The following is a 60,521-nucleotide window of genomic DNA, read 5'->3' on the forward strand; positions in this document are numbered from 1 at the left end:
CCAGGGGGACCCGGTGGTGGCCCAGCAGGACCTGGTGGTGACCTAGCAGGACATGGTGGTGGCCCAGCAGGACCTGGTGGTGACCTAGCAGGACATGGTGGTGGCCCAGGGGGACCCGGTGATGGCCCAGGGGGGACCTGGTAGTGGCCCAGTGGGACCTGGTGGTGGCCCAGCAGGACGTGGTGGTGGCCCAGCAGAACGTGGTGGTGGCTCGGGGCGGACCTGGTGGTGGCCCCTACCAGGAGACGCCTCCGTCTCCCGTGCCAGGCCGGGATGTCGTGGCCATACCTGGCGTGCACCTCCCGTGTCCCCTGCCCTGCGGTGCCCGCGGTTACCCAGAGCAGCCGCAGCCCGGAGGGGGAGGACGGGCCCGAAGCCCGCCAGGCGCCAGCGCAGCACGGAAAAAGGGTGGGACAGGGAACGGTCGGGCTAAAAGTAACTGGAGACGGCCAGAAAAGAAAAAAAAACCCAACATCTAACGAGCCGGAGACTTCCCAGCGGAATGAAAACATCTGCCGGGCGCCGGGCGAGGGCTGGTGCGGACCTCTCGGGGTGTCCAGGGCCCGGCCAGGGGGTCCCGCAGAGCCTCCGGCAGGAGCAGGGGGGCTCGGGGAGGTGGCCCCGGCATGTCCAGGGACGGCTGAGGGGAACGAGCAGGGTGGGACCCCCGAGATGGGGCTGGAGGGGGCAGCCCCTGGGGGAGGGCGAACAAGGCAGCCCCAGCGGCGTGGGACGAGCCCGGGAACGGGGCTCCGAGGGGGGGGACGAGCCGCGGGGCCCCGGAGGGGACAACCGGCGGCTGCTGGGGGGGCGGGGGCCAGGACGCGGACACGCACCGGACGGCCCCGGGGCGGGTCGAGCCCGGCGGCGCAGCCCGGTGCGGGGTGCGGGGGCTGCCGGCGGTGCGGGAGCTGCCGGGGGTGCGGGAGCCCCTCCCGGCGGGGCGGGGCGTGCGCGGCCGCACGTCCGGAGCGGGGCGGGACGAGACCGGGCCGGCCCCGCACGGCACCGGCAGAGCGCGGCGGGCTCGGGGCGGTGCGGAGCTGCTCGGCTCCGTTTCGCCCCCTTCGGCTTGGTTCCGTTCGGTTCGGCGCGCGTCGGCTCGGCTCGGCTCGGAGCGGATTGGATCGGATCTAAGCGGATCGGGTCGGAGTAAAGCTCGGCACAGCCCGCGGAGCCCGGATCGCGGCGGGGATGGCGGTGCCGGAGCCGGACGCGCGGCTGGCGCAGGAGAAGGAGGAGGAGAGCGAGGAGGAGAGCGAGGTGCTGGAGGAGAGTCCCTGCGGCCGCTGGCAGAAGCGCCGCGAGCAGGTGGGAGCCGTGGAACGCCGGGGGGGGGACGGCGCCGCCGGGCCCTGCGGGGCCCCGGGCTGTGGGGGCACGGCGAGGGCCGCGGCCGGAGGGCGGTGCGGGGAGCGGCTCCGCGGGGAGCGAGTCCCCGGGGGCAGTGGAGGCGCGGGGAGCCGGGCTCGGTCATGTCCGGCTCGGCGCGGGGAGCGGAGCCCGCCGTGTCTCGGTGCGGGCTGTGCCACTGCGGGGAGCCGATCTCGCCGTGCCCAGGTGTGCGGGGAGCCGATCTCGCCGTGCCCAGGTGTGCGGGGAGCCGATCTCGCCGTGCCCAGGTGTGCGGGGAGCCGATCTCGCCGTGCCCAGGTGTGCGGGGAGCCGATCTCGCCGTGCCCAGGTGTGCGGGGAGCCGATCTCGCCGTGCCCGGTGCTGCTGCTGGCGCGGGCTGCAGGCTGCAAGGGCTCAGGTTTCACCGTGCCCTGCTCCGGGGTGTCTGGGGCAGGAGCCGGGCTCACCGTGTCCCGGTGCCGGGTACCGGAGGCCGGGCTCGCTGTGTGAGGCCCCGGGAGCTGGGCTCGCCGTGCCCCGGTGTGGGAAGGAGAGCCGGGCTGTGCCCCGGGGCAGCCCGGGCCCGTCCCGCGGTTCCGGTGGGACCGGCCGTGCCGGGCAGCCGGTGACCGCCCCGCGGGGCCGCTGGAGGCTCCCGGAGGGTTCTGCTGGTCTGGGTCCCGGAGCTGTGCCCGGTGCCAGCCCCACAGGTGGCAGCATGGTGACCCCGGAGCTCCCCGGGGACGTGCCGGGTCACCGCTGGGCTGTCGGGGCTGCCCTCAGAGCCCACCCCCGGAGCGGGAGAGCGCCGTTCCTCCTCTCCAGAGAAGGGGATCCGCTCATCTTCCTCCGCCAGGCTGCGGCACCAGGAGCGTCTCCCCGAAAATGGGGCTGGAGCCACCCTGTCCCTGTCAGGGCCCCCAGGAGCAGGGAGCAGAGCCGGCCGGTGAATCCTGGCCCCAGGCCGGGGCTGGGGGACAGACAGACCACAGGCACTGCCGGTGCCCGGAGGGGAAAGGCCCATGCAAGGCCAAACCCTTTATCTGCCCCTTATCTCTGCTGTCCCCGAGGCCAGACCCTTTATCTGCCCCTTATCTCCCCTGTCCGGTGAAGGACCCGGCCCCAGCGCTCAGCTCAGCCCAGGGCTGCATCTCCCGGCCTGAATTCCCAGGCTGGGCTTTGCTGAGATCCTGATCTCCTGCTCCCGGCTGATAACTCCTCCCGGCTGATAAGCTGCTCTGCCCCTCGGCGCTGCCAGGTGCTTCCACACCCCTACAGCCCCTTCCCCTCCGTTCCTGCTCCCTCCCCCTCTCTGGAAAACACCTTCCCCCCACCGGGGGCCTGACCCTCGTGAAATGAGAATATCGAGGAGCTGGAGTGTGTTCAGGGACAGGAAGGGAGCTGGGAAGGTCTGGGGGAGCTGGGCAGGGGCTCAGCCGGGAGCAAAGGAGGCTCAGGGGGGCCCCTGTGGCTCTGCACAGCCCCTGCCAGGGGGGCACAGCCGGGGGGATTTGGGATCTGATCCCAGGGAACAGGGACAGGAGGAGGGGGAACGGCCCCAGGCTGGGCCAGGGGAGCTCAGGGTGGGATCTTGGGAAATCCCTTGAGTGTGTTCTGGCCAAACAGCGAGATTTGATGGTGAAAGTTTCAATGCCAAACAAACAGCGATGTTTGATGGAGAGGGTTTCAATGCCAGTGGTGTTTAATGGTGAGGACTTCAGTGCCAAACAAACAGTGACATTTAATGGTGAGGGTTTCAATGCCACACAAACAGCAATGCTTAATGGTGAGGATTTCACTGCCAGCGATGCCTAATGGTGAGGATTTCAATGCCAAACAGTGACATTTATTGGTGAGGATTTCAGTGCCAGTGATGTTTCATGGTGAGGGTTTCAATGCCAGTGATGTTTAATGGTGAGGGTTTCAGTGCCAGTGATGTTTAATGGTGAGGATTTCACTGCCAGCAATGCTTAATGGTGAGGATTTCAGTGCCAGTGGTGTTTCATGGTGAGGATTTCAATGCCAAACAGTGACATTTACTGGTGAGGATTTCAGTACCCAGTGATGTTTAATGGTGAGAGTTTCAGTGCCCAGTGGTGTTTAATGGTGAGAGTTTCAGTGCCCAGTGGTGTTTAATGGTGAGAGTTTCAGTGCCAGCGATGTTTATTGGTGAGGGTTTCAATGCCAGTGGTGTTTAATGGTGAGGGTTTCGGTGCCAGGGATATTTCATGGTGAGGGTTTTAATGCCAGGGATGTTTCATGGTGAGAGTTTCAGTGCCCAGTGGTGTTTCATGGTGAGGGTTTCAGTGCCAGGGATGTTTCATGGTGAGGGTTTCAGTGCCAGTGATGTTTAATGGTGAGAGTTTCAGTGCCCAGTGGTGTTTCATGGTGAGGGTTTCAGTGCCAGGGATGTTTCATGGTGAGAGTTTCAGTGCCAGGGATGTTTCACGGTGAGAGTTTCAGTGCCCAGTGATGTTTCACGGTGAGGGTTTCAATGCCAGGGATGTTTCATGGTGAGGGTTTCACTGCCCAGTGGTGTTTCATGGTGAGGGTTTCAGTGCCAGGGATGTTTCATGGTGAGGGTTTCAGTGCCAGGGATGTTTCATGGTGAGGGTTTCAGTGCCAGGGATGTTTCATGGTGAGGATTTCAATGCCCAGTGGTGTTTCATGGTGAGGATTTCAGTGCCAGGGATGTTTCACGGTGAGAGTTTCACTGCCCAGTGGTGTTTCACGGTGAGGGTTTCAATGCCAGGGATGTTTCACAGTGAGGGTTTCACTGCCCAGTGGTGTTTAATGGTGAGGATTTCAGTGCCCAGTGGTGTTTCATGGTGAGGGTTTCAGTGCCAGGGATGTTTCATGGTGAGGATTTCAGTGCCAGGGATGTTTATTGGTGAGGATTTCAGTGCCAGGGATGTTTCACGGTGAGAGTTTCACTGCCCAGGGATGTTTCATGGTGAGAGTTTCACTGCCCAGTGGTGTTTCATGGTAAGGGTTTCAGTGCCAGGGATGTTTCATGGTGAGGGTTTCAGTGCCAGGGATGTTTATTGGTGAGGATTTCACTGCCCAGTGGTGTTTCATGGTGAGGGTTTCAGTGCCAGGGATGTTTCATGGTGAGGGTTTCAATGCCAGGGATGTTTCATGGTGAGGGTTTCAGTGCCAGGGATGTTTCATGGTGAGAGTTTCACTGCCCAGTGGTGTTTCATGGTGAGGGTTTCAATGCCAGGGATGTTTCATGGTGAGGGTTTCAGTGCCAGGGATGTTTATTGGTGAGGGTTTCAATGCCAGGGATGTTTCATGGTGAGGGTTTCAGTGCCAGGGATGTTTAATGGTGAGGGTTTCAGTGCCAGGGATGTTTCATGGTGAGGGTTTCAGTGCCAGGGATGTTTCATGGTGAGGGTTTCAGTGCCAGGGATGTTTCATGGTGAGGGTTTCAGTGCCAGGGATGTTTCATGGTGAGGGTTTCAGTGCCAGGGATGTTTCATGGTGAGGGTTTCAGTGCCAGGGATGTTTCATGGTGAGGGTTTCAGTGCCAGGGATGTTTCATGGTGAGGGTTTCAGTGCCAGGGATGTTTCATGGTGAGGGTTTCAGTGCCAGGGATGTTTCATGGTGAGGGTTTCAGTGCCAGGGATGTTTCATGGTGAGGATTTCAATGCCAGGGATGTTTAATGGTGAGGGTTTCACTGCCCAGTGGTGTTTCATGGTGAGGGTTTCAGTGCCCCACAAACAGTGATGTTTAATGAGGATTTCCATGCTGATTTATGCAGGACCTTTCTGGAGCGGTGCTGCCATGCCCAGACCTGGCCCAGGGGAGTTCATCCCTCCTGTGCAGGTGTGGGACAGGTGGGAACCCCCAGAGCCATCTCCGCACGAGTGCTGCGGGTCCGGTGCTCTCCATCCCCGGGGGTTTTCCAGCTGGGGCAGGGAAGGGTGGGCTGGCCCTCCCGAGGGGTGGGAGGGAAGGGGAGGGTGGGCTGTCCTTCCCTGGGCAGCACAGCAGCTCCAGGAGAGCCAGAGTGGCAGGAAGGCTCCGTGATTGCCGGCTGGAGGAAGTTTGTGCCGGAGCTGTGCCGATTTACAGATGTTTGTGCCGATTCACAGATCTTTGTGCCGATTCTCAGATGTTTGTGCAGGTTCTCAGATGTTTGTGCAGGTTCTCAGATCTTTGTGCAAGTTCTCAGATGTTTGTGCCGATTCACAGATGTTTGTTTGTGCCGGTTCTCAGATGTTTGTTTGTGCAGGTTCACAGATGTTTGTGCCGATTCACAGATGTTCGTGCAGGTTCTCAGATCTTTGTGCAGGTTCACAGATGTTCGTGCCGGTTCACAGATGTTTGTTTGTGCAGGTTCTCAGATGTTTGTGCAGGTTCTCAGATGTTTGTGCAGGTTCTCAGATGTTTGTGCAGGTTCTCAGATGTTTGTGCAGGTTCACAGATGTTTGTGCAGGTTCACAGATGTTTGTTTGTGCAGGTTCTCAGATGTTTGTGCAGGTTCACAGATGTTTGTTTGTGCAGGTTCACAGATGTTTGTTTGTGCAGGTTCTCAGATCTTTGTGCCGGTTCTCAGATCTTTGTGCAGGTTCTCAGATCTTTGTGCAGGTTCTCAGATCTTTGTGCAGGTTCTCAGATGTTCATGCAGGTTCTCAGATCTTTGTTTGTGCCGATTCACAGGTGTTTGTTTGTGCCGGTTCTCAGATGTTCGTGCAGGTTCTCAGATCTTTGTGCAGGTTCTCAGATCTTTGTGCAGGTTCTCAGATGTTCGTGCAGGTTCTCAGATCTTTGTGCAGGTTCTCAGATCTTTGTGCAGGAAGGAGCCGGGCGCTGCAGATCCACTCTGCTCTCCCTGCCCTCGGCTCTGCTGGGCTTTGTCCCCACAGGGAGCTCCTGCTGGAGCCCCACTGGCTTTATTTATTTCCCCAATCCGAGGGTCCAGCCCTGTGGGGGACCCCCAGAGCTGAGATTTGGAGGGCAGGGCCAGCGGGGTCCTGGTGGGCAGGGCTGGGCTGGGAGCCTGGGGTGCTGGGGGGGCAGGGTCCTGCCTGGCCCGGGGGCTCAGCCTGGAGCAAATGGGGCTCGGGGGGCCCTTGTAGCTCTGCACAGCTCCTGCCAGGAGGGGACAGCCGGGGGGTCAGGCTCTGCTCCAGGGAACAGGGACAGGAGGAGAGGGAACGGCCTCAGGCTGGGCCAGGGGAGCTCAGGGTGGGATCTTGTGGGAATTCCTCCCAGAAAGGGCTGCCCAGGGCAGTGGGGTCCCCACTGGGGGCAGATGTCCCCTCCCTGTGGCTGTGGTGCCTGGCACATGGGTTGGTGGTGGGACAGGGTGGGCTCAGAGGGCTCAGAGGCTTTTCCAACCCGGACCATTCCGTGGTTCTGCAGACTGGCAGTGATGTTACTGAATTGTTGTGTGAGTGGAGCAGCACAAGGAGTGCCCCTCGTTTCCACGTGCAGGGCTGTGCTGGGCCTGCCCTGCCCCAGGGGGAGCCTCCCTTCCCTGCTCCCTTGTCTCGTTGTGACCCTCTGCTCCTCGGGATGTGGAGGCACAGGGTGCCAGGAGCAGCTCGGGGAGCAGGACCCTCGGGCGGGGGGTGAGAGGAGCAGCCCCCTGGCCCTGGCAGGGTCCCAGCCCTGCCCTGCCCCTCTCAGGGCTCTGCTGCCGTTTGGGAACTGCTGCTGGCACACGATTTCCCACCTGGGAGCACCGGGGCTCTCTCAGCCTTGCCTCCATTGTCGCATGTCCCAGCTAGATGGTGGCAGTGGTGATTTATTAGAATTATGGATATTGATTTATTACCGATATCCAACTGTGACAGACAAAAACTCTCTGACAGTTTAGAGTTACAAAGTGTGTGTTTATTGTGGGATGGCTCCCAGATACACACCCAATTTACAGGTGATCACAGAGCCCTTGTATCTGTACAGGTATTGAATACCCAAAATACAAATGTATATTGATAACTCTGGCACATCCCATTCCCTGCTTTGTATGGTAATTAGTTCAAAAGCCATTAAGCATGGTAATTAGTTCAAAAGCTATTAAGCATGTGCAGTTTGTTCCTGGAAATGGGTCGGTGGTCCCTGTCATGGGGAGGGGTCCCAAGATGAGGAAGTAAATGAAGTCTTCCTCGTTCTGACCTTTCTGCCTTCTCAATGCAAATCTGACAAATGAGCCCTTGGTAGAACTCCTGTTCCTGCCTTCAGCTGGGTTCAGAGCAGAGGAGCCCCACAATTGTCTGATGTTCCCAAAATCCATTTATCAGTTTCCATATTCTTCATTACAAACCCAGCTCACCAAACACTGCACTGACAAGCAATCAATTATTAGTTAACTACTCTTAACTTCATCAAGGCCTACTCGTTTATTTTGATTAACTCTAATGAAGCTTATCTCTAACTAAGATCTCAGTTCCTCTAAAATCTTAACTAAAACCTCAGCTCCTCTAAAATCTCTAAATTCTTTAAAGTTTATGCTTCAGTGGGGGGATGGCAGTCCCCATTTTCCGGGGCTCCACAGAATCCCAGCGCCCAGGGGAGGCACAGCATGGAACAAAAAGGACACAGCAGCACGGGCCTGGGTGGCCCTGGGTCACTTTATTTGGGGTTACACTCCTGGGGTGGCCCTGGGTCACTTTATTTGGGGTTACACTCCTGGGGTGGCCCTGGGTCACTTTATTTGGGGTTACACTCCTGGGGTGGCACTGGGTCACTTTATTTGGGGTTACACTCCAGGGGTGGCACTGGGTCACTTTATTTGGTGTTACACTCCAGGGGTGGCACTGAGTCACTTTATTTGGGGTTACACTCCTGGGGTGGCCCTGGGTTATTTTATTTGGGGTTACACTCCTGGGGTGGCACTGGGTCACTTTATTTGGGGTTACACTCCTGGGGTGGCACTGGGTCACTTCATTTGGGGTTACACTCCTGGGGTGGCCCTGGGTTATTTTATTTGGGGTTACACTCCCATAGGGAGGATACAATGTAAGAACTGCGGGTGGAACACAAGGCAGGGAATACAAGGGAGGAAAACTGCTTGGGACAGGAGGGGTTAACAGCTGGATGTGGGAGGAAGGGGTTTGAAACTGGGCAGAAAAGTAGCTAAATAGCAAAAATATAAACCCACACCTGGCTCAACTGAATAACAAAGGCAGGTCTGTGTCCCTCTGAAAGCAGGGGGAGAAAAAACCCCAAAAGGACAAATCAAACAACAACCTTCAAAATACAAACACACCAAAACAGTCCGTGACCTCATTTGCCTTTCCCACCCACCCACCCCGGGCCGTGCCAGCGCAGGGAGAAGAAATTTGGTTTTCTGCTTTTCTGGGAGGTTTTGAGCCTCTGCTGGTGTGAGCAGGGCTGGGCTGAGCCTGGCTTATCAGCCTGGTTTATCCCAGCTGGGCTGAGCCTGGCTCATCAGCCTGGTTTATCCCTGCCGGGCTGAGCCTGGCTCATCAGCCTGGTTTATCCCAGCTGGGCTGAGCCTGGCTCATCAGCCTGGTTTATCCCTGCTGGGCTGAGCCTGGCTCATCAGCCTGGTTTATCCCTGTTGGGCTGAGCCTGGCTCATCAGCCTGGTTTATCCCTGCTAGGCTGAGCCTGGCTCATCAGCCTGGTTTATCTCTGCTGGGCTGAGCCTGGCTCATCAGCCTGGTTTATCCCTGTTGGGCTGAGCCTGGTTCATCAGCCTGGTTTATCCCAGCTGGGCTGAGCCTGGCTCATCAGCCTGGTTTATCCCTGCTGGGCTGAGCCTGGCTCATCAGCCTGGTTTATCCCTGCTGGGCTGAGCCTGGCTCATCAGCCTGGTTTATCCCTGCCGGGCTGAGCCTGGTTCATCAGCCTGGTTTATCCCAGCTGGGCTGAGCCTGGCTCATCAGCCTGGTTTATCCCTGCTGGGCTGAGCCTGGCTCATCAGCCTGGTTTATCCCTGCTGGGCTGAGCCTGGCTCATCAGCCTGGTTTATCCCTGCTGGGCTGAGCCTGGCTCATCAGCCTGGTTTATCCCTGCTGGGCTGAGCCTGGCTCATCAGCCTGGTTTATCCCAGCTGGGCTGAGCCTGGCTCATCAGCCTGGTTTATCCCCGCCGGGCTGAGCCTGGCTCTTCAGCCTGGTTTATCCCCGCTGGGCTGAGCCTGGCTCATCAGCCTGGTTTATCCCTGCCGGGCTGAGCCTGGCTCATCAGCCTGGTTTATCCCAGCTGGGCTGAGCCTGGCTCATCAGCCTGGTTTATCCCTGTTGGGCTGAGCCTGGCTCATCAGCCTGGTTTATCCCAGCTGGGCTGAGCCTGGCTCATCAGCCTGGTTTATCCCTGCTGGGCTGAGCCTGGCTCATCAGCCTGGTTTATCCCTGCTAGGCTGAGCCTGGCTCATCAGCCGGGTTTATCCCTGCTGGGCTGAGCCTGGCTCATCAGCCTGGTTTATCCCTGCCGGGCTGAGCCTGGCTCATCAGCCTGGTTTATCTCTGCCGGGCTGAGCCTGGCTCATCAGCCTGGTTTATCCCAGCTGGGCTGAGCCTGGCTCATCAGTCTGGTTTATCCCTGCTGCCCAGGAAAGGGAGCTGGGCTGAGCCTGGCTCATCAGCCTGGTTTATCCCAGCTGGGCTGAGCCTGGCTCATCAGCCTGGTTTATCCCAGGAAGGGGGGCTGTGACCAGCAGGAGTTTGCTGCCCGGCGCTGCTGCTCCCACCACGTCTGTCTGTCCCGTCCGTCTGTCCCGTTCCCTGGGCCCAGGCTGTGATTTCCGCCCCCTCCCCATCCCCCGCTGTCAGTTCTGCCCCTGTGGGGGTGCCCTGGGGCAGCTCTGGGCTCCTGCAGCCCTTCCCTGGGGATGGAGAGCTCAGCTGGGGCTCCTGGAGGGAACTGGGAGTCGTTTATTCCTCTGAGCCGCCCTGGAGCTGGCCCCTGCTCCTGACTCCGCTGCTGCTGCCAGGGTGGGATTTGCTTTGGCATTTTAGGGTTAATATCCAAGGATTCAGGATGATATCCATGAATATAGGGTTAATATCCAAGGATTCAGGATGATATCCAAAAATTTGGGGTTAATATCCAAGGATTCAGGATGATATCCAAAAATTTAGGGTTAATATCCAAGGATTCGGGATGATATCCAAAAATTTAGGGTTAATATCCAAGGATTCAGGGTGATATCCAAAAATTTAGGGTTAATATCCAAGAATTCAGGATGATATCCATGAATAGAGGGTTAATATCCAAGGATTCAGGATGATATCCATGAATATAGGGTGAATATCCAAGGATTCAGGGTGATATCCATGAATATAGGGTGAATATCCAAGGATTCAGGATGATATCCATGAATATAGGGTGAATATCCAAGGATTCAGGATGATATCCAAGGATTCAGGGTGATATCCGTGAATAGAGGGTTAATATCCAAGGATTCAGGATGATATCCATGAATAGAGGGTTAATATCCAAGGATTCAGGGTGATATCCATGAATATAGGGTGAATATCCAAGAATTCAGGGTGATATCCATGGATATAGGGTGAATATCCAAGATTTCAGGATGATATCCATGAATATAGGGTTAATATCCAAGGATTCAGGATGATATCCATGAATATAGGGTGAATATCCAAGGATTCAGGATGATATCCAAAAATTTGGGGTTAATATCCAAGGATTCAGGATGATATCTAAGAATTTGGGGTTAATATCCAAGGATTCACGGTGATGTCCATGAATATTGAGTTAATATCCCTAAATTTTGGCTAACATACAGGACTTTGGGGTTAATAGCCCCCAGCAGGAAAGGAGGGGGGGACTCTGCCCCTCTGGCCAGGTGAGAGCCCACCTGCAGAGCTGCCCCAGCCCTGGGGACACAGCAGCAGCACCTGGAGCTGCTGGGGAGAGTCCAGAGCAGCCACGGAGCTGCTGCAGGGCTGGAGCCAGGCTGGGACACCTGGGGGGGCTCACCTGGAGAGGAGAGAGAGCCAGGCTGGGACACCTGGGGGGGCTCACCTGGAGAGGAGAGAGAGCTGGGGGGGCTCACCTGGAGAGGAGGGAGAGCTGGGGGGGCTCACCTGGAGACGAGGGAGAGCTGGGGGGGCTCACCTGGAGAGGAGGGAGAGCCAGGGTGGGACACCTGGGGGGGCCCACCTGGAGAGGAGGGAGAGCTGGGGGGGCTCACCTGGAGAGGAGGGAGAGCCAGGCTGGGACACCTGGGAGGGCTCACCTGGAGAGGAGGGAGAGCTGGGGGGGCTCACCTGGAGAGGAGGGAGAGCCAGGGTGGGACACCTGGGGGGGCTCACCTGGAGAAGAGGGAGAGCTGGGGGGGCTCACCTGGAGAGGAGGGAGAGCCAGGCTGGGACAGCTGTGGGGGCTCACCTGGAGGGGAGAAGGCTCCAGGGAGAGCTGGGGGGCTCACCTGGAGGGGAGAAGGCTCCAGGGAGAGCTGGGGGGCTCACCTGGAGGGGAGAAGGCTCCAGGGAGAGCTGGGGGGGCTCACCTGGAGACAAGGGAGAGCCAGGCTGGGACACCTGGGGGGGCTCACCTGGAGAGGAGAAGCTCCAGGGACACCTCAGAGCCCTTGCAGGGCCTGAAGGGGCTCCAGGAGAGCTGGAGAGGGACTGGGGACAAGGATGGAGGGACAGGAGCCAGGGAATGGCTCCCAGTGCCAGAGGGCAGGGCTGGGTGGGATTTTGGGAACTGGGAATTGCTCCTGGCAGGGTGGGCAGGGGCTGGGCTGGAATTGCCAGCTGCCCCTGGGTCCCTGCAGGTTTTCCAGGCCAGGCTGGACACTGGGACACCCTGGCACAGTGGAAGGTGTCCCTGCCCATGTCACAGGGTGGGGCTGGGGGCGTTGAAGACCCCTCCCCACCCAAACCCTCCTGGGGCTCTCCAGCTCTGGGCTTTGACTCCTCCAGCAGGGTGAAAGGAGGGAAAGGGGGAAACAGCAGCAAAAAAGAAAAACGCAGGGGAGAAACGCTGAGGCAGCACTTGAGGAGAATGAGGCGGTGTTAAAAACCCAGCCAGGGTGGGAAAAGGAGAACAAAACATGGCAAAGGAGCGCTGGAATCCCGGGAGGTGCAGGGGCTCCCATTTTTAGGCATGGATGAGGTCTGGCTTGGCAGCAGCTCCCGGCTCCACGCTGGGCTTTGGGAACGCTCCAGCCCTGCCATTTCTGCCACGGGGTTATTTTTAAAGGCTGCTCTGTCGCCAGCCGTGCCCTGGGAGCTGGGCTGGGAGCTGCCAGGAGCCTTCCAGTGCGGGGGGATCAGCTGCAGGGCCTGGCTGCCTCCTCTGCTCCTCCTCCTCTGCCCCCCTGGCTTCTGTCTGCCCCCGGGAACCTTGCAGGGGGACTCTGGGGGGACCCTGCCCGTCCCAGCTGATCTCGCAGCTGCCAAGGATTTTGGGTGAATGGCCAAGAATTCAGGACCAGATCCATGGATTTAGCGTTAATATCCCAAAATTTTGGCTACTATACAGGACTTTGGGGTTAATAGCCAAGAATTCAGGGTGATATCCATGAATTTAGGGTTAATGTCCAAGAATTCAGGATGATATCCAAAAATTTAGGGCTAATATCCAAGACTTATGGGTTTATACCCAAGAATTTAGGGTGAGATCCAAAAATTAAGGGTTAATATCCAAGAATTATGGGTGGTGTCCATAAATTTAGGGTTAATATCCAAGAATTTAGGCTAATATCCAGGACTTTAGGGTTAATATCCAAGAATTTCAGCTAATATCCAGGACTTTAGGGTTAATATGCAAGAATTTAGGGTTAATATCCAAGAATTCAGGGTGACAGCCATGAATTTAGGGTTAATATCCAAGAATTTAGGCTAATATTCAGGACTTCAGGGTTAATACCCAGGACTTAGGGGTTAATATCCAGGACTTTGGGGTTAATATCCAGCACTTGAGGACAGTGGAGGCTGCGCCCTGGCTGTGCTCTGAACAGGGGTTCTGGGGCACCCCAGCCAAGGGGGAGCCAAGAGGAAATGGAATTCCAGAGCTCTCCAGTGAATAAATGTTACTGGAAGCAGACAGTGCAGCGCTGTCCCCAGCACGGGTCTGGCACGGATCGAGCCTGGGCTGTTCTGGATTTGGAGCCTGGATGGAGCCTGGGCTGTGCTGGATTTGGAGCCTGGATGGAGCCTGGGCTGTGCTGGATTTGGAGCCTGGATGGATCCTGGGCTGTGCTGGATTTGGAGCCTGGATGGAGCCTGGGCTGTTCTGGATTTGGAGCCTGGATGGAGCCTGGGCTGTGCTGGATTTGGAGCCTGCATCAAGCCTGGGCTGTGCTGGATTTGGAGCCTGGATGGAGCCTGGGCTGTGCTGGATTTGGAGCCTGGATGGAGCCTGGGCTGTGCCGGATTTGGAGCCTGGATGGAGCCTGGGCTGTGCCGGATTTGGAGCCTGGATGGAGCCTGGGCTGTGCTGGATTTGGAGCCTGGATGGAGCCTGGGCTGTGCCGGATTTGGAGCCTGGATGGAGCCTGGGCTGTTCTGGATTTGGAGCCTGGATGGAGCCTGGGCTGTGCTGGATTTGGAGCCTGGATGGAGCCTGGGCTGTGCTGGATTTGGAGCCTGGATGGAGCCTGGGCTGTGCCGGATTTGGAGCCTGGATGGAGCCTGGGCTGTGCCGGATTTGGAGCCTGGAGCCCTCCCCATCACTCTCTGTGGGTGGAGCAGGGTTTGGACGGACAGACAGACGGATGGACGGACGGACAGATGGCTGGACAGACAGATGGACGGACGGATGGACGGATGGATGGACGGACAGATGGATGGACAGACGGATGGATGGATGGATGGACGGACGGACAGATGGATGGACAGATGGACGGATGGACGGATGGATGGACGGACGGATGGACGGACGGATGGACGGACGGATGGACGGACGGATGGACGGACGGATGGACGGACGGATGGACGGACGGATGGATGGATGGACGGATGGACAGACGGACGGATGGACAGATGGATGGACAGATGGATGGATGGACGGATGGATGGATGGAGGGATGGACGGACGGATGGATGAGAGATGGACGGATGGATGGACAGACGGATGGATGGAGGGATGGACGGACGGATGGACAGACGGATGGATGGACGGACGGATGGATGGACGGACAGACGGATGGATGGACAGACGGATGGATGGACGGACGGATGGATGGATGGACAGACGGATGGATGGACGGACGGATGGATGGACAGACGGATGGACAGACGGATGGATGGATGGACAGACGGATGGACGGATGCAGCCTCGGGGCCGCCCTCGCCGTGCCGCGCTCCGCGTTTCACCGAGCCTTTAATCCTCCGGGAGCTGGCCCGGCCACAACAATCCCCAGCCTTGTTCTGTCTGCTGGGGCGGGGCTGACGTCAGCCTGCCGGGAGGCTGCAGCGCAGCAGCTTGTGGTTTTTCATGCAGGAACACGCTCCTCAATCCCCGTCCGTGCTCTGAAAGGAATTCCAGGCTGCAGCTCCTCAATCCCCATCCGTGTTCTGAAGGGAGTGCCAGGCTGCAGCTCCTTTAGCCCGTTCCTGTTCTCCATGGGAATTCCAGGCTGCAGCTCCTTTATCCCATCCCTGTCCTGCTGAGGAATTGCAGGCTGCAGCTCCTTTATCCCATCCCTGCTCAGGAATTCCAGGCTGCAGCTCCTTTATCCCATCCCTGCTGAGGAATTCCAGGCTGCAGCTCCTTTATCCCATCCCATCCCATCCCTGCTGAGGAATTCCAGGCTGCAGCTCCTTTATCCCATCCCTGTCCTGTTCAGGAATTCCAGGCTGCAGCTCCTTTATCCCATCCCTGTCCTGTTCAGGAATTCCAGGCTGCAGCTCCTTTATCCCATCCCATCCCTGCTGAGGAATTCCAGGCTGCAGCTCCTTTTTCCCATCCCTGTCCTGTTCAGGAATTCCAGGCTGCAGCTCCTTTATCCCATCCCTGTCCTGCTGAGGAATTCCAGGCTGCAGCTCCTTTTTCCTTTATCCTCAGCTCCCGGCCCGTTCCCCCTGTGCTCCCCCCTCCCGCAGCGTTACAATTCCTGGCATTTTCCCTGTTTTCTTCCCTTTCCTGCCTTTATCCGCGCTGGTCTTTGGCCCTTTCCCTCTCTTTCCCAAGGGGGAGGTTTTGTTTGAGCTGCGGCCGGCTCCAGCCCCCTCCGTGCCCCTCGGCTCCTTCCTGCTTTTCCTGTGCTGTAACCGGAGCCCTCGGCAGTCCCGGGGGTTGGGTTTGTGTTCGCTGCCGGCCTGGGGCTCTCCCGGGCCGGGTGAAGCTTCTGGAACGCTAAGGCTGGGCTCTGAGCTCTGCCCTGAGCCCTGGTGTTGGTTTGAAAAGCCAGGTGTCTGCTAAGGAGGGCAGGAGCCTCCCCTGAAATGGAAAATGTAACCCTCCCTCCCTCTGAATTGCTATGAATTTTTAATTAAGGTGCTCTCAGGCAAAAAATATGGGAGCAGGGAATAACAGTGAAGTTCTTTAATGGGGAAGAAAATAAAAATATAAACAGTGCAGTTAGCCAAAACAGCACTGACAGAGTCAGAACACAGCCTGACACCCTGTGGGTCCCGGTGTTGGCAGCAGTCCAGCTGGAATTGTGGCTGCAGCCCTCCTGCAGTGTCAGGTGTGGTTCTGCTGGAGCAGGGATCCTGTAAAAATCCAGCTGGAATTGTGGCTCAGCCCTCCTGGAGTGGTGTGGTTCTGTAGGATCAGGGATCCTGTAGAAATCCAGCTGGAATTGTGGCTGCAGCCCTCCTGCAGTGTCAGGTGTGGTTCTGCTGGATCAGGGATCCTGTAGCAGTCCCATTGGAATTGTGGCTGCAGCCCTCCTGGAGAGGCAGGGGTGGTTCTGCTGGATCAAGGATCCTGTAGCAGTCCCATTGGAATTGTGGCTGCAGCCCTCCTGCAGTGTCAGGTGTGGTTCTGCTGGATCAGGGATCCTGTAGCAGTCCCATTGGAATTGTGGCTCAGCCCTCCTGCAGTGGCAGGTGTGGTTCTGCTGGATCATCTGAAGATCCAGGGGAAGAGGCAGCTGCTGTTCCTCTGGGAAGTCCCTTGGAGAAGCCGTGCTGGTGTTCCAGATCTCCAGACTATATCCGGGTAGGAATGCTGGGCTCTCCCCTCTGGGCTCACCTCTCCCGGTGGGATGCTGTGGTTCTTATCATCCCACGCAGGGACATTGAAGAGCCCGTTGTCGTTATCAGCAGGTGTGTCCCCGTTGTGGAAGAGATAAGGAATGCTGCCCACTTAGCAGGAGACACCTGGCACACAGATGGAAAATGGAATGCAATTCACTTGGCAATCCAGGACAGCCTGCATGGCAAACCCGGGGCTGAGCTCCCTGCAGGGGCTCATGGGGTGCTCTTCCAGCAGGGATCTGTGTCCTGGAGCTCTGCAGGAGCTCCCTGGGATGCTCTTCCAGCAGGGATGTGTGTCCTGGAGCTCTGCAGGAGCTCCCTGGGATGGTCTTCCAGCAGGGATCTGTGTCCTGGAGCTCTGCAGGAGCTCCCTGGGATGCTCTTCCAGCAGGGATGTGTGTCCTGGAGCTCTGCCCATCCCTGGGTGCTCTTCCAGCAGGGATCTGTGTCCTGGAGCTCTGCAGGGGCTCCCTGGGATGCTCTTCCAGCAGGGATGTGTGTCCTGGAGCTCTGCAGGAGCTCCCTGGGATGCTCTTCCAGCAGGGATGTGTGTCCTGGAGCTCTGCAGGAGCTCATGGGATGCTCTTCCAGCAGGGATGTGTGTCCTGGAGCTCTGCAGGAGCTCCCTGGGATGCTCTTCCAGCAGGGATCTGTGTCCTGGAGCTCTGCCCATCCCTGGGTGCTCTTCCAGCAGGGATGTGTGTCCTGGAGCTCTGCCCATCCCTGGGTGCTCTTCCAGCAGGGATGTGTGTCTGGCTGAGCATTGGGATGGGGCCCAGCATTCCCATGGGATGGGGCACAGGATGCCAAGGAATGGGATACAGCAGTCCCACGGGGTACAGCATTCCCAGGGATTGGGTACAGGATGCCCAGAGATGGGGCACGGCATTCCCATGGGATGGGATACAACATTGCCAGGGATGGGGCACGGCATTCCCATGGGATGGGATACAACATTGCCAGGGATGGGGCACGGCATTCCCATGGGATGGGATACAACATTGCCAGGAATGGGGCACGGCATTCCCATGGGATGGGTCCCACCTGCTCATCCTCTCCCTGGATGCTTTATCCCCTCCCTGCTCTGCTCAGGAATTCCAGGCTGCTGCTCCCAGCTCCCCCCCAGCCCCTCTGGCTGCCCTGGCCTGGGCAGGCTGGCTCTGGGATCCTCTCCCTGCCCTCCCGGGTCCTGCAGGACCCTGGGACACTGCCAGCCCCGTGTCCCGGGAGAGGGGGCTGGGCTGGGGGGACCCCGGGCTCGAGTCACCTCCCCAGGGTAGTGCTGGTGTGTCCCCAGGCTGGGTTCCCTCTGAGGGCTGGGCTGAGGTGACCCCAGGCTGGTGTCACCTCCTCAGGCTGGCAGGGCTGGGGTGTCCCCAGGCTGGTGTCACCTCCTGGGGCTGTGCAGAGGTGACCCAGGCTGGTGTCCCCTCCCAGGGCTGGCTGGGGTGTCCCCAGGCTGGTGTCACCTCCTCAGACTGGCAGTGCTGAGGTGGGGTGACCCCAGGCTGGAGTCACCTTCTCAGACTGGCAATGTTGGGGTGTCCCCAGGCTGGTGTCCCCACCCAGGGCTGGCTGGGGTGACCCCAGGCTGGAGTCACCTCCTCAGGCTGGCAGGGCTGCCGTGTCCCCAGGCTGCTGTCCCCTCCCAGGCTGCTGTCCCCTCCCAGGCTGCTGTCCCCTCCCGGGCCATGCAGGGCTGGGGGGTAAAGCAAACATTGCTGCGGGCTCCGGCCGCAGGCGTGGACAGGGAGCGGCTGCTCGCAGGAAACACCAAACCTCCTCCTCCTCCTCCTCCTCCTCCTCCTCCTCCTGCTGCTGCTGCTGCTGCTGCCGCCCCTGCAGGAGCTGCCCTGGCTCTGCTCGGGCCAGTGGAAAAATACTCGGGTGTCCCCTTCCCGGAGAACAGGGCCGGCAGTGTTCGCGGGCAGCAGGGAGGGCAGCCGCGGGCACGGGGGGAGCAGCGGCTGCCAGCCCTGGGAGGGGCAGGGACAGCTCCCGGGGTCCTGCTGGGGTCAGGGGCAGCTCAGGGGTCCTGCTGGGGTCAGGGGCAGCTCCCGGGGTCCTGCTGGGGTCAGGGACAGCTCAGGGGGTCCTGCTGGGGTCAAGGACAGCTCGGGGTCCTGCTGGGGTCAGGGGCAGCTCAGGGTCCTGCTGGGGTCAGGGGCAGCTCAGGGTCCTGCTGGGGTCAGGGACAGCTCCAGGGTCCTGCTGGGGTCAGGGACAGCTCAGGGTCCTGCTGGGGGCAGGGGCAGCTCCAGGGGGTCCTGCTGGGGTCAGGGACAGCTCCGGGGGGTCCTGCTGGGGTCAGGGGCAGCTCCAGGGGGTCCTGCTGGGGTCAGGGACAGCTCCGGGGGTCCTGCTGGGGTCAGGGACAGCTCCAGGGTCCTGCTGGGGTCAGGGACAGCTCAGGGTCCTGCTGGGGGCAGGGGCAGCTCCAGGGGGTCCTGCTGGGGTCAGGGACAGCTCCGGGGGTCCTGCTGGGGTCAGGGACAGCTCAGGGTCCTGCTGGGGTCAGGGACAGCTCCGGGGTCCTGCTGGGGTCGGGGGTAGCTCCAGGGTCCTGCTGGGGTCAGGGACAGCTCCAGGGGGTCCTGCTGGGGTCAGGGCAGCTCCGGGGTCCTGCTGGGGTCAGGGACAGCTCCGGGTCCTGCTGGGGTCAGGGACACTCCCGGGGTCCTGCTGGGGTCAGGGGCAGCTCAGGGTCCTGCTGGGGTCAGGGACAGCTCAGGGTCCTGCTGGGGTCAGGGGCAGCTCAGGGGTCCTGCTGGGGTCGGGGACAGCTCAGGGGGTCCTGCTGGGGTCAGGGACAGCTCAGGGGGTCCTGCTGGGGTCAGGGACAGCTCCAGGGGTCCTGCTGGGGTCAGGGGCAGCTCAGGGGGTCCTGCTGGGGTCAGGGGCAGCTCAGGGGGTCCTGCTGGGGTCAGGGACAGCTCAGGGGGTCCTGCTGGGGTCAGGGGCAGCTCAGGGTCCTGCTGGGGTCAGGGGCACTCCTGGGGTCCTGCTGGGGTCAGGGACAGCTCAGGGGGTCCTGCTGGGGTCAGGGACAGCTCAGGGGGTCCTGCTGGGGTCAGGGGCACTCCGGGGTCCTGCTGGGGTCAGGGACACTCCAGGGTCCTGCTGGGGTCAGGGGCAGCTCCAGGGGTCCTGCTGGGGTCAGGGACACTCCAGGGTCCTGCTGGGGTCAGGGTCAGCTCCGAGGGTCCTGCTGGGGTCAGGGACACTCCCGGGGTCCTGCTGGGGTCAGGGGCAGCTCCAGGGGTCCTGCTGGGGTCAGGGACAGCTCCAGGGGGTCCTGCTGGGGTCAGGGACAGCTCAGGGGGTCCTGCTGGGGTCAGGGACAGCTCAGGGTCCTGCTGGGGTCAGGGGCAGTTCCAGGGGGTCCTGCTGGGGTCAGGGACAGCTCCCGAGGTCCTGCTGGTGTCAGGGACAGCTCCCGGGGTCCTGCTGGGGTCAGGGACAGCTCAGGGGGTCCTGCTGGGGTCAGGTGCAGCTCCAGGGTCCTGCTGGGGTCAGGGACAGCTCAGGGTCCTGCTGGGGTCAGGGGCAGCTCCAGGGTCCTGCTGGGGTCAGGGGCAGCTCAGGGGGTCCTGCTGGGGTCAGGGGCAGCTCAGGGGGTCCTGCTGGGGTCAGGGGCAGCTCAGGGTCCTGCTGGGGTCAGGGACAGCTCAGGGGGTCCTGGTGGGGTCGGGGACAGCTCAGGGTCCTGCTGGGGTCAGGGACAGCTCAGGGTCCTGCTGGGGTCAGGGGCACTCCGGGGGTCCTGCTGGGGTCAGGGACAGCTCAGGGGGTCCTGCTGGGGTCGGGGGCACTCCTGGGGTCCTGCTGGGGTCGGGGGCAGCGTCCCTGTCTGCTGGGGTTGCTCAGAGACCCCTGGGCTGCTGTGGCTGCCGAGCAGGAATCCCCTGGGAATGGGCAGGGGCTTCCCACTGCCAGACAGCAGTGCTGGATATTGGGGTGGGATGGATTTGGGAAGGATTTCCTGCCTGTGAGGGCGCTGGGGTGTTGCAATGGGAGCAGTGCTGGATACTGGGATGGGATCTGGGAAGGAATTCCTGCCTGTGAGGGTGCTGGGGTGTTGCAATGGGAGCAGGATGGGATTTGGGATGAGATTTTGGGATGGAATTCCTGCCTGTGAGGGTGCTGGGGTGTTGCAATGGGAGCAGGATGGGATTTGGAAGGAATTCCTGCCTGTGAGGGCGCTGGGGTGTTGCAATGGAATTCCCAGAGCAGCTGTGGCTGCCCCTGCATCCCCGGCCGTGCCCAAGGCCCGGCTGGACAGGGCTGGTGGGAGATGTCCCTGCCATGGCAGGGGTGAACCGAGGTCACCTCTGAGTCCCTTCCCACCCACAGCACCCCAGAGTGTGATGGTTCTGTGACAGGGAGAGTTCCTGCAAAGGGGCTGGGTGCCCTGGGTGCCCCTCCTGCCCTGGGGGGCAGCCCTGGCACTGCCCACCCCGCTGGGCTGTCCGTGACTCAGTTTCCCTGCCCGCTCTCCCAGGCCTGGGGCACAGCCACGCACTGGGGTGGATTTGCAGAGGCAAACAAACTCCACAGCTTTTGTGGAAGTTTTAAAGCTGGAATGTTTATTACAGCACTGGACACACGTCGGAATAACTTTTTTTTAAAAATGACATGTGTACCTCTGGGAACTCCAGATTTTTTTCCTCTCTCTCTCTCTCAAATACATACGTATGCAATTTCACAGCGGGTTCATACATATTCATGCCACTGATTTTGAGTGGCACTTGCTGCTAATTCTTCTTTGCCAGAAAGAGCTCCTGGGTCAGGTTGCTTTGCTTTGTCTGCTTTTCTCCCCCCTTATCTCCTGTCCTTCGGCTGAAGCAGTCTTTTCAAGCACAAGCTCTTTGAGAGACCAAGCAGTCAGACTGGACAGCAAGTTACAGATTTAACTCAAAGATGTAGATTTCACTTAAAATAGATTTCTACTCTGGAAAATTTCTACTTTGCTTCAGGTGCTTGTCGTGGGTGGCTGGGCAGCCCTGCTGCTCTCTGCCCCAGCTCTGCTCCTTCCCCATGGCCCAGGCTGGACCTGGCCAGCAGTGCCTGCGAGGGGCACACGGCTGTGCCCCCCTGTGCCCCCTGTGCCCCCCTGGGCTCCTCAGGGCACAGGGCTGGTGGCAGACAGGATCAAATGCTTCACTGGAACCAAAATATTTTCCATCTGCTGCGCTGCCCTCACCTGCTGGTTGTGTAACAGGATGGCAGGGACAGAACAGGTTTGTCTGGCACCGCGCATTCCTTGGCACCGCCGCGGGGCTGAGCTGTCCCCAGCCCTGGGCACAGCCACTGCCACTGAGGGACAGCATCTGTCCTGGCCCGGGCTGCTGCTGCTGCTGCTGCTGCCAGTCCCCTCGCTGGGCACAGAGGGTGCAGGTGCCCCTCTGGGGTCGGATGGGGCCCTGGAGCAGGAGCTGGGAGCCCAGAGTGTGCTCCCAGCCCGGGACAGGGCGTGTGACAGCCCTTTCCCTGGGGACAGTGTTGGATGGGCCCTGGAGCAGGAGCAGGAGCCCAGAGTGTGCTCCCAGCCCGGGACAGGGGTGTGACAGCCCTTTCCGTGGGGACAGTGTTGGATGGGCCCTGGAGCAGGAGCTGGGAGCCCAGAGCAGGAGCCTGGAGTGTGCTCCCTGCCCGGGACAGGGGTGTGATAGCCCCCATTCCCTGGGGATGGTTCTGGATGGGCCCTGGAGCAGGAGCTGGGAGCCCAGAGCAGGAGTTGGAGCCTGGAGCGTGCTCCCAGCCCGGGACAGGGTGTGTGACAGCCCCTTCCCTTGGGGACAGTGTTGGATGGGCCCCTGGAGCAGGAGCTGGGACCCCAGAGCAGGAGCTGGAGCCCAGAGTGTGATCCCAGCCCGGGACAGGGGTGTGACAGCCCCTTCCTGGGCACAGGGGGTCGGTGACCCCTCAGCTCCGGGGCCCGCGGGCTCTGCCCGCGCTGCCACTCCCTGTCCCTGACCCTTGGGGACGTGCAGGGCACAGCTCAGGTGTCCCTGCCTGGGGCCCCGGCGCCCTCAGCTCGGCGTTTGTGCTTTCCCGTGTTTTCCGAAGCGGTTTCTGTGTTGCAACAGCCGCCCTGCCCTGCCTGGGGCCACAGCCGGGGACAGCCTCGGTCAGGGCCGGGGGACGTGGGGCTTGGGGGGCACGGGGGGCCCAGGGGACACGGGGCTTGGGGGGCACGGGGGGCCCAGGGGACACGGGGTTTAGGGGGCACGGGTGGCCCAGGGGACACGGGGTTTGGGGGGCACGGGTGGCCCAGGGGACACGGGGCTTGGGGGGCACAGGTGGCCCAGGGCCAGCAGCCCCCACAAGGGCTCCCCCTGCCCTGCTGCCCACGGGGTGTCCCCGTGTCCCACCAAGAGCGGGACACGCTCCCAGGTGTCCCTGTGTCCCACCAGGAGCCAGACACACTCCCGGGTGTCCCCCTGTCCCACCAGGAGCAGGACATGCTCCTGGGTGTCCCCGTGTCCCGCCAGGAGCCAGACACACTCCCAGGTGTCCCTGTGTCCCACCAGGAGCAGGACACACTCCCAGGTGTCCCTGTGTCCCACCAGGAGCCAGACACACTCCCAGGTGTCCCTGTGTCCCACCAGGAGCAGGACACACTCCCAGGTGTCCCCCTGTCCCACCAGGAGCAGGACATGCTCCTGGGTGTCCCCGTGTCCCACCAGGAGCAGGACACACTCCCGGGTGTCCCCGTGTCCCACCAGGAGCAGGACACACTCCCGGGTGTCCCCCTGTCCCACCAGGAGCAGGACACACTCCCGGGTGTCCCCATGTCCCGGGACAGCAGCACGGACAGCCCGGGCTGGCATTTCCTCCGCCGGGGTTTTCCAGGCGCGCTGTGTTCACCCCTAGGCCCTGGGGTCCCCCAAATCCCAAATGCCAGGGTGGCACAAAGGGCTGGAATAATCTCTGCACTCCGTGAGGGGAGAACCATGGAATGGTTCGGCTGGGAAGGGACCTCGCAGTCCCAGCCACGGGAGCAAACGCCCCTCTCCCCGTTATTCCCGGCCCCATCCCCGGCTGCTCCCCCAGCCCTGAGCCTGTTCCCGGGCCTGGCTCAGCCCCATCCCCGGCTGCTCCCCCAGTCCCGAGCCCTTTCCCGGGCCTGGCTCAGCGCTCACTGACGAGAAAGGCTCAGGAGGGAGCGATTGCTTGGAAGCTGCAACCCGATCTTTGGTAAACCGGCCCTGCCCGTCCCCAGCGGCCGCTCCGGGCGCCGGCAGAGCGCTCCCGGGGCGGCGCCGAGCGGTGCACGGAGGTGCCGGGAGCGGGATAAACCACGGGGGATGAACCACGGGGGATAAACCATGGCGGATAGACCACGGGGGATAAACCATGGGGATAAACCACAGGGATAAACCATGGGGATAAACCACGGGGAATAAACCATGGCGGATAGACCACGGGGGATAAACCATGGGGATAAACCACGGGGATAAACCATGGTGGATAGACCACGGGGAATAAACCATGGCGGATAGACCACGGGGGATAAACCATGGTGGATAGACCACGGGGATAAACCATGGTGGATAGACCACGGGGATAAACCACAGGGATAAACCACAGGGGATGAACCGTGGCGGATAGACCACGGGGGATAAACCGTGGGGATAAACCACGGGTGATAGATCACAGGGGTGAACCACGGGGTATAAACCATGGGGGATAAACCACGGGGATAAACCACGGGGGATGAACCATGGGCGATGAACCACAGGCATAAACCCAGGAGACCTGCACCGCCACCTTTCGTCCCGTTCAGGCTGTGCGGAAAAAGCCGCGTTTATTTATTTATGGAGGCCGGGCCGAGCTCGGAGTGGGAGCAGCTGCTGGCCATCAGCTCTGTTCTCGCTCGGCACAAAGGCGGAGCACGTTCGTGTCCGCACGGAGCGGGGAAGGGTCCGGCCCGATGTGTTCCGGAGCCTCCTGGATCCCAGCAGGTCCTGGCACTGGTCCCACTGCTGAGATTGAGATCCCGGATCCCGGAAGATCCCGGCACTGATCCCACTGCTGGGGTTCACCCCACTGCTGGGGTTCACCGTATTCCTGGGGTTCATCCCACTCCTGGGGCTGAGATCCCGGCAGATCCCAGCACTGGTCCCATTCCTGGGGTTGATCCCGCTCCTGGGGCTGGGATCCTGGATCCCAACAAATCCCACTGGTCCCACTGCTGGGACTCATCCCTCTCCTGGGGTTCATCCCACCCTGGGACTAAGATCCCAGATCCCGGCAGATCCTGGCCCTGGTCCCACTGCTGGGGTTGAGATCCCGGATCCCAGCAGATCCCAGTACTGGTCCCACTGCTGGGGTTCATCCCACTCCTGGGGTTCATCCCAATGCTGGGTCTGAGATCCTGGATCCTGGCAGATCCCAGTGCCAGTCCCACTGCTCGGGTTGAGATCCCGGATCCCAGCAGATCCCAGTAATGGTCCCACCATGGGGTTGAGCTCCTGGATCCTGGCAGATCCCGGCACTGGTCCCACCATGGGGCTGAGATCCCGGATCCCAGCAGATCCCAGTACTGGTCCCACTGCTGGGGTTCATCCCAATGCTGGGTCTGAGATCCCAGATCCTGGCAGATCCCAATTCTTCTGGTCCCACCATGGGGTTGAGCTCCTGGATCCTGGCAGATCCAGGCACTGGTCTCACTATGGGGCTGAGATCCCGGATCCCTGCAGATCCCAGCACTGGTCTCACTATGGGGCTGAGATCCCGGATCCCAGCAGATCCCAGTACTGGTCCCACCATGGGGTTGAGCTCCTGGATCCCGGCAGATCCTGGCACTGGTCTCACTGAGGGGCTAAGATCCCGGATCCCAACAGATCCCAGCACTGGTCCCACCATGGGGCTGAGATCCCGGATCCCTGCAGATCCCAGCACTGGTCTCACTATGGGGCTGAGATCCCGGATCCCTGCAGATCCCAGCACTGGTCTCACTATGGGGCTGAGATCCCGGATCCCTGCAGATCCCCTGCCCCAGCCCTGAGCACCGGGATGCCCCTCAGGCTCGGAAGGAGCTTGTTTGGAGCTGGGACCAGGACAAGATGGGCTTTAAGGTCCCTCCAACCCAAAGCTGTGATTCCAAGACGATTCTGTGATTCCCACTCTGGCTGTGCACTGGGAGCACTGGGAGCACTGGGAAGGCAGTGGCCGCGTCCCTCGCTGTCCGTGCCGGGCTCTGAGCGGAGCCTGTGCCGGGCGGGAGGAGGAACAGAAGTGCTTTGTGTGTCTGCAGCACGAACCCTGAACTGCCGGGGCGTGCTCTGCAACGAGCTGGGGGCGCTGAGCGCCCACGGCTGCCCCGAGCCCCGCGGAGACCAGCCCCGAACCCAGGCAGTGGATGAACCCCAAATCTGGGCAGTGGATGAACCCCAAATCTGGGCAGTGGATGAACCCCAAATCTGGGCAGTGGATGAACCCCAGCAGTGGATGAACCCCAAACCCAGGCAGTGGATGAACCCCAAATCCGGGCAGTGGATGAACCCCAAACCTGGGCAGTGGAGGAACCCCAGCGGTGGGACGAACCCCAAACCTAGGCAGTGGGAAGAACCCCAGCAGTGGGATGTATCCCAGGAATGGGATGAGCCCCAGAGGTCTCACCTGCAGAGATGACACCTGTAGAGGTCACACCTGTGGAGGTGACACCTGCAAAGGTCACACCTGAGGAGGTGACACTTGTGGAGGTCACACCTGCAGAGGTCACATCTGTGGAGGCCACACCTGAGGAGGTCACACCTGCAGAGGTCACACCTGCAGAGGTCACACCTGTGGAGGTCACACCTGTGGAGGTGACACCTGAGGAGGTCACACCTGTGGAGGTGACACCTGTAGAGGTCACACCTGCGGAGGTCACACCTGTGGAGGTCACACCTGAGGAGGTCACACCTGCAGAGCTGCCCCCACGGGGTCCTGGAGTGGGGATCTGTGGCCCCTGGGGATGGGAAGGGCTGGGACAGGTGCTGGGGCTCCTCAGGATGCTCACAGGTGACAGGTGGCTTTGCTTTGCCCACACCTGAATTTCTCTGCTTTGCCCAGCCCTGATGTTCCCTGGGCCATGCAGGTGAGGGTGGCCTGGGGACAGGTGTGCAGGGCTGGGGACAGGACTGTCACAGTGACTGCCACACCTGTGAGGAGCCGCAGGGCAGCTCAGGACCAGCTCCAGGTTGTTTATTTGCTCTTGTTTCACAGATTGTCCTTCTGTGACCTGCTGAGATTTGTTCAGCACGGCAGCTCATGGCACACCGGCCATCCTCAGGGCGCTGTTATATCATCATCATTATCATCATCATTATTATTATTATTATTATTATTATTATTATTATTATTATTTTACTAAAGACTACGTGTGCTTTATTTACAGTAATTTTCCAATACCTGTCACCTATGTTAGTCTGTCTCTAAACCAATCCAAAAGTGTCACTGTCACAGCAGAAGGTGGAGGACACGAAGGAGAAAGACAGAACACACTTAGATAATTTTATTTTGTTTTTTGAACTTTATTCTAAAAACTTTTCCAATTCTACGTTTTTGCCCTGTGATAAATTCACTAATGTTCCACTCAGACTCTTGAGGGTGTAACTCCTCACACAAAGTTGGTGATTGTTTCCATGGGCTAAAATTGAAGGCACAGGTGGTTTTGGCTCCGTGCCCAGGTCTCCGAGCCCCCTGCCAGGGTCTGGAGTCCTCCAGGACAGCCAGAGGAATGTTCTGGACACTTCTGCTGCCTCCTGGCCCAGAGCAGCGCCTGGAGATCGGCTCCAGCTCCAGTCCCAGCCAGAGCCTCTCCAGGGACCTTCCCCCCACAAAGCTTCACTTCTCCCCCAGTGCTGTGGCTGTGGCAGGGAGGGCTGTGAGGGCGTGGAGAGCCCGCTGCTCCGGGGCAGGAATCGGGGTCAGGGCGGCGCATTTATTGTATTTTGTGTATTTATTTGTGTGTTTATTTGTGCATGTGCTGTGGGAGGTGTCGGAGTCAGTGATTCTGGGGGCACTCAGTGCTCTGTCGGTGACACGGGGGTGATTGCAGGGGGTTCCCACTGGTTCATTTATGATTTTTGATGAATTTATTTGTGCATTTGCTGTGCACAGAGGTGTCTGTGCAATGAGCCCTGCTCACAGTGCCCCTCCCAAACCAGTTCCTGCTGGTCCATTTATTATTTTTGTGTATTTCTTTGTGTATTTATTTGTGCATGTGCTGTGGGAGGTGTCAGTGTCAGTGATTCTGGGAGCACTCAGTGCTCTGCCAGTGACACAGAGGTGATTGCAGGGGGTTCCCACTGGTTCATTTATGATTTTTAATTAATTTCTTTGTGTATTTATTTGTGCATGTGCTGTGGGAGGTGTCGGTGTCAGTGATTCTGGGAGCACTCAGTGCTCTGTCGGTGACACGGGGGTGATTGCAGGGGGTTCCCACTGGTCTATTTATGATTTTTGATGAATTTATGTATTCATTTACTGTGTGAGGTGTCGGTGTCAGTGACTGGGAGCACTCACAGTGACACGGAGGTGGCTGCAGGGGTTCCTGTTCCTGCTGTTCATTTATTATTTTTGTGTATTTATTTATGTATTTATTTGTGCATTTGCTATGCACAGGGGTGGCTGCAGTGAGCCCTGCTCACAGTGCCCCTCCCAGAGCAGGGGATTCCTGTTCCTGCTGTTCATTTTTATTTTTTTATGTATTTATTTATGTGTTTATTTGTGCATTTGCTGTGCAGTGAGCCCTGCTCACAGTGACCTCCCAGAGCAGGGGTTCCTGCTGTTCATTTTTAATTTTTTATGTGTTTATTTACATTTTTATGTATTTATTTGTGCACTTGCTGTGCAGTGAGCCCTGCTCACAGTGCCCCTCCCAGAGCAGGGGTTCCTGGGCTCAGACCCCCTCTGGGTGCCCAGAAGCACCTGGCTGGAGGTGGGGCTGTGCACCAACTGCTCAGGTGTGCCTGCTCAGGTGGGAGGGCCGTTCCTGGCCCAAAGGGAAAAGCAGAGGGGAATGTTTGGGGGCTGTCCCTGCCCAGGCCGGGATGGCCCAAAGAGAAGAGAAAAGGGATTTTTTGGGGGGTGCCCGCGCAGCAGGCGGTGCCAGCCTGCCCTGAACCCCCCTGTGCCCAGGTGAACCAGGGGAACATGCCTGGCATCCAGAGCACCTTCCTGGCCATGGACACCGAGGAGGGCGTGGAGGTGGTGTGGAACGAGCTGCTCTTCACCGACAGGAAAGCCTTCAAAGCTCACGAGGTGAGAGCCCGACCTGCCGGGGGCACGGCCTGGAACGGCTTGGCATGGCATGGCACAGGCTGGCACGGCATGGCACAGCCTGGCATGGCCTGGCACGGCCTGGCATGGCCTGGCACAGCCTGGCACAGCCTGGCAGGGCTCTCCCCCTGGCACGGGTCCCTCCTCGGCTGCTCCCTCCCAGAGACCCCAGAGCCGTCTTTGGGCATCCCCAGAGCTCAGGGTGCCCTGCCCGTGCCAGGAGCTTCTGTGTGCCAGGAGCTGCCTCCTCACCTGTCCTGTGCCATCCTGGCACCTCACCTGTCCTGTGCCATCCCAGCACCTTCTGGGTGCCAGGAGCTGCCTCCTCACCTGTCCTGTGCCATCCTGGCACCTCACCTGTCCTGCCCATCCCAGGAGCTTCCACCTCACCTGTCCTGCCTATGCCAGCCCCTCACCTGTGCCCTGTGCCCCCAGGAGTTCCCTCCTCACCTGTCCTGCCCCATCCTGGCACCTCACCTGTCCTGTGCCATCCCAGCACCTTCTGTGTGCCAGGAGCTCCCACCTCACCTGTCCTGCCCCGTGCCAGGATCTTCCTCTTCTTCACCTATCTTCCCATGCCAGCATCTTCCCATGCCAGCATCTTCCACCTCACCTGTCCTGCTCCGTGCCAGCCCCTCACCAGTGCCCCTTACCTGTGCCATATGCCCCTCACCTGTGCCAGCCCCTCACCTGTGCCAGCCCCTCACCTGTGCCCTGCCCCCCTCACCTGTGCCCTGTGCCAGCCTCTCACCTGTGCCAGCTCCTCACCTGTGCCCTGTGCCCCTCACCTGTGCCAGCCCCTCACCTGTGCCCTGTGCCCGTCACCTGTGCCAGCTCCTCACCTGTTCCAGCCCCTGCCCTGTGCCCCCCTGCCCTGTGCCCCTCTCACCCGTGCCCCTCTCACCCGTGCCCCTCTCACCTGTGCCCCCTCACCTGTTCCCCCCCTCAACTGTTCCTCCCCTCACCTGTGCCCCCCTCACCCGTGCCCCCCTCACTTGTGCCCCCCTCACCTGTTCCCCCCCTGCCCTGTGCCCCTCTCACCTGTGCCCCCTTGCCCTGTTCCCCCTTGCCCTGTTCCCCCCTGCCCTGTCCCCCTGCCCTGTGCCCCTCTCACCTGTGCCCCTGCCCTGTGCCCCCCTCACCTGTGCCCCCCTGCCCTGTGCCCCTGCCCTGTGCCCCTCACCTGTGCCCCTCACCTGTGCCCCTCTCACCTGTGCCCCTGCCCTGTGCCCCTCACCTGTGCCCTCCTCACCTGTGCCCCTCACCTGTGCCCCCGCCGCAGGAGAAGATCCAGACCATGTTTGAGCAGCTGGTGCTGGTGGATCACCCCAACATCGTCAAACTGCACAAGTACTGGCTGGACGTCCGGGACTGCAAGGCCCGGGTAGGGCTGGGAGGGGGGCTGGGAGGGGGCTGGGGGGGCTGGGAGGGGGCTGGGAGGGGGGCTGGGGGGGCTGGGAGGGGGCTTGGGGGGCTCGGGCTCGGAGAGAGGCCTGGGTGGGTGCTCTGGGGGTCTGGGACGCTCTGGGGGGGGCTCTAGGGAGGGGGCTGGGACCCCTCTGAGGGGGTCTGGGGGGAGGCTCTGGGGGGGCACTGTGGGGGTCTGGGGGGGTCTGGGGGTCTGGGAGGCTCTGGGGGGTCTGGGGGGGTCCCAGCCCTGCCCCTCAGCCTCCCTTCCACTCTGGGGGGGCCCTGGGGGGCACTGGGGGGGGGGGCTGGGGGGCTCAGGGTGGGTCTGGGGGGGGCTGGGGGGGACCTGGACCCCTCTGGGGGGGGCACTGGGGGGGTCTGGGGTGGGTCTGGACCCCTCTGGGTGGGCACTGGGGTGTCTGGGGTGGGTGTGGGCCCCCTCTGGGGGGGCACTGGGGGGTCTGGGGTGGGTCTGGACCCCTCTGGGTGGGCACTGGGGGGTCTGGGGTGGGTCTGGACCCCTCTGGGTGGGCACTGGGGGGTCTGGGGTGGGTCTGGACCCCTCTGGGGGGGCACTGGGGGCACTGGGGGGTCTGGGGTGGGTGTGGCCCCCCCTGGGGGAGCTGAGCCCCCGTGCCCACCTGTGCAGGTGATCTTCATCACGGAGTACGTGTCCTCGGGGAGCCTCAAGCAGTTCCTGAAGAAGACCAAGAAGAACCACAAGGCCATGAACGCCCGGGTGGGCCGGGGGGCACCGCGGCCCCTGGGGGTCCCTGTCCCTGTCCCTGTCCCTGGGAGGGTGGCAGGGCACAGGGGGATGTCCTTGTCCCTGTCCCTGGGAGGGTGGCAGGGCACAGGGGGTGTCCCTGTCCCTGTCCCCGTCCCTGTCCCCACTCTGTCCCTGTCCCTGGGGAGGGGTGGCAGGGCACAGACAGTGTCCCTGTCCCTGTCCCCACTCTGACAGAGCTCTGTCCCCGCTCTGTCCCTGTCCCTGGGGAGGGGTGGCAGGGCACAGGGGCTGTGACAGGGCACACAGGAATGTCCTTCTCACTGGGAATGGACCTGAGCATGGCAGAGCTCAGGGGATGTCCCTGTCCCTGTCCCCCCTCACTGAGCTCTGTCCCTGCTCTGTCCCCACTGTGTCCCTGCTCTGTCCCTGTCCCTGTCCCCCCTCACTGAGCTCTGTCCCCGCTCTGTCCCTGCTCTGTCCCTGTCCCTGCTGTCCCCCCTCACTGAGCTCTGTCCCCGCTGTGTCCTCGCTGTCCCCCTGTCCCTGTCCCTCCTCACTGAGCTCTGTCCCTGCCCTGTCCCCACTGTGTCCCTGTCCCTGTCCCCCCTCACTGAGCTCTGTCCCTGCGCTGTCCCCACTGTGTCCCTGTCCCTGTCCCCCCTCACTGAGCTCTGTCCCTGCTCTGTCCCCACTGTGTCCCTGCTCTGTCCCTGTCCCTGTCCCCCCTCACTGAGCTCTGTCCCCGCTCTGTCCCCACTGTGTCCCCATCCCTGTCCCCCCTCACTGAGCTCTGTCCCCACTGTGTCCCTGCTCTGTCCCTGTCCCTGTCCCCTCTCACTGAGCTCTGTCCCCGCCCTGTCTCCACTGTGTCCCTGCTCTGTCCCTGTCCCTGTCCCCCCTCACTGAGCTCTGTCCCCACTCTGTCCCCACTGTGTCCCTGTCCCTGTCCCTGTCCCTGTCCCCTCTCACTGAGCTCTGTCCCTGCTCTGTCCCCACTGTGTCCCTGTCCCTGTCCCTGTCCCCCCTCACTGAGCTCTGTCCCTGCTCTGTCCCCACTGTGTCCCTGTCCCTGTCCCCCCTCACTGAGCTCTGTCCCCGCTCTGTCCCCACTGTGTCCCTGTCCCCCTCCCTGTCCCCCCTCACTGAGCTCTGTCCCTGCTCTGTCCCCACTGTGTCCCTGCCCTGTCCCTGTCCCCCCTCACTGAGCTCTGTCCCCGCTCTGTCCCCACTGTGTCCCTGTCCCCATCCCTGTCCCCCCTCACTGAGCTCTGTCCCCGCTCTGTCCCCAGGCCTGGAAGCGCTGGTGCACCCAAATCCTCTCGGCTCTCAGGTGAGGCTCCCGCGGCTCCGCCCCTGCCCCGGGGGCTGCGGGCAGAGCTTGGCACACGCTGTGCCCCCCTGTGTGCCCCCTGTGTGCCCCCCATACCCCCCATGTCCCCTGTGCCCCCTGTGTCCCTTGTGCCCCCCCATGCCCCCCCATGCCCCCGATGCCCCCTATGCCCCCCCGTACCCCCCATGTCCCCCATGCCCCCTGTGCCCCCCAGTTTCCTGCACTCGTGCCAGCCCCCCATCATCCACGGGAACCTGACCAGCGACACCGTGTTCATCCAGCACAACGGGCTCGTCAAGATCGGCTCCGGTGGGGCTGGGGGCACGGGGGGCTGGGGGGCACAGGGGGTACAGGGGATTCAGGGGTCTGGGGGGGGCTGGGGGACATGGGGGGGCATGGGGGGCACAGGGGGTACAGGGGATTCAGGGGGTTCAGGGGTCTGGGGGGGTACAGGGGGGGCTGGGGGCACAGGGGGCTGGGGGGCATGGGGGGGGCACAGGAGTCTGGGGAGGCATGGGGGGCACAGGGGGTTTGGGGGTCTGGGGGGCACAGGGGGCTGGGGGAGCTCAGGAGGTACAGGGGGCTCAGGGGTCTGGGGGGGCTGGGGGACATGGGGAGGCACGGGGGGCACAGGGGGTACAGGGGGTTCAGGGGTCTGGGGGGGTACAGGGGGCACAGGGGTCTGGGGGGATACAGGGGACTGGGGGGCATTGGGGGGCACAGGAGTCTGGGGAGGCACGGGGGGCTGTGGGGGGCTGGGGGGCACAGGGAACTGGGGGGTTCTGGGGAGTCACAGGGGTCTGGGGTGTCTCGGGGGGTCTGGGGTCTGGAGGGGCTGGGGGGGGTCACAGGGGTGTGGGGGGTCTGAGTGGCCTCAGGGATCCAAAGGGGTCTGAGGGGTCCAAGGGGGTCACAGGGGTTTGGGGGGGTCCCATGGGGTTCAAGGGGGTCGCAGGAGGTCCGAGGGGGTCCCATGAGTTCAGAGGGGTCCAAGGGGGTCCGAAGGGGTCTGAGGGGGTCTGAGTGGCCTCAGGGATCCAAAGGGGTCTGAGGGGTCCAAGGGGGTCTTAGGGGTCTCATGGGGTCTGGGGGGGGTCCTGGGCAGGCAGGAGCCCCGAGAATTGCGGGGTCCCTTTTTGGGGTGCCAACCTCGGTGTCCCCTTTCCTTCCCCTGCCCTCCCGATGCCCTCCTTGGCAGTTTGGCACCGGGTGTTTGCCAACGGTGAGTGACCCTCGGCCACCCCCTGCCCTGGGGACCACCCCCCAGCCCCCAGACCCACGGGGGCACAGGGCACAGATCCCCCCTGAGACGCCACGGGTGGGCACACACAGAGACACCAGGGGTGGGCACTCTTAGACCCCACAGGGGGGCACATTCTCAGGGGTGGGCACTGTCCTGGGTGGGCACTCTCAGGGTGGGCACTGTCAGAGTGGGCACACACAGACCCCACGGGTGGGCACTCTCAGGGTGGGCACTGTCCCAGGTGAGCACTGTCCCAGGTGGGCACTCTCAGGGTGGGCACTGTCAGAGTGGGCACACGCAGACCCCACGGGTGGGCACTCTCAGGGTGGGCACTGTCCCAGGTGAGCACTGTCCCAGGTGGGCACTGTCAGGGTGGGCACTGTCAGGGTGGGCACTGTTAGGGTGGACACACACAGACCCCACAGGTGGGCGCTGTCAGGGTGGGCACTCTCAGGGTGGGCACTCTCAGGGTGGGCACACACAGACCCCACAGGTGGGCGCTGTCAGGGTGGGCGCTGTCAGGGTGGGCACTCTCAGGGTGGGCACTCTCAGGGTGGGCACTGTCAGGGCGGGCTCGCAGCCCCCTCAGAGCCCCCCGTCCGCAGCGCTCCCGGACGATCTGCGCAGCCCCATGAGGATCGAGCGCGAGGAGCTGCGGAACCTGCACTTCTTCCCGCCGGAATACGGCCGTGAGTGGGGACACGGGGACGGGACACGGGACATGGGGACGGACACGAGACACGGGGACGGACACGGGGATGGACACGGGACACAGGGAATGGGACACAGGGAATGGGACACGGGGACGGGACACGGGGATGGACACAGGGATGGAGACGGGACACAGGGAATGGGACACAGGGAATGGGACACGGGGACAGGACACGGGACACGGGGACGGGGACGGGACACGGGGACGGGACACGGGACATGGGGACGGGACACAGGGACGGGACACGGGACACAGGGAATGGGGACAGGAATGGGAATGGGGAATGGGGAACAGGACAAGGGAACGGGAACGGGACCGGGGAATGGGGATGGGGATGGGGAATGGGACCAGGGAATGGGGACAGGAACAGGAACAGGAAATGGGAATGGGGATGGGAATGGGGAATGGGGACGGGAATGGGAATGGGGATGGGGTATGGGAACAGGAATGGGATTGGGAACGGGAACCGGACACGGGGACGGGACACGGGACGCGGGACACAGGAACGGGAATGGGAATGGGGAATGGGAATGGGGATGGGGAACGGGACCAGGGAATGGAGACAGGAACAGGAACAGGAATGGGAATGGGGATGGGAATGGGGAATGGGAAGGGGAACGGGGCACGGGAATGGGGATGGGGATGGGGAATGGGGAATGGGAAATGGGGATGGGAATGGGGAGTGGGAATGGGAATGGGGAATGGGAAATGGGGATGGGAATGGGGAGTGGGAATGGGAATGGGGAATGGGAAGGGGAACGGGGCACAGGAATGGGGATTGGGAATGGGGAATGGGGAATGGGAAAATGGGAATGGGAAAATGGGAACGGGAACGTAAATGGGAATGTGGAATGGGAACAGGGAACAGGAATGGGATTGGGAATGGGAATGGGAACGGGAACAGGGCTGCACGGCAGGGGAGGAGACACAGGTGAGAACAGGTGGGAACAGGTGAGGGCAGGTAGGAACCTGTAAGAACAGGTGAGGGCAGGGGTGTGTATCCACGGTGATGCTGTGGGGGGTTCTGGGGCTGTCCAGGTGGGGGTGCCAGGTGGGGCTGTCCAGGTGGGGGGTGCCAGGTGGGGCTGTCCAGGTGGGGCTGTCCAGGGGCTGTCCAGGTGGGCTGTCCAGGTGGGGCTGTCCAGGTGGGGCTGTCCAGGTGGGGCTGTCCAGGTGGGCTGTCCAGGTGGGGCTGTCCAGGGGCTGTCCAGGTGGGCTGTCCAGGTGGGGCTGTCCAGGTGGGGCTGTCCAGGTGGGGCTGTCCAGGGGCTGTCCAGGGGCTGTCCAGGTGGGGCTGCCCAGGTGGGGCTGTCCAGGTGGGGCTGTCCAGGTGGGGCTGTCCAGGTGGGGGTGCCAGGTGGGGCTGCCCAGGTGGGGCTGTCCAGGGGCTGTCCAGGTGGGGCTGTCCAGGTGGGCTGTCTAGGTGGGGGTGCCCAGATGGGGCTGTCCAGGTGGGGCTGTCCAGGTGGGGGTGCCAGGTGAGGGTGCCAGGTGGGGCTGTCCAGGGGGTGTCCAGGTGGGGCTGTCCAGGTGGGGGTGCCCAGGTGAGGCTGCCCAGGTGGGGCTGCCCAGGTGGGGCTGTCCAGGGGCTGTCCAGGTGGGGCTGTCCAGGTGGGCTGTCCAGGTGGGGCTGTCCAGGTGGGGGTGCCCAGGTGGGGCTGTCCAGGTGGGGCTGTCCAGGTGGGGGTGCCAGGTGAGGGTGCCAGGTGGGGCTGTCCAGGGGGTGTCCAGGTGGGGCTGTCCAGGTGGGGGTGCCCAGGTGGGGCTGTCCAGGGGCTGTCCAGGTGGGGGTGGCAGGTGGGGCTGTCCAGGTGGGGCTGTCCAGGTGGGGCTGTCCAGGTGGGCTGTCCAGGTGGGGCTGTCCAGGTGGGGGTGCCCAGGTGGGGGTGCCAGGTGGGGCTGTCCAGGTGGGGCTGTCCAGGTGGGGGTGCCCAGGTGGGCTGTCCAGGTGGGGCTGTCCAGGTGGGGCTGTCCAGGTGGGGCTGTCCAGGTGGGGGTGCCAGGTGAGGGTGCCAGGTGGGGCTGTCCAGGGGGTGTCCAGGTGGGGCTGTCCAGGTGGGGGTGCCCAGGTGAGGCTGCCCAGGTGGGGCTGCCCAGGTGGGGGCTGTCCAGGGGCTGTCCAGGTGGGGCTGTCCAGGTGGGGCTGTCCAGGTGGGGCTGTCCAGGTGGGCTGTCCAGGTGGGGCTGTCCAGGTGGGGCTGTCCAGGTGGGGCTGTCCAGGTGGGGCTGTCCAGGTGGGGCTGTCCAGGTGGGGCTGTCCAGGTGGGCTGTCCAGGTGGGGGTGCCCAGGTGGGGCTGTCCAGGTGGGGCTGTCCAGGTGGGGGTGCCAGGTGAGGGTGCCAGGTGGGGCTGTCCAGGGGGTGTCCAGGTGGGGCTGTCCAGGTGGGGGTGCCCAGGTGGGGCTGTCCAGGGGCTGTCCAGGTGGGGGTGCCAGGTGGGGCTGTCCAGGTGGGGCTGTCCAGGTGGGGCTGTCCAGGTGGGGCTGTCCAGGTGGGCTGTCCAGGTGGGGCTGTCCAGGTGGGGGTGCCCAGGTGGGGGTGCCAGGTGGGGCTGTCCAGGTGGGGCTGTCCAGGTGGGGGTGCCCAGGTGGGCTGTCCAGGTGGGCTGTCCAGGTGGGGCTGTCCAGGTGGGGGTGCCAGGTGAGGGTGCCAGGTGGGGCTGTCCAGGGGCTGTCCAGGTGGGGCTGTCCAGGTGGGGGTGCCAGGTGAGGGTGCCAGGTGGGGCTGTCCAGGTGGGGCTGTCCAGGTGGGCTGTCCAGGTGGGGGTGCCCAGGTGGGCTGTCCAGGTGGGGCTGTCCAGGTGGGGCTGTCCAGGTGGGGCTGTCCAGGTGGGCTGTCCAGGTGGGGCTGTCCAGGGGCTGTCCAGGTGGGGCTGTCCAGGTGGGGCTGTCCAGGTGGGGCTGTCCAGGTGGGGCTGTCCAGGTGGGCTGTCCCGGTGCTCCAGCCCTGAGGCTCTGCCCCATGTCCCTCTCCTGCCCCAGAGCAGGCAGACGGCACGGCCGTGGACATCTTCTCCTTCGGGATGTGCGCGCTGGAGGTGCGGGAAGGGGCGGAGCCTGGGCACCCTGGGACCCTGTCGGGAGGTGTCACCGGCTCGGGCTGTCCCCTGTCCCTGCCCTACCTGGGGCTGTCCCCTGTCCCTGCCCTGTCCCAGGCTGTCCCCTGTCCCTGCCTGGTCCTGGGCTGTCCCCTGTCCCTGTGCTGTCCCCTGGAAGCCCCCCCAGACTGCCCCTGTCCCCTGTCTCTGCCCTGTCCCTGGCACCCCCACAGACTGGCCTTGTCCCTGTCCCCTGGAAGCCCCCATGGACTGGCTGTGTCCCCTATCCCTGTGCTGTCCCAGCTGTCCCCTGTCTGGTCCAGGGCTGTCCCTGGAAGCCCCCATGCACTGGCCATGTCCCTGTCCCTGCCCGGTCCTGGCCATGTCCCTGTCCCTGTGCTGTCCCTGGGAACCCCCCTAGACTGTCCGTGTCCCCTGTCCCTGCCTGGTCCTGGCTGTGTCCCATGTCCCTGTCCCTGGAACCCCCATGGACTGGCTGTGTCCCTGTCCCTGTCCCTGGAAGCCCTCCAGCCTGTCCCTGTCCCTGTCCCTGGAAGCCCCCCAGCCTGTCCCTGTCCCTGTCCCTGGAAGCCCCCCAGCCTGTCCCTGTCCCTGGAAGCCCCCCAGCCTGTCCCTGTCCCTGTCCCTGGAAGCCCCCCCAGCCTGTCCCTGTCCCTGGAAGCCCCCCAGCCTGTCCCTGTCCCTGCAGATGGCCGTGCTGGAGATCCAGACCAACGGGGACACGCGGGTGTCGGAGGAGGCGATCGCACGGGCCCGGCACTCCCTGGATGACCCCAACATGAGGGTGAGGGCACGGGGACCCGAGGGGACAGCCCCTGTCCTGGGTCACCCTTGGGGACAGTCCCTGCCCTGTGTCACTCTTGGGGACAATCCCTGTCCTGTGTCACCCCTGGGGACAATCCCTGTCCTCTGTCACCCCTGGGGACAGTCCCTGTCCTGGGTCACCCTTGGGGACAATCCCTGTCCTCTGTCACCTTTGGGACAGTCCCTGCCCTGTGTCACCCTTGGGGACAATCCCATCCCCATCTCTCCCTCCTGGGTGCAAATCCCGTCCTGCCAGCTCCCAGTGGGTGCAGGTGGGCTCTGGCCCTGTCCCTGGGTGTCCCCACCCTGTCCCTGCTGTCCCTCCCGTTGTCCCTGCGTGTCCTGGGGCTCCTGCTCCCTTTGGGTCTCTTTGCTGGGACATGGGATCACAGCCAGGCCTGGGCAGTGCCCCCTGTGCTGGCACTGCCAGGGCAGGGCCTGGGGCAGGTCTGGGGTCCCCAGGGAGGACAGTGAGGGGCTGGAGGGTGTCCAGGGCAGGGAGGGGCAGCTGGGAGGGGGCTCAGCCTGGAGCAAAGGGGGATCAGGGGGGCTCCTGCCAGGGGGGCACAGCCAGGGGGATTTGGGATCTGATCCCAGGGAACAGGGACTGGAGGAGAGGGAACGGCCCCAGGCTGGGCCAGGGGAGCTCAGGGGGGCACAGCAGGAATTTCCCCCTGGAAAGGAGGGGTCAGGGATTGGAGCTGCCCAGGGAGCTGTGGAGAGCCCATCCCTGGAGTGTCCAAGGGGGGCTTGGGGCACTCAGAGCTCTGGGCTGGGGACGGGGCGGGGATGGGGCACGGGGGGAGCCCCAGGGGCTGGGAGCTGTGTCCCAGGGATCCCAGGATTCCCGTGGGAGCAGCAGGGGATCGTCCAGCCCTGCTGCAGCCCGTGGCCCTGCTCTGCCCCAGGAGTTCATCCTGTCCTGCCTGACCCTGAACCCCGAGAGGCGCCCCAGCGCCAACAGCCTCCTGTTCCACCGCGTGCTCTTCGAGGTGCACTCGCTGAAGCTGCTGGCAGCCCACTGCTTCATCAACCACCAGTGTGAGCCTGGGAGCTGGACTGGGAGAGCTGGGAATGGGCAGGAGGGAGGGGAGAGCCAGGCTGGAGAGCTGGGAATGGTCAGGATGGAGAGCAGAGCCAGGCAGGAGAGCTGGGAATGGTCAGGAGGGAGAGCAGAGCCAGGCTGGAGAGCTGGGAATGGTCAGGATGGAGAGCAGAGCCAGGCTGGAGAGCTGGGAATGGTCAGGATGGAGAGCAGAGCCAGGGTGGAGAGCTGGGAATGGTCAGGAGGGAGAGCAGAGCCAGGCTGGAGAGCTGGGAATGGTCAGGAGGGAGGGGAGAGCCAGGGTGGAGAGCTGGGAATGGTCAGGAGGGAGAGCAGAGCCAGGGTGGAGAGCTGGGAATGGTCAGGAGGGAGAGCAGAGCCAGGCAGGAGAGGTGGGAATGGTCAGGAGGGAGAGCAGAGCCAGGCAGGAGAGCTGGGAATGGTCAGGATGGAGAGCAGAGCCAGGCAGGAGGGCTGGGAATGGTCAGGATGGAGAACAGAGCCAGGCAGGAGAGCTGGGAATGGTCAGGATGGAGAGCAGAGCCAGGCAGGAGGGCTGGGAATGGTCAGGATGGAGAACAGAGCCAGGGTGGAGAGCTGGAATGGTCAGGAGGGAGAGGAGAGCCAGGCAGGAGAGCTGGGAATGGTCAGGATGGAGAGCAGAGCCAGGGTGGAGAGCTGGGAATGGTCAGGAGGGAGAGCAGAGCCAGGGTGGAGAGCTGGGAATGGTCAGGAGGGAGAGCAGAGCCAGGGTGGAGAGCTGGGAATGGTCAGGAGGGAGAGCAGAGCCAGGGTGGAGAGCTGGGAATGGTCAGGATGGAGAGCAGAGCCAGGCTGGAGAGCTGGGAATGGTCAGGAGGGAGAGCAGAGCCAGGCTGGAGAGCTGGGAATGGTCAGGATGGAGGGGAGAGCCAGGCTGGAGAGCTGGGAATGGTCAGGATGGAGAGCAGAGCCAGGGTGGAGAGCTGGGAATGGTCAGGAGGGAGAGCAGAGCCAGGCTGGAGAGCTGGGAATGGTCAGGAGGGAGGGGAGAGCCAGGGTGGAGAGCTGGGAATGGTCAGGAGGGAGAGCAGAGCCAGGGTGGAGAGCTGGGAATGGTCAGGAGGGAGAGCAGAGCCAGGCAGGAGAGGTGGGAATGGTCAGGAGGGAGAGCAGAGCCAGGCAGGAGAGCTGGGAATGGTCAGGATGGAGAGCAGAGCCAGGCAGGAGGGCTGGGAATGGTCAGGATGGAGAACAGAGCCAGGCAGGAGAGCTGGGAATGGTCAGGATGGAGAGCAGAGCCAGGCAGGAGGGCTGGGAATGGTCAGGATGGAGAACAGAGCCAGGGTGGAGAGCTGGAATGGTCAGGAGGGAGAGGAGAGCCAGGCAGGAGAGCTGGGAATGGTCAGGATGGAGAGCAGAGCCAGGGTGGAGAGCTGGGAATGGTCAGGAGGGAGAGCAGAGCCAGGGTGGAGAGCTGGGAATGGTCAGGAGGGAGAGCAGAGCCAGGGTGGAGAGCTGGGAATGGTCAGGAGGGAGAGCAGAGCCAGGGTGGAGAGCTGGGAATGGTCAGGATGGAGAGCAGAGCCAGGCTGGAGAGCTGGGAATGGTCAGGAGGGAGAGCAGAGCCAGGCTGGAGAGCTGGGAATGGTCAGGATGGAGGGGAGAGCCAGGCTGGAGAGCTGGGAATGGTCAGGATGGAGGGGAGAGCCAGGCAGGAGAGCTGGGAATGGTCAGGATGGAGAGCAGAGATAGGCTGGAGAGCTGGGAATGGTCAGGAGGGAGAACAGAGCCAGGGTGGAGAGCTGGGAATGGTCAGGAGGGAGAGCAGAGCCAGGCTGGAGAGCTGGGAATGGTCAGGATGGAGGGGAGAGCCAGGCTGGAGAGCTGGGAATGGTCAGGAGGGAGAGCAGAGCCAGGGTGGAGAGCTGGGAATGGTCAGGAGGGAGAGCAGAGCCAGGCAGGAGAGCTGGGAATGGTCAGGATGGAGAACAGAGCCAGGGTGGAGAGCTGGGAATGGTCAGGAGGGAGAGCAGAGCCAGGGTGGAGAGCTGGGAATGGTCAGGAGGGAGAGCAGAGATAGGCTGGAGAGCTGGGAATGGTCAGGAGGGAGAGCAGAGCCAGGCTGGAGAGCTGGGAATGGTCAGGAGGGAGAGGAGAGCCAGGCTGGAGAGCTGGGAATGGTCAGGATGGAGAGCAGAGCCAGGCAGGAGAGCTGGGAATGGTCAGGAGGGAGAGCAGAGCCGGGGTGGAGAGCTGGGAATGGTCAGGATGGAGAGCAGAGCCAGGGTGGAGAGCTGGGAATGGTCAGGATGGAGAGCAGATCCAGGCTGGAGAGCTGGGAATGGTCAGGATGGAGGGGAGAGCCAGGCTGGAGAGCTGGGAATGGTCAGGAGGGAGAGCAGAGCCAGGCAGGAGAGCTGGGAATGGTCAGGATGGAGAGCAGAGCCAGGCTGGAGAGCTGGGAATGGTCAGGAGGGAGGGGAGAGCCAGGGTGGAGAGCTGGGAATGGTCAGGATGGAGAGCAGAGCCAGGGTGGAGAGCTGGGAATGGTCAGGATGGAGGGGAGAGCCAGGCAGGAGAGCTGGGAATGGTCAGGAGGGAGAGCAGAGCCAGGCTGGAGAGCTGGGAATGGTCAGGAGGGAGGGGAGAGCCAGGCTGGAGAGCTGGGAATGGTCAGGATGGAGAGCAGAGCCAGGCTGGAGAGCTGGGAATGGTCAGGATGGAGAGCAGAGCCAGGGTGGAGAGCTGGGAATGGTCAGGAGGGAGAGCAGAGCCAGGGTGGAGAGCTGGGAATGGTCAGGATGGAGAACAGAGCCAGGCAGGAGAGCTGGGAATGGTCAGGATGGAGAACAGAGCCAGGCAGGAGAGCTGGGAATGGTCAGGATGGAGGGGAGAGCCAGGCTGGAGAGCTGGGAATGGTCAGGAGGGAGAGCAGAGCCAGGCAGGAGGGCTGGGAATGGTCAGGATGGAGAACAGAGCCAGGCAGGAGAGCTGGGAATGGTCAGGATGGAGGGGAGAGCCAGGCTGGAGAGCTGGGAATGGTCAGGAGGGAGAGCAGAGCCAGGCAGGAGAGCTGGGAATGGTCAGGAGGGAGGGGAGAGCCAGGCTGGAGAGCTGGGAATGGTCAGGATGGAGAGCAGAGCCAGGGTGGAGAGCTGGGAATGGTCAGGATGGAGAGCAGATCCAGGCTGGAGAGCTGGGAATGGTCAGGAGGGAGGGGAGAGCCAGGCTGGAGAGCTGGGAATGGTCAGGAGGGAGAGCAGAGCCAGGCAGGAGAGCTGGGAATGGTCAGGATGGAGGGGAGAGCCAGGCTGGAGAGCTGGGAATGGTCAGGAGGGAGAGCAGAGCCAGGCAGGAGAGCTGGGAATGGTCAGGATGGAGGGGAGAGCCAGGCAGGAGGGCTGGGAATGGTCAGGATGGAGAGCAGAGCCAGGCTGGAGAGCTGGGAATGGTCAGGAGGGAGAGCAGAGCCAGGGTGGAGAGCTGGGAATGGTCAGGAGGGAGAGCAGAGCCAGGCAGGAGAGCTGGGAATGGTCAGGATGGAGAGCAGAGCCAGGGTGGAGAGCTGGGAATGGTCAGGAGGGAGAGCAGAGCCAGGCAGGAGAGCTGGGAATGGTCAGGAGGGAGAGCAGAGCCAGGCAGGAGGGCTGGGAATGGTCAGGATGGAGAACAGAGCCAGGCAGGAGAGCTGGGAATGGTCAGGATGGAGGGGAGAGCCAGGCTGGAGAGCTGGGAATGCTCCCCTGGGAGAGCTGGGAATGCTCCCCTGGGAGAGCTGGGAATGCTCCCCAAGGTCCAAGGAGAGCTCAGAGCCCCTCCCAGGGCCTGGAGGGGCTCCAGGAGAGCTGGAGAGGGACTTGGACGAGGGATGGCGTGACAGGAAAGGGGGAATGGGTTCCCACTGTGGGTGGGCAGGGTTCGGTGGGATTTTGGGAAGGAATTCCTGGCAGGGTGGGCAGGCCCTGGCACAGGTGCCCAGAGCAGCTGGGGCTGCCCCTGGATCCCTGGCAGTGCCCAAGGCCAGGCTGGACACTGGGAGCACCTGGGACAGCGGGAGGTGTCCCTGTCAGGGCAGGGGTGGCACTGGGTGGGTTTAAGGTCCCTCCCACACAACCCCCCCGTGATTCCATGTGCAGAGCCTGGGTAGGGGGCTCCCGGCCTGGGGAGGGGGCTCCTGGCCCGGGGAGGGGGCTCACGACCTGGGGAGGGGGCTCCTGGCCTGGGGAGGGGGCTCCCGGCCTGGGGAGGGGGCTCCTGGCCTGGGGAGGGGGCTCCCGGCCTGGGGAGGGGGCTCCTGGCCTGGGGAGGGGGCTCCCGGCCTGGGGAGGGGGCTCCCTGCTTTGGGAGGGGGCTCCTGGCCTGGGGAGGGGGCTCCCGGCCTGGGGAGGGGGCTCCCGGCCTGGGGAGGGGGCTCCTGGCCTGGGGAGGGGGCTCCCGGCCCCTCCCTGAGCAGGGGCTGCAGGACCCACCCCCCCGTGCCTGCCCCAGACCTGATGCCAGAGAACGTGGTGGAGGAGAAGATCAAGGAGCTGGACCTGAACATGGTGATGGCCGAGATCCGCAGGGAGGGCCGGCCCGGCGTGCAGTGGAGGTGAGGAGGGGGAGACCCCAGCCTGGGGACCCCAGCCTGGAGACCCTCCCCCACCTTGGAGACCCTCCCCAGCCTGGAGACACCCCCACCAGCCTGGAGACCCCAGCCTGGAGCCCCCCCCTGCCGTGGGCAGCAGCCCCCCAGAGCCCCCCTGACCCCCCTGACCCCCCTGGACCCCCCCGGAGTCCCCCAGAGTCCCCCAGACCCCCCTGTCCTGTTCCCTGCCCAGGTACTCCGAGGTTTCCTTCCTGGAGCTGGACAAGTTCTTGGAGGATGTCAGGTGGGTGTGAGCTGCCACCCTGCTGTCCCCAGGGGGACCTGGGGCTGGGGTGGGGACATGGGAGGGTCCCTGATGTCCCCAGGGGAATGTGGGGCTGGGGTGGGGACATGGGGGTGTCCCTGCTGTCCCCAGGGGGATGTGGGGCTGGGGTGGGGACATGGGAGGGTCCCTGCTGTCTCTGCTGTGCCCAGGGGTATGTGGGGTCAGGATGGGCACAAAGGAGTGTCCCTGCTGTCCCCAGCTGTCCCCACAGGAGTGTCCCTGCTGTCCCTGCTGTCCCCTGCTGTCCCCAGGGGTATGTGGGGTCGGGATGGACACACAGGAGTGTCCCTGCTGTCCCCAGCTGTCCCCACAGGAGTGTCCCTGCTGTCCCCAGGGGGGTGTGGGGTCGGGATGGGCACACAGAAGGGTCCCTGCTGTCCCTGCTGTCCCCACCTCTGCCAGGGGTGGGATCAGCCCCGTGCCCCCTCGGTGTCTCCCCAGGAACGGGATTTACCCCCTGATGAACTTCGCAGCCTCCCGGCCGCACGCGCTGCCCCGCGCCCTGTCCCAGCCCCAGGAGGACCCCCAGAAAGCCAAGACCCCCACGCCAGAGCCCTTCGACGTGGAGACCAGGAAGGTGAGGGGTGGGGGCTGGGCAGGGTCCTGCTCTGCTGCCAGCCCTGCTCCGGGGACACCTCTGCTGTCAGCCGGGACAGGGAGAGCCAGGACGGGAATTTGGGGTTCCTGTGGGAATTCCCAAGGGCTGCCCAGAGGCAGAGAGAGCCAGGACAGGAATTTGGGGTTCCTGTGGGAATTCCCAAGGGCTGCACGGGCAGAGAGAGCCAGGACAGGAATTTGGGGTTCCTGTGGGAATTCCCAAGGGCTGCCCAGAGGCAGAGAGAGCTGGGACAGGAATTTGGGGTTCCTGTGGGAATTCCCAAGGGCTGCACGGGCAGAGAGAGCCAGGACAGGAATTTGGGGTTCCTGTGGGGATTCCCAAGGGCTGCACGGGCAGAGAGAGCCAGGACAGGAATTTGGGGTTCCTGTGGGAATTCCCAAGGGCTGCACGGGCAGAGAGAGCCAGGACAGGAATTTGGGGTTCCTGTGGGAATTCCCAAGGGCTGCACGGGCAGGGAGAGCCAGGACAGGAATTTGGGGTTCCTGTGGGAATTCCCAAGGGCTGCACGGGCAGAGAGAGCCAGGACGGGAATTTGGGGAATTCCCAAGGGCTGCCCAGGGGCAGAGAGAGCCAGGACGGGAATTTGGGGTTCCTGTGGGAATTCCCAAGGGCTGCACGGGCAGAGAGAGCCAGGACAGGAATTTGGGGTTCCTGTGGGAATTCCCAAGGGCTGCCCAGAGGCAGAGAGAGCCAGGACAGGAATTTGGGGTTCCTGTGGGAATTCCCAAGGGCTGCCCAGAGGCAGAGAGAGCCAGGACAGGAATTTGGGGTTCCTGTGGGAATTCCCAAGGGCTGCACGGGCAGAGAGAGCTGGGACAGGAATTTGGGGTTCCTGTGGGAATTCCCAAGGGCTGCACGGGCAGAGAGAGCCAGGACAGGAATTTGGGGTTCCTGTGGGAATTCCCAAGGGCTGCACGGGCAGAGAGAGCCAGGACAGGAATTTGGGGTTCCTGTGGGAATTCCCAAGGGCTGCCCAGGGGCAGAGAGAGCCAGGACAGGAATTTGGGGTTCCTGTGGGAATTCCCAAGGGCTGCCCAGAGGCAGAGAGAGCCAGGACAGGAATTTGGGGTTCCTGTGGGAATTCCCAAGGGCTGCATGGGCAGAGAGAGCCAGGACAGGAATTTGGGGTTCCTGTGGGAATTCCCAAGGGCTGCACGGGCAGAGAGAGCCAGGACAGGAATTTGGGGTTCCTGTGGGAATTCCCAAGGGCTGCACGGGCAGAGAGAGCCAGGACGGGAATCTGGGGTTCCTGTGGGAATTCCCAAGGGCTGCACAGGCAGAGAGAGCCAGGACAGGAATTTGGGGTTCCTGTGGGAATTCCCAAGGGCTGCCCCGGGGCAGAGAGAGCTGGGACAGGAATTTGGGGTTCCTGTGGGAATTCCCAAGGGCTGCATGGGCAGAGAGAGCCAGGACAGGAATTTGGGGTTCCTGTGGGAATTCCCAAGGGCTGCCCAGAGGCAGAGAGAGCCAGGACAGGAATTTGGGGTTCCTGTGGGAATTCCCAAGGGCTGCCCAGGGGCACAGGGGCCGTGCCCAGGCTGATCCCAGCTGGGCCCTTGCAGGTGGTGCAGATGCAGTGCAACATGGAGCTGAACGAGGACAAGAGCCAGTGGCATGTGAGTGGGGAATGGGACTGGGAAATGGGAATGGGAATGGGAAATGGGACTGGGAATGGGACTGGGAAATGGGAATGGGACTGGGAAATGGGGCTGGGAAATGTGGCTGGGAAATGGGACTGGGAAATGGGGCTGGGAAATGGGGCTGGGAATGGGAAATGGGAAATGGGACTGGGAAATGGGGCTGGGAATGGGAAATGGGAAATGGGACTGGGAAATGGGACTGGGAAATGGGATTGGGAATGGGAAATGGGGCTGGGAATGGGAAATGGGGCTGGGAATGGGAAATGGGATTGGGAATGGGAAATGGGACTGGGAAATGGGACTGGGAAATCTGCCGGTGGCATGTGAGTGCCCGGGTCCTGCCCATCCCACTGGGAATGGGAAATGGGATTGGGAATGGGAAATGGGAAATGGGAATGGGAAATGGGAATGGGAAATGGGACTGGGAAATGGGACTGGCACTGGGAAATGGGACTGAGAAGTCTGGCTGGGAAAGGCCTCAGCCAGTTTCCGTGGTGCCCAAAGAACTCCCTGCTGTCCTGTGCAATGAAGGAATTCCCAAAGGAGCCACAAGCTCCCCCCGAGCTCCCAGTTCCCCCAGTTCCCCCCAAGCTCCCCCATTCCAGCAGTGCCCAGAGCTCCCAGTTCTCCCGGAGCTCCCAGTTACCCCAGTCCCCCCACTCCCTCCCAGTCCCCCCACTCCCTCCCAGTCCCCCCAGTCCCTCCCAGTTCCCCCAGTCCCCCCAGTCCCTGCCCACCCCCCCAGTTCCCCCATTCCCTCCCAGACCTCCCAGCCCCCCAGTCTCTGCCCACCCCCCAGTCCCCCCAGTCCCCCAGTCCCTGCCCACCCCCCAGTCCCCCCAGTCCCCCCAGCCCCCCCAGTCCCTGCCCACCCCCCAGTCCCCCCAGTCCCCCCAGCCCCCCAGCCCCTGCCCACCCCCCAGCCCCCAGCCCCTGCCCTGCAGGGCTGCCACGAGCCCTCTCTCCTGTCCCTGCAGCTCACGCTCCTGCTGATCCTGGAGGACAAGCTGCACCGCCAGCTCAGCTACGACCTGCTGCCCAGTACGTGCTGCAGGGAGGGGGGCTCCTCTCCTCTGGGGGTGTGGGGGAGCCCCTGCTGGGCATGGAATGGGCCAGCTTCCCTGCCTTGCCTTTCCTTCCTTTCCTCTCAGCCTCCTCTTCTTCCTTCTCCCTTCCCTTCCCTTCCCTTCCCTTCCCTTCCCTTCCCTTCCCTTCCCTTCCCTTCCCTTCCCTTCCCTTCCCTTCCCTTCCCTTCCCTTCCCTTCCCTTCCCTTCCCTTCCCTTCCCTTCCCTTCCCTTCCCTTCCCTTCCCTTCCCTTCCCTTCCCTTCCCTTCCCTTCCCTTCCCTTCCCTTCCCTTCCCTTCCCTTCCCTTCCCTTCCCTTCCCTTCCCTTCCCTTCCCCCTTCCCCCTTCTCCCCTTTCCCCCTTTCCCCCTTTCCCCCTTTCTCCCTTTCCCCTTTTCCCCTTTTCCCCTTTTTCCATTTTGCCATTTTTCCCTTTCCCCTTCTCCCCTTTCCCCCTTTCCCCCTTTCCCCTTCCCCCTTTTCCCCTTTTCCCCTTTCCCCCTTCCCTTCCCTTTCCCTTCCCTCAGGGAGCTGGGGAATGGTGCCTGGCAGCTGCTCCTGCCCCAGGCTGTGCCTGCTGAGCCCTCCAAGGCTTTCCTGGGGAATCCTGCTGAATCCATGCTCCTCTCCTCCTTGTCTCTGCAGCTGACAACTCCAAGGATCTGGCCACAGAGCTGGTGCACTATGGATTCATCCACGAGGTGAGCCCCTGCAGCCCCTCAGGATTTCTGGGATCTCTGCTCCAGGAGCTGTTCCAGGGGGAGCTGCCCGCTGTGGCACGTGTTAATTAGCTGCAGCTCAAATAATTCTGAGTGGGAGGGCCAGGGGAGCACCAGGGGAGGAGGCTGGTTCCCTAAGGAATCCCAGAACCATTCCTTTGGGAGAACACCTCCAAGACGAGTCCAAACACCCGAGGTCACCCTGAGGACATCCCCAGGTGCCACATCCAGGTGTTAACGGAGCTCTTCCAGGCGTGGGGACTCCCCCCTGCCCGGGCAGCTGTGCCAGGGCTGCACAGCCCTTTCCAGGAGGGATTTCCCCAGGATCCCACCCTGAGCTCCCCTGGCCCAGCCTGGGGCCATTCCCCCTCCTCCTGTCCCTGTTCCCTGGGTCAGATCCCAAATCCCACCGGCTGTCCCCTCCTGGCAGGAGCTGTGCAGAGCCACAAGGGCCCCCTGAGCCTCCTCTGCTCCAGGCTGAGCCCCTGCCCAGCTCCTCAGGGATTCTCCAGCCCCTGCCCAGCTCCCTCAGGGATTCTCCATTCCCTTCCCAGCTCTCTCAGGAATTCTCCAGCCCCTTCCCAGCTCCCTCAGGGATTCTCCAGCCCCTGCCCAGCTCCCTCAGGGATTCCCCAGCCCCTTCCCAGCTCCCTCAGGGATTCCCCAGCCCCTGCCCAGCTCCCTCAGGGATTCTCCAGCCCCTTCCCAGCTCCCTCAGGGATTCTCCAGTCCCTTCCCAGCTCCCCCAGGGATTCTCCAGCCCCTTCCCAGCTCCTCAGGGATTCTCCAGCCCCTTCCCAGCTCCTCAGGGATTCTCCAGCCCCTGCCCAGCTCCCCCAGAGACTCTCCAGCCCCTTCCCAGCTCCCTCAGGGATTCTCCAGCCCCTTCCCAGCTCCCTCAAGGATTCCCCAGCCCCTTCCCAGCTCCCTCAGGGATTCTCCAGCCCCTTCCCAGCTCTCTCAGGGATTCCCCAGCCCCTGCCCAGCTCCCTCAGGGATTCTCCATTCCCTTCCCAGCTCCCTCAGGGATTCCCCAGCCCCTGCCCAGCTCCCTCAGGGATTCTCCATTCCCTTCCCAGCTCCCTCAGGGATTCCCCAGCCCCTTTCCAGCTCCCTCAGGGATTCCCCAGCCCCTTCCCAGCTCTCTCAGGGATTCTCCATTCCCTTCCCAGCTCCCTCAGCCCCTCCTGGGGCTCCATTCCCTCCCCTGGACACGCTCCAGCCCCTCCATGTGCTCCCATGGGCACCCCAAAGCTGCTCCAGGAGCGGAGCCAGCGCAGGAGGGGCTCGGGATGGGCACTGGGGGTGTCTGGGGGTGTCTGGGGGGTCTGGGGGTGTCTGGGGGGGCTGGGGGTGTCGGGGAGGGGCTGGGGGTGTCTGGAGAGCCCAGCAAAGGGAGCTGCTGCCCTCTCTTGTGGAAGTTGCAGGCAGCCCCGACGAGGGACGAGATGAGAATCCGGACTCCATGTTTCAGAAGGCTGATTTATTATTTTATGATATCTATTCTATTAAAAGGAAATGATATATTAAAACTACACTAAAGAAAGAGAAAGGAGACATCAGAAGGCTGGAAATGAAAGGAATGATCATGAAATCTCGTGACTGCTCACAGCCTCGACACAGCGGGCTGTGGTTGGCCATTTGTAGTTATGATATTTTCTGAACAATCCTTCTGTCAGGAGCTTTTCCCCTGGGAAGCTGAGAGGCCTCAGGAACGACATGTAAACAATAATTATCAATTATCTGCTGCTGTGGAATGGCACAGGTGCAACTGTGATTGGTCTCACCTGATTGTTTCTAATTAATGGCCAATCACAGTCTGGCTGTCTCAGACTCTCTGGTCAGTCACGAGATTTTATTATCATTCCTTTCTGTTCCTTTCAAGCCTTCTGGTGAAATCCTTCCTTCTATTCTCTTAGTATAGTTTTAATATGACATATATCCTAAAATAATAAATCAGCCTTCTGGACCATGGAGTTAGATTCTCTTCTCTTCCCTCATCCTGGGCCCCCTGTGAACACCAGCACAGCCATTAATTAAAACCAATTCACACGCTGGGTAAACAGCTCCAAATCACATTCCAGAGCGGCAAAACACCGAGAGGCTGAAGCTTGCCGGCCTCTCAGGAGAAGAGACCCTGGCAAAGGGATGTTTCAGGAGAGCTGTCAGGGACCCTGTCTGTTTGCAGGACGACTGTGAGAAGCTGGCCGCGTTCCTGGAGAGCGCCTTCCACAAGCACCGCTCCCAAGCCCTGTGAGCCCAGCCCAGGGGACTGAGGCGCCCCCGGGAGGATCCCAAAGGGCTCCCCCGCCCCACGCAGCTCTGCAGGACCCACCCGGGCCCTCGGGGACCCGCCCAGCCCGCGCTCTGGGCAGGCAGCAGCCGGCAGAGGACTCGGCCGAGCCCGGGAGCTCCGTCCCAGGACGTGCCCTGGTCCTGCTCCGAGGGGAGCTGTGGGGAGGGGGCAGCACCCCCGGCAGCCCCTTCCCAGGGGGTTGGGAGCTGCTGCAGGAGCCCCCGGGCGGATCCATCTCCCCCTGGGAACGGTCAGCCCCTCTCCTGCAGGTCCCACCGCTGATTTCCCCCTCTCTGCCATCGGGAGTGCTCCTTGCTGAGGGGAGGGCAGGAGCAGGCTTGGAGAGCCCCCTGGAGCTTCCCACCTGCCACATTCCGCTCCCAGCCCCGAAATTCTCCAGGTCTGAGGTCCCCAGCGTGCTGCCTGTGCTCAGAGCCCTCCCCGTGAGCTGGGACTGTGTGAGCTGGACGTGGCTCCAGAAGGAATCCCTGACCCACCACCAGGAATCTCATTGATGCTCCACAGAATCCTCGTCATGCCCCAGTTCTCCCTCCAGCCTTCCAGAATCTCTCAGGAGAGAGCCCTGGTGCCTGTTCCTGCCTGGCCTGGAGATGGGGCACGGCCACTGGCACCACCCCAGGGCTGCCCTTTGCCAGGGACACACGGGGAGAGAACTGCAAACAGGAATTGTCCCTGTGCAAGAGCCGTGTGGGGCTGCTCCTGGGAGAGCTGGCTCTGAAATCCTGCTCCTGGGAAAGCTGGCTCTGAAATCCTGCTCCTGGGAGAGCTGGCTCTGAAATCCTGCTCCTGGGAAAGCTGGCTCTGAAATCCTGCTCCTGCTGCTCCTGCTGTGCCAGGGACAGCTGCTCTGAAATCCTGCTCTGTGCTGGTGCTGCTCCTGCTGTGCCATTGGAAACTGGCTCTGAAATCCTGCTCCTGCTGTGCCAGGGAAAACTGCTCTGAAATCCTGCTCTGTGCTGCTCCAGCTGTGCCAGGGAAAACCACCTCTGGCATCCTGCTCTGTGCTGCTCCTGCTGTGCCATAGGAAACTGGCTCTGGCACCCTGGGCTGCGCTGCTCTGTGCCAGGGTTTGTGCCAGTGCTGCTCCTGTTGCTCCTACCAGGGAAATCTGCCCCTGGCACCCTGCTCTGTGCCAGTGCTGCTGCTGCTGTGCCAGGGAAATCTGCCCCTGGCACCCTGCTCTGTGCTGTGCTGGTGCTGCTCCTGCTGCACGGGGGATATCCAGCTCTGGCACTGCCCTGGTGATCTGCACCCCGCTGGTGTTCCATGCCAGTGTTCTGTGCTGGTGCTGCTCCTGCTGGGCCAGGGAAATCTGCCCCTGGCACCCTGCTCTGTGCCAGTGCTGCTGCTGCTGTGCCAGGGAAATCTGCCCCTGGCACCCTGCTCTGTGCCAGTGCTGCTCCTGCTCTGCCAGAGCAATCTGGCTCTGGCATCCTGTGTTGTGCCAGTGCTCTGTGCTGCTCCTGCTGTGCCAGGGAAAACTGGCTCTGGCACCCTGCTCTGTGCTGGTGCTGCTGCTGCTGTGCCAGGGAAATCTGCCCCTGGCACCCTGCTCTGCTCTGTGCTGGTGCTGCTGCTCCCTCTGTGCTGGGGGAATCAGCTCTGGTTCTGTCCTGGTGGTCTGCACCACTCTGGTGTTCTGTGCTGCTGCTGCTGTGCCAGGGAAAACTGCCCCTGGCACCCTGCTCTGTGCTGGTGCTGCTCCTGCTCTGCCAGGTAAAACTGCCCCTGGCACCCTGGTCTGCGCTGCTCTGTGCTGTGCCAGTGCTGCTGCTGCTGGGCCAGGGAAAGCTGGCTCTGAAGTCCTGCTCTGTGCTGCTGCTGCTGCTGCTGCTGCTCCCCTGTGCCGTGGGAAGCTGCCTCTGGCCTCCTGCTCCGTGCTGGAGTTCCACTCCCTGCAGCAGCTCCGTGTGCTGCCACCTGCCCCGCTCTGCTCCAGCTGCGTCCCACCGGGATTTCATCCACGCTCAGCCAGCTCGGGCTGCACTCCTGGCTTGGGCTGCAGCCCCAGCAGTGCTGCATTCCCAGCAGTGCTGCATTCCCAGCAGTGCTGCATTCCCAGCAGTGCTGCACTCCTGGCTCGGGCTGCAGCCCCAGCCCTGCTCTATCCACAGCGGTGCTGCATTCCCAGCCCTGCTCCATTCCCAGCCCTGCTCCATCCCCAGCCCTGCTCCATCCCCAGCCCTGCTCCATCCCCAGCAGTGCCAATGTTCCACCTGACAAATCAATAAAGCTCATTCCCACTGGAGGGCTCTGCTTGTGATTACTGACTCCCGGGAAGTCAAGGGGAGGGATACAGGGAACGCCTCCAGCTGCCCATTCCCATTCCCCCTGGGGGCTCTGCTCCAGCCTGCTCCTGGTTCCTGACTCCCAGGAAACCAAGGGGAAGGATTCAGGGAACACTTCCACCTGCCCATTCCCCCTGGGGCTGTGCAGGCTCTGCTCCATCCTGCTCGTGATTCCCCACTCCCAAGGGGAAGGGATGCAGGGGACACTTCCAGCTGCCCATTCCCAGTCCCTCTGGAGGGCTCTGCTCCAGCCTGCTCCTGATTCCCAGCTCCTGGGAAGCCAAAGGGAGGGATGCAGGGACCCCTCACAGCTGCCCATTCCCAGTCCCCCCAGAGCAGCCGCCCCAGGCCCCAGCAATTCCAGCAGATCCCAGCCACTCCTTGGCCAATCCAGGCACATCCCTCCTGAGAATCCGTGGATATAACAGGGTCCAACACAGCCCCGAATCCATGGATTTAACGGGGTCCATCACAGCCCCGAATCCATGGATTTAATGGGTCCAACCCAGCCCCAAATCCATGGATTTAACGGGGTCCAACCCAGCCCCAAATCCATGGATTTAACGGGGTCCAACCCAGCCCCAAATCCATGGATTTAACGGGGTCCAACACAGCCCCAAATCCATGGATTTAACAGGGTCCATCACAGCCCCAAATCCATGGATTTAACAGGGTCCAACACAGCCCCAAATCCATGGATTTAATGGGGTCCAACACAGCCCCGAATCCATGGATTTAACAGGGTCCAACACAGCCCCAAATCCATGGATTTAATGGGGTCCAACCCAGCCCCAAATCCATGGATTTAACGGGGTCCAACCCAGCCCCAAATCCATGGATTTAACGGGGTCCAACCCAGCCCCGAATCCATGGATTTAACGGGGTCCATCACAGCCCCAAATCCATGGATTTAACGGGGTCCAACCCAGCCCCGAATCCATGGATTTAACAGGGTCCAACCCAGCCCTGAATCCATGGATTTAACGGGGTCCAACACAGCCCCAAATCCATGGATTTAATGGGGTCCAACACAGCCCTGAATCCATGGATTTAACAGGGTCCAACCCAGCCCCAAATCCATGGATTTAACGGGGTCCAACCCAGCCCCAAATCCATGGATTTAATGGGGTCCAACCCAGCCCCAAATCCATGGATTTAACGGGGTCCAACCCAGCCCCAAATCCATGGATTTAATGGGGTCCAACACAGCCCCAAATCCATGGATTTAACAGGGTCCAACCCAGCCCCAAATCCATGGATTTAACAGGGTCCAACCCAGCCCCAAATCCATGGATTTAACGGGGTCCAACCCAGCCCCAAATCCATGGATTTAACGGGGTCCAACACAGCCCCAAATCCATAGATTTAATGGGGTCCATCACAGCCCCAAATCCATGGATTTAACAGGGTCCAACACAGCCCTGAATCCATGGATTTAATGGGGTCCAACCCAGCCCTGAATCCATGGATTTAACAGGGTCCAACACAGCCCCAAATCCATGGATTTAACGGGTCCACCCAAGCCCCAAATCCATGGATTTAACGGGGTCCAACCCAGCCCCAAATCCATGGATTTAACGGGGTCCATCCCAGCCCCAAATCCATGGATTTAACAGCGTCCAACCCAGCCCCAAATCCATGGATATAACAGGGTCCAACACAGCCCCGAATCCATGGATTTAACGGGGTCCATCACAGCCCCGAATCCATGGATTTAATGGGTCCAACCCAGCCCCAAATCCATGGATTTAACGGGGTCCAACCCAGCCCTGAATCCATGGATTTATCAGGGTCCAACCCAGCCCCAAATCCATGGATTTAACAGGGTCCAACACAGCCCCAAATCCATGGATTTAACGGTTCCAACACAGCCCCGACTCCATGGATTTAACGGGGTCCAACACAGCCCCAAATCCATGGATTTAACGGTTCCAACACAGCCCCAAATCCATGGATTTAATGGGGTCCAACACAGCCCTGAATCCATGGATTTAACGGGGTCCAACCCAGCCCCAAATCCATAGATTTAACAGGTCCAACCCAGCCCCAAATCCATGGATTTAACGGGGTCCAACACAGCCCCGAATCCAGGGATTTAACAGGGTCCAATCCAGCCCCGAATCCATGGATTTAACGGGGTCCAACCCAGCCCTGAATCCATGGATTTAACGGGGTCCAACCCAGCCCCGAATCCATGGATTTAATGGGGTCCAACACAGCCTCGAATCCATGGATTTAATGGCTCAAACACAACCCCGGATCCATGGATTTAACGGGTCCAACACAGCCCCAAATGCATGGATTTACCGGGGTCCAACCCAGCCCTGAATCCATGGATTTAACGGGGTCCAACCCAGCCCTGAATCCATGGATTTAACAGGTCCAACACAGCCCCGAATCCATGGATTTAATGGGGTCCAACACAGCCCTGAATCCATGGATTTAACGGGGTCCAACCCAGCCCCAAATCCATGGATTTAACAGGGTCCAACACAGCCCCAAATCCATGGATTTAACGGGTCCAACCCAGCCCTGAATCCATGGATTTAACAGGATCCAACCCAGCCCCAAATCCTTAGATTTCGGGGTCCAACCCAGCCCCAAATCCATGGATTTAACGGGGTCCAACCCAGCCCCGAATCCATGGATTTAACAGGGTCCAACACAGCCCCAAATCCATGGATTTAACGGGGTCCAACCCAGCCCCAAATCCATGGATTTAATGGGGTCCAACACAGCCCAGAATCCATGGATTTCGCTGTCCAGCCCTGCCCCAAATCCATGGATTTAACAGGGTCCAACCCAGCCCTGAATCCATGGATTTAACAGGGTCCAACACAGCCCTGAATCCATGGATTTAACGGGGTCCAACCCAGCCCCAAATCCATGGATTTAACGGGGTCCAACACAGCCCCAAATCCATGGATTTAACAGGGTCCAACACAGCCCCAAATCCATGGATTTAATGGGGTCCAACCCAGCCCCAAATCCATGGATTTAATGGGGTCCAACCCAGCCCCAAATCCATGGATTTAACAGGGTCCAACCCAGCCCCAAATCCATGGATTTAACGGGGTCCAACCCAGCCCCAAATCCATGGATTTAACGGGGTCCAACCCAGCCCCGAATCCATGGATTTAACAGGGTCCAACCCAGCCCCAAATCCATGGATTTAACGGGGTCCAACCCAGCCCCGAATCCATGGATTTAACGGGGTCCAACACAGCCCCAAATCCATGGATTTAACGGGGTCCAACCCAGCCCTGAATCCATGGATTTAACAGGGTCCAACCCAGCCCCAAATCCATGGATTTAACGGGGTCCAACCCAGCCCCAAATCCATGGATTTAACAGGGTCCAACCCAGCCCCAAATCCATGGATTTAACGGGGTCCAACACAGCCCCAAATCCATGGATTTAACAGGGTCCAACACAGCCCCGAATCCATGGATTTAACGGGGTCCAACCCAGCCCCGAATCCATGGATTTAACGGGGTCCAACACAGCCCTGAATCCATGGATTTAACGGGGTCCATCCCAGCCCCAAATCATGGATTTAACGGGGTCCAACACAGCCCCAAATCCATGGATTTAACGGGGTCCAACACAGCCCCAAATCCATGGATTTAATGGGGTCCAACCCAGCCCTAAATCCATGGATTTAACAGGGTCCATCACAGCCCCAAATCCATGGATTTAACGGGGTCCAACGCAGCCCTGAATCCATGGATTTAACGGGGTCCAACACAGCCCTGAATCCATGGATTTAACGGGGTCCAACCCAGCCCTGAATCCTTGGATTTAACAGGGTCCAACCCAGCCCTGAATCCAGGGATTTAACAGGGTCCAACCCAGCCCCAAATCCATGGATTTAACGGGGTCCAACCCAGCCCTAAATCCATGGATTTGACGGAGTCCAACCCAGCCCCAAATCCATGGATTTAACGGGTCCAACACAGCCCTGAATCCATGGATTTAACGGGGTCCAACCCAGCCCTGAATCCATGGATTTCACGGGGTCCAACCCAGCCCTGAATCCATGGATTTAACGGGGTCCAACCCAGCCCTGAATCCATGGATTTAACAGGGTCCAACCCAGCCCCAAATCCATGGATTTAACAGGGTCCAACCCAGCCCCAAATCCATGGATTTAACAGGGTCCAACACAGCCCCAAATCCATGGATTTAACGGGGTCCAACCCAGCCCTGAATCCATGGATTTCGGGGTCCAACCCAGCCCTGAATCCATGGATTTTGGGGTCCAACCCCGCCCTAAATCCATGGATTTCGGGGTCCATGGATTTCTGGGGGTCCCTGGCTGCTCCCAGCCAGCCCAGCCTGCTCTGACCCTCCCGGGATCCAGGACCTCCCTGCCAGGGAACAATTCCCAGCTCCCAAAATCCCGTTCTTCCCTGGGTCCTGCCCCTCCCTCCTTGTCCCCAGCCCCATTCTCCGGGGCTCTGAGGTGTCTCTGGAAGGTTCTGGAATGTTCTCCTCCCCAGATGAACATTCCCTGCACTGGGATTTGGGCCCCGGGGGCAGAGCCAAGGTGTGAAAAACGTTATTGACGTTTTGGTAAAATTTTAGAGGTTTAATAGTAATGAAATAGTGATAAAAATTACAATAATAAGAGATAATAATATAAATAAATAAAAATATATTTGTAATAATACAAATATAAATAATAGATAAATATAAATGAATAAAAAATTTAAAAACCTAAAACCTAAATTAAAATAAATTAAAATAAAAATTAGATAAATTAAATGAAAATGAATACATTAAAGTAAATAAATAAAAATAAATAAAATAAACAGTAAATAAGATAAAAATTAATAATTAAAAATAAATAAAAATAAATAAAAAATTAAAATAAATAAAATAAATTAAAATAAATAAATAAACCCCTATAAAAATAAATAAAATAATTTAAAAATTGAAATAAATGAAAGTAAATAAATAAAAATAAATAAAATAAAATAAAATAAACAATTAAAACAAAATAAAAATAAATAAAAACAAGTTAAAATTAAAATAAAAAGTAAATAAAAATAAATAAAAGATAAATTAAAAATAATTAAAACCAAATAAAAATAAATAAAAATAAATTTAATATTAAAATAAAAAAATAAATAAAATAAATTAAAATAAATAATAAAACCAAATAAAAATGAATAAAAGTAAATATAAATAAATAAAATAAATCAAAGAAAATAAAAAGAAATAAATAAAATAGAAATAAATAAGATAAAAATAACTAAAAAGACGAATAAAAAGTGCAGAACTGTGGAGTTTGGGTGCCTGGCTCTCTGCACACCTTGCCCACCAAGGATTGCCCCTAAAGCAGGAGCCTGTTGCATATTCATCGATCTCATACATTATTCATGAGCTGTTTCTGCTCAATTTCAGCTCCCTGCTCACCCTGTAAATCAACTTCTCGCTCCCTCCAGGAGGGGCTCCCAACGAGGAGGCAAAAACTCCTCTCGGGGATCCTGGTGTCTGTTCCTTCTGCATTTCTGTTTCTGGGCTGGCATTTCCATCCGGGTTGGAAAACGAGAAGAATTTCTGGATTGTCTCTTCCATTCTGTTCTTTCTATATTTTTCTGTTCTTTCTGTATTTTTCTGTTCTTTCTGCATTTCTATTTCTGGGCTGGCATTTCTATCCGGATTGGAAAACGAGAAGAATTTCTGGATTGTCTTTTCCATTCTGTTATTTCTATAATTTTCTGTTCTTTCTGCATTTCTATTTCTGGGCTGGCATTTCTATCTGGATTGGAAAACTAGAAGAATTTCTGGATTGTCTTTTCCATTCTGTTAGTTCTGTATTTTTCTGTTCTTTCTATATTTTTCTGTTCTTTCTCTATTTTTCTGTTCTTTCTTTTTTTTTTTTTTTTGTTTCTGTGCTGGTATTTCCACCCAGACAGGAAAATGAGAAGAATTTCTGGATTGTCTTTTCCATTCTATTAGGTCTGTATTTTTCTGTTATTTCTGTATTTTTCTGTTCTCTCTGTATTTTTCTGTTCTTTCTGCATTTCTATTTCTGGGCTGGCATTTCCACCCAGACAGGAAAACGAGAAGAATTTCTGCATTGTCTTTTCCATTCTGTTATTTCTATATTTTTCTGTTTTTCTATATTTTTCTGTTCTTTCTGTATTTCTGTTTCTGTGCTGGCATTTCCACCCAGACAGGAAAACGAGAAGAATTTCTGGATTGTCTTTTCCATTCTGTTATTTCTATAATTTTCTGTTCTTTCTGTATTTTTCTGTTCTTTCTGTATTTTTCTGTTATTTCTATATTTTTCTGTTATTTCTATAATTTTCTGTTATTTCTATAATTTTCTGTTATTTCTGTATTTTTCTGATATTTCTGTGTTTCTGTGCTGGTATTTCCACCCAGACAGGAAAACGAGAAGAATTTCTGCATTGTCTTTTCCTTTCTGTTATTTCTATAATTTTCTGTTATTTCTCTATTTTTCTGTTCTTTCTCTATTTTTCTGTTCTTTCTGCATTTCTGTTTCTGGGCTGGCATTTCCACCCAGACAGGAAAACGAGAAGAATTTCTGGATTGTCTTTTCCATTCTGTTATTTCTATAATTTTCTGTTATTTCTCTATTTTTCTATTATTTCTCTATTTTTCTGTTCTTTCTCTATTTTTCTGTTATTTCTGTATTTTTCTGTTCTTTCTGCATTTCTGTTTCTGTGCTGGCATTTCCACCCAGGCAGGAAAACGAGAAGAATTTCTGCATTGTCCTCTCCTTTCCTTGAGCTAGTTACAGAAGTAAATCTCACATCACAAAGTTTATATTTTATTATTGTGCTACAGCCTGAAAACTGCATTTAACACACTAATTAAAAGAGATTAATACAGCACTAATTGAGATTAATACAGCACTAATTAAGAGATTAATACAGCACTAATTGAGATTAACACAACACTAATTGAGAGATTAATACAGCACTAATTAAGAGATTAATACAGCACTAATTGAGATTAACACAGCACTAATTGAGATTAACACAGGACTATTAAAGAGATTAACACAGCACTAATTAAAAGAGATTAATACAGCACTAATTAACACAGCATAATTTCCAATTTAACATATAAAGCATTCATTTCAAAATTTGTGTGAAAAACGCCAATCACTCGTTTTTAGAATGTTAAAAGTTTAACAGTAATAAAATGGTTATGAAATAGCAATATAATTAGAGTAACAAAAATTTGGACAATCAGTACAACACGAGGCAATAAAAACAAAGGGTTACAGACAGTCCGGGTTCCTCTTTCTGGCCAAAATCAGCCCAAAAGGCCCCGCGTGCACAGAGGGTTAACCCTTAACAGCCACAGCCTGTTGCACACTCGCACAGCCCATCCCTGGTGCATCAGTTCCAGTCCCACCCAGGATTCTGTCTGGGCAGGGTCAGCTCCTGCCTCTGGATCCTGGCGGCGCCTCCAGGGCTGAGCAGGCAGGGAGAAGTTCATTTCTGATAATGGAACAATCAATTCTCTTTCTCTGAAAGATTGAAGTGTCCTGTGGCTGCTCTCTGTGCGAGTCCTCTCTTAAAAAAGTATCTTACACAGCATAGTTTCTATTTTAACATTTTGTTATAACCTAAAACTGTATTTAACACACTACTTAAGGAAATTATTACAGCATCACTTTCTAACGCAACACATGTAATATTCACTTGAATATTTGCGAAAAGCCAACCACAAAATACGCATTTTTCACACCTGCAATTTATGATTTATTGATCCGTGACCCATCCCGCACCTCCCGGTGCCCACGGCCGGTACCGGAGGGTTCCGCTGCGACCAAAGGCCACCCAGTGCCAGTCGGATGTAGCATGTTTTATCCCGTTTTAGCTGGGTTTACCCGGGTTTAACGCATTTTAGCTCGTTTGAGCCCGTTTTATTCGGGCCCGGCCAGGTGGCACCG

General features: G+C 59.9%; 1 protein-coding gene across 2 annotated transcripts; it reads left to right on the forward strand.

The window, feature by feature from the left end:
* The first annotated feature begins 981 nt into the window (after nucleotides 1-981).
* NRBP2 (nuclear receptor binding protein 2) lies at nucleotides 982-52,542 on the forward strand. Of its 2 annotated transcripts, none has more exons than XM_059869115.1 (18): nucleotides 982-1,311; nucleotides 28,568-28,690; nucleotides 29,991-30,092; nucleotides 30,768-30,857; nucleotides 32,138-32,178; nucleotides 32,393-32,487; nucleotides 33,377-33,400; nucleotides 34,027-34,110; nucleotides 37,114-37,169; nucleotides 37,879-37,974; nucleotides 38,903-39,035; nucleotides 43,510-43,612; nucleotides 43,842-43,892; nucleotides 44,376-44,511; nucleotides 46,116-46,169; nucleotides 47,171-47,234; nucleotides 47,904-47,959; nucleotides 49,399-49,949. In XM_059869115.1, the coding sequence occupies exons 1-18, from the start codon at nucleotides 1,195-1,197 to the stop codon at nucleotides 49,516-49,518; spliced, it is 1,545 nt and encodes a 514-aa protein (XP_059725098.1). In that variant the 5' UTR covers nucleotides 982-1,194; the 3' UTR covers nucleotides 49,519-49,949. The 2 variants fall into 2 exon arrangements, with proteins under 2 accessions (XP_059725098.1, XP_059725106.1); XM_059869123.1 differs by lacking the exon at nucleotides 49,399-49,949 and adding an exon at nucleotides 50,166-52,542 and having other exon boundaries at nucleotides 983-1,311.
* Nucleotides 52,543-60,521: the final 7,979 nt, after the last annotated feature.

The sequence above is a fragment of the Haemorhous mexicanus genome, chromosome 1 (genome assembly GCF_027477595.1).
Source record: "Haemorhous mexicanus isolate bHaeMex1 chromosome 1, bHaeMex1.pri, whole genome shotgun sequence".
NCBI classification, from domain to species: Eukaryota; Metazoa; Chordata; class Aves; order Passeriformes; family Fringillidae; genus Haemorhous; species Haemorhous mexicanus.

Bases quoted from the DNA above. Each gene is read 5' to 3' on its own strand.
- NRBP2 (XM_059869115.1), top strand. From the start codon at position 1,195: ATGGCGGTGCCGGAGCCGGACGCGCGGCTGGCGCAGGAGAAGGAGGAG. The intron at 28,691-29,990 runs GTGAGAGCCCGA...CCCCCGCCGCAG, and splicing joins AAGCCTTCAAAGCTCACGAG to GAGAAGATCCAGACCATGTT. The intron at 34,111-37,113 runs GTGAGTGGGGAC...CTCCTGCCCCAG, and splicing joins CTTCCCGCCGGAATACGGCC to AGCAGGCAGACGGCACGGCC.